General features: G+C 36.9%; 5 protein-coding genes, 1 non-coding gene and 1 pseudogene across 23 annotated transcripts; 2 read left to right on the top strand and 5 right to left on the bottom strand.

Annotated features, from left to right (window-relative positions):
- Positions 1–27,644: 27,644 nt before the first annotated feature.
- LOC107771117 (uncharacterized) lies at positions 27,645–35,018 on the bottom strand. Of its 17 annotated transcripts, XR_012693521.1 has the most exons (7): positions 34,696–35,016; positions 34,050–34,108; positions 31,580–31,658; positions 31,201–31,506; positions 28,505–29,798; positions 28,208–28,300; positions 27,646–28,135 (listed from the first exon to the last, which is right to left on the bottom strand). XR_012693521.1 is itself a non-coding variant. In XM_075217588.1 (6 exons), exons 4-6 carry the CDS (start codon positions 31,269–31,271, stop codon positions 30,450–30,452), a joined length of 636 nt encoding a protein of 211 aa, XP_075073689.1. In that variant the 5' UTR covers positions 31,272–31,506; positions 31,580–31,658; positions 34,050–34,108; positions 34,696–35,018; the 3' UTR covers positions 29,805–30,449. The 17 variants fall into 17 exon arrangements, 4 of the variants coding, with proteins under 4 accessions (XP_075073691.1, XP_075073689.1, XP_075073688.1 ...); XR_012693522.1 differs by lacking the exons at positions 31,201–31,506; positions 31,580–31,658 and having other exon boundaries at positions 27,645–28,135; positions 28,505–29,202; positions 29,726–29,798; positions 34,696–35,013; XM_075217588.1 differs by lacking the exons at positions 27,646–28,135; positions 28,208–28,300; positions 28,505–29,798 and adding exons at positions 29,805–30,926; positions 31,010–31,097 and having other exon boundaries at positions 34,696–35,018.
- Positions 35,019–35,803: 785 nt separating this feature from the next.
- On the top strand, positions 35,804–38,379 carry LOC107771092 (galactinol synthase 1-like). The gene is made up of 3 exons (XM_016590417.2): positions 35,804–36,300; positions 36,741–37,028; positions 37,742–38,379. Exons 1-3 carry the CDS (start codon positions 35,995–35,997, stop codon positions 38,108–38,110), a joined length of 963 nt encoding a protein of 320 aa, XP_016445903.1. The 5' UTR covers positions 35,804–35,994; the 3' UTR covers positions 38,111–38,379.
- A 953-nt stretch (positions 38,380–39,332) lies between these two features.
- LOC107771101 (uncharacterized) lies at positions 39,333–44,049 on the bottom strand. Its single transcript, XM_016590428.2, has 4 exons — positions 43,898–44,049; positions 43,367–43,471; positions 43,112–43,280; positions 39,333–39,693 (listed from the first exon to the last, which is right to left on the bottom strand). Exons 2-4 carry the CDS (start codon positions 43,424–43,426, stop codon positions 39,497–39,499), a joined length of 426 nt encoding a protein of 141 aa, XP_016445914.1. The 5' UTR covers positions 43,427–43,471; positions 43,898–44,049; the 3' UTR covers positions 39,333–39,496.
- Positions 44,050–44,054: 5 nt separating this feature from the next.
- TRNAF-GAA (transfer RNA phenylalanine (anticodon GAA)) lies at positions 44,055–44,127 on the bottom strand. Its single transcript has one exon. It is a non-coding gene; the product is annotated as a tRNA-Phe (tRNA).
- A 1,464-nt stretch (positions 44,128–45,591) lies between these two features.
- Positions 45,592–49,482, top strand: LOC107771077 (ABC transporter I family member 20). Of its 2 annotated transcripts, XM_016590409.2 has the most exons (8): positions 45,592–45,725; positions 45,832–46,002; positions 46,515–46,648; positions 47,106–47,225; positions 48,329–48,424; positions 48,522–48,674; positions 48,757–48,834; positions 49,098–49,482. In XM_016590409.2, the coding sequence occupies exons 2-8, from the start codon at positions 45,834–45,836 to the stop codon at positions 49,332–49,334; spliced, it is 987 nt and encodes a 328-aa protein (XP_016445895.1). In that variant the 5' UTR covers positions 45,592–45,725; positions 45,832–45,833; the 3' UTR covers positions 49,335–49,482. The 2 variants fall into 2 exon arrangements, with proteins under 2 accessions (XP_016445895.1, XP_016445891.1); XM_016590405.2 differs by having other exon boundaries at positions 45,665–46,002.
- Positions 49,483–62,516: 13,034 nt separating this feature from the next.
- Positions 62,517–63,106, bottom strand: LOC107806581 (aquaporin PIP1-1-like; annotated as a pseudogene).
- A 2,506-nt stretch (positions 63,107–65,612) lies between these two features.
- Positions 65,613–70,211, bottom strand: LOC107806582 (ADP-ribosylation factor 1). Its single transcript, XM_016630752.2, has 7 exons — positions 69,970–70,211; positions 69,180–69,340; positions 67,147–67,217; positions 66,520–66,639; positions 66,181–66,299; positions 65,971–66,052; positions 65,613–65,889 (listed from the first exon to the last, which is right to left on the bottom strand). The coding sequence occupies exons 2-7, from the start codon at positions 69,325–69,327 to the stop codon at positions 65,884–65,886; spliced, it is 546 nt and encodes a 181-aa protein (XP_016486238.1). The 5' UTR covers positions 69,328–69,340; positions 69,970–70,211; the 3' UTR covers positions 65,613–65,883.
- Positions 70,212–71,192: the final 981 nt, after the last annotated feature.

The raw sequence follows: 71,192 nt of genomic DNA, 5'->3' as shown, positions 1-71,192 counted from the left end.
TGGGTGATTTCGGTTTTAGGAACGTGTTCGGATTGTGTTTTGGAGGTCCGTAGCTAATTTAGGCTTGAAATGCCGAAAGTTGAATTTTTGAAGTTTTCAGTTCGATAGTAAGATTTTTATCCGAGGATCGGAATGGAATTCCGAAAGTTGGAGTAGCTCCGTAGTGTTGAATGTTACGTGTGTGCAAAATTTCAGGTCATTCAGACGAGGTTTGATAGAGTTTTTGATCGAAAGTATATTTTTAAAGTTTTTGGAATTCTTTGGCTTGAATCTGATGAAAAATAGGTGTTTTGATGTTGTTTTGAGTGTTTTGAAGGTTGGAACAAGTTTGAATGATGTTTTAGGATTGGTTGGCAGGGTTGGTTGAGGTCCCGAGGGCCTCGGGTGTATTTCGGATGCTCAACGGATCATTTTGGAACTTAAAGAAATTGGAGAAAATTGCAGCAGCCCAGTTCTGGTTTCCTTCTTTGCGTTTGCGAGTGGGGTCTCGTGTCCGCAAATTGGAGTTGGGGTTGGAAGAGGTTTAATGCTTCGTGTTCACGACGTTCCTCCCGCGTTCGAGAAGCTGAGAGGTCTTATACCTACGCGTTCGCGATGGTGCTCCCGCGTTCGCATAGAAGGAGGAGATTGTGCACCGCGTTCGCGACTAGTGCATCGTGTTCGCGATGAAGGAAAGCTGGAGCAAGCGAAGTTGTGCTTCGCGAACGCGAGGGTCCTTTGACATTCGCGAAGAAGGAAATACCTGGGCAGAATATGAAACTTCAAAATCGAGGGTTTACCCATTTTTATCAAAACTTAAGCTTGGGAGCTCGGATTTGAGCAAGATTTTGAGGGATCTTCAGAGATATCAATAGGGTAACAATTCTTAACTCATTTTTGTTTGTAACTCATTAATCCAAACATGAATTCATCATTCAATTTCGGATTGAAGATGAAAATTGGGAAAAAGTTGGAAGAGAGTTCTTAGACCTAGATATCGCCTTTTAATTGGTAATTTTACCTTAGATTTGGATAATTTTGGTATGCATGAACTCCGGAGAGTGTGAGGATTCTGAAAATATAAATTTTACCCGATTCCGAGACGTGGGCCCGAGGGGCGTTTTGGTTATTTTACCTAATTTCGCATATTAGCTTAGAATTTCTTTGTAGAATCAGTTACTTGAAGTGTTATTTACATTATGCAATTGAATTGAATAGATTTGGGCCATTTGGAGTCGAGTACTCATGGCAAGAGCGTGGTTTCGTGTTGATTTTGAGCCGGTCCGAGGTAAGTGGCTTGTCTAACCTTGTGTGGGGGACCTTCCCCTTAGGATTTGGTATATTTGGTAATTGAAATGCCTTGTACGTGAGGTGACGAGTGCGTACTTGTACTAATTATTGGAAATTCGGTTTTCTTTAAGTAATTACTAGTATGTTTCCTTTCCTGCTTTTATTACTTGCACTATTAATCCTGTTGTTAGCTTAGGAAAGCATGTCTAAATGACTTAATTGCTTTACTTGCTCAAACTGCCTTACCTGAATCCCGTGCAGCATGCTAGGCTAGGATCACTTGTTGCCTTAATATGAAATTTTGCCATTTCTGTATATTTTCTTGTTGCTACTGTGTATTTATTTTGGGACCACGGATGTGGGATTCCGGTAGCTCCCCCTTGTCTATTTATTTTGGGACAACGGATGTGGGATTCTGGTAGATTCCCCTGCACAGTTATATGGAACTATGGGAATGCACCCGGTAGATTCCCCTATACTGGGTATTTATATTTGGGACTACGGAACGGGATTCCGGTAGATCCTCACGCACTATGAGTTAGACTACGGGACGAGATCCATTGGATATATACATATGGGACTACAGGACGGTATCCTTGGAGATTCCCCGGTTGTTATTTTGGTGCTAAGTCGCATTTCTTTCCGTGTTTTGCCTTGTCTCTGTAATAGTTGTTGTTGCCCTTATTATACCCTGTGTTACTTTTACTGCTGTATTTATTTATATTGTTCTGTTCTACACTATCAAACTTTATACTTTATTTAACCTCAGTAGGGCCTTGACCTTCCTCGTCACTACCCGACCGAGGTTTGGCTTGGCACTTACTGAGTACTGATGTGGTGTACTCATGCCCCTTCCGTGCATGTTTTTCATGTGCAGATCCAGGTACTGCGACTCAATCTTATCACCTATGAGGCGAGGCGACTGCTCTAGCAACTTCAAGGTATATCTGCCGTGTCCGCAGACCGAGGAGTCCCTTTCTATTCTAGCTTCTAAACTTTTGCCCTTTTGTATTTCTTTCCTTGTTAGATATTCTGGAGTTAGAGTACTATGTAGTGATCCTTAGCTTGTGACTCATGGGTTTGCGGGTCTTGGAGATATATATTGGTTTCTGAGAGTTAAATGTTGTGTATGCCGAGTGACACTTTTAAACACTATTTTATTATTTTAATTTTGTTTTAAATTGTTTTACTTCTGCAACTTGGTTTAACTTCCGCAATTTAGGCATACCTAGTCGTAGGACTAGGTGCCGTCATGATGGTTCACGGAGGGCGAACCGGGGTCGTGACAACTCTCCCTTCTGGTAGTTGCGTTGGAGTCACGAACTTATTTCTTGAAATGAGGATATGACTTTATGGCCTATACTCCAACACCTATCACTTCTCATCTTTTCCTTCACTTGACTATAGGCTCTGTAATACTGTCATTTTTTATCTACCGTTGTCATCCATGTATCACATCTTACTCATAATGCTTCATTAACTCTCTTCTTATTTCCATGCTAACATTTCTGTCTATCACTTTATTCTGAAATTTCAACAAGGCATTCTTTTTCTTTTAGCTCCCCTTGTTCCATCCAGTGGCTCTTCGGGTTGCCTAACATTCCCTTTCTATTAGGGACATGAGCCATATTAAGGTAATATTTATCCCTTACTGGATTTTAGTGCGTATCTTTGTAGTACTCATATCCAGTTGTACTATTTTAGAGTGCACCATCTAGGTATCTCACTAGGAGATCTATTAGCACATTTGCAATATCTTTCGGAAATGTCAACTAATGCAAACAATCCATCCACCATTTTGGGTAGCTCTAACCCCAGTCGGATCCTGGTATCCGTCCTTCTCTTAAACTATATCTTGTTCGCTCATATCACACCTCCTTTTTACCTATATCCCGTAAAGGGCACGAATAAAAGAGAGTTTTTCCAATTAAAGGACAATCGAAACGAGATTTATTGTTTTTAAAAAATTTCAGAGTCGCCACTTGAGATAATTTTATGGTGTCCCAAGTCACCGGTTGAATCCCGAATCGAAGAAAAGCTTAACTCTGTTTAACAGTACGCGAACCAGAAATCCAAGTAAGAAATTCTGTTAACCCGGGAGAAGGCATTCCCGAGTTCCGTGGTTCTAGCACGGTCGCTTAACTGTTATATTCAGCTTAATTATCTGATTTTAAACAATTATGAACCTATGTGCAAATTTTAGCTGTTAATCGCTTTTATTTCATTTGAAGTAGAATGAACGTCGTTTAAAACATGTCTTTGGATCGCGCCATATGAAATGCACCCGCAATCCGGAACACATTTTATTCAACGTTTTGGGATTTGGATTTGGGTCACATGAAATGCACACCCGAGTTTTTTTTTTTAGAAATTAAACGTTCCATCAAACAAACACTCCAGCCGTTCAAAATATCTAAATAGACAAATAACCAAAACTACAAAAGCACTAAACAAAACATGACTCCTGATAACTAAATCTAGCTAATGTTAACAGATATCCCAGCCTACCCATTATTACTAGTTTCTTTATCATTTCATATTTTGACAAACATCAACTCTAGCTGAAAAAAAAAAAGTTACGTTCCCTTCTTAAATCAAATACATATTGTTACTTCCCATCAGAATCCCATTCACATGAGTACTACATTAGTTTGACCAAGATGAACTCAATGGTAACAAAATAATCTAGCAAACTGAATTAACAAAACGGAAAGTAAAAGAGCCACAAACAATTTACACCACTCATCAAGTAATATAATGAAATAGATATAAATAGGTATAAGAGATGGACCTTCAATAGTACTTGAAATTTAAAACTCGGTCTGCTTTGAAGCTTTCAAATAGTAAGACCACGACAGAACTTCGGCAAGCAACGGACTGACCGGACTTTGCCGGAGGAACTCAAATCTCGCCGACGAACTCGAACTCATCGTAATTTGAAACGGAAAAAAAACCCAGAATGACTCAAGAAAAACGAAGCAGTCGTAGCAGCAACAAAACTCGAACAAAACGGCAACTGGACGTCGAACATGAACCAGCCTGAATTTGCTCGGCACGAACGGAAAACGCTCTCTCCTCTCAGGTCTGCTAGTTTCGTTTTTTTGTCCAGATCCAGAAGAAGCTGAAGGGTCGTTGGTTATGTCTTAATGGAGAAGAAAGTTGCTCGGTTTCGTGTATTGAAGCAGACGAAGTTCCGTTAAGGTGCTGGTTGTCTTTTTTAGAGATTGTCGCCGGATTCTGGCGCGCTTGGTGGCGAAGGGACAAGGTTTAAAAGGGGTGGGGTCGTTTTTGTTCTGCAGCAGCTCTAAGCATGTGATTTTTGCCCTATATGAGAATTACTTCCAAAAAAATTCAAAAATAAAATAATTTTTCTTGGTGTGCAATTTTTGTGATATTTTGTGTAACTATTTGTATGTTTGTCTATGCATGTTTATTTGTTAAATTAATAAAAAATACAAAATATGTCGCATTTTGCATGTAGGATTTAATTCTACAATTATTAGTAATTAAATTTGTTTACAAAAATTAAAAATTACAAAAATAGGCATCTTTTGCATTTTAGCATTTAATGTCCAAATGAACAATTTTATGCTTAATTATTACTTAATTGTGCGTTAATTATTATTGGAAGTAAATTTGCGATTTTATAACTTAATTTAGTTCTTAATAATAATTTAAGTACTTTTATAATTTAGTTTTAGAAAAATAAAAGAAGAAAAAAGAGGAAAAACTAGATAGAGAGAAGAAGAAAAGAGGGGGCGGAGAGAGCAGTATACACTCGATATACACTCTGGATACATAGAATATACAAGGACAGAATTCATTTTGGAGAGAGTAAAAAAGATAGAAACAAATTTTCTGAAATATTGAGAGTGGAAGAACACCATAGAGAGTTCAAATCTAGAAAGAAAAAAATAAAGAGAGATTTCCGCACTATTTGTCTTCTCCATTTTTACTAGTTTTCTCCGTGTTGCTGGGATTTCTGGACTGAGGTGTTGAAGCTACTGTGTTGGGCTTTCTGCTGCTGTATGTTGCTGTGTTACATACTACTCTCCTACTTCTTTTCTTCTTGTACTGCCATTTCCAGGTACACATTTGTACACTCTTGGCTTGAAGCGAAAAAAATGAAATATTAATCAGGCTTTGTTTCTGTTGAATTCCTCCTGTTTAGATTTGTGTTTGAATATTAATTTTCCTCTCTTTGTATAAAAATGTAGTTGATTGATTAATGAGTAATAAAGTTACATATGTATAACTTCTTCATATAATAATGTTAGTTTAAATTAATCGAAAAATAGTTAATCTGTTTTGATATTATGGTGTGTCAATCTCATTTTCTAGTATTATTGAATAAAAGAATATAGAATGAAAGTAGTTTTTCTTTGAACAAACTCGATCGCAATTTTCCATTCGCATTAACCGTAAACTAATAACTAATAAGTTACATCTTTTCAGCATGTAATTAATTGAGGTATTTTCTTTTATTTTAGAGACAAACTTAATAGAAAAAATGTAGTCACTGTAGGTTTATCCTTAAAAATAAAAATGAGACGAGCCTCGCCGAAAAATACAAAAATCGCGGGGCCCTCAGTAAATATTTGCTTTAAAATTGCTTAGACTTCGGGATGGACCGTTTAGCAAAATTCCACGGCCTTCCTAAAATAATGATACGCTAGTCACTTTAGGCGCGTATTTAATAACGTTATCTCTTTAAACTCGGGTGCACATTTATATGACCCAAATCCAAATCTCAACGGAATCGAAATGTGTCTCTAATCACGGGTACATTGATTGTGACGTGGTCTGAGATGCACTTCCATGACGTTGCAATTTTTTTAAAAAAAATAATGGATGAGACGAGCCTCGACAAACAAAAAATGCACAAGCTGCAGGGCCCTCTAAATGTATATATTAAAATACTTAGAATTCGGGACAGGCCGTTTAGCAAATTTTACGTTCTTCCCAAAATGACTATACGCTAGTTGCTTTAGGCGCGCCTTTAATAATTTATTTTCCTTAACTCGGGTGCACATTTATGTGACCCAAATCCAAATCTCAATCGAGTCGAGATATGCCAATAACCACGGGTGCATTGATGTAACGTGGTTCGAGATATGTTTTCACGTCGTTGCAATTCTACCTTTTGCTAAAATAGCCAAAAATGAATAAATAAATATAAAAAAACATGTCAAAGTCGGGTGACGCTGTTTTGTCAAAACATAGCCGAATGTTCCCGAAAGGGACGCCGGAAGGCTGACTTTGCATAAACAGCCACCTGTGGGTCATTTTTTAAAGATTTGGTCCAGTTGACCCTCATAGCCTTAAAAAATCTTCGTCCTCGAGACATTGAAAGGCCGTGTTTTCAATATTGAGTTTTCTAATTTGAAAAATGATAAAAAGAGTCATAAAGAAGTCAGGTGACGCTGTTTTATCAAGACATATCCGAATGTTCCCGAAAGGGACGCCGGAAGGCTGATTTTGCATAAACAACCACCTTTTGGGTCATGTTTAGGATTTTTGGTCCAGTTGACCCACACAGCCTTAAAAAATCTTCGTCCCCGAGGCGCTGAAGGGCCGTGTTTGCAACACTAGGTTTTTATTGTAATTTGAAAGAAAAAAAAACAAAGAGTCAATGGTCAGGTGAATACCGTTTGGATTTTTGGTCAAAATAAGCCGAGCCAGCTCCGGTCGCGTCTTAAACCGTTCTTGCCGAAATAGCCTTAGAGTATCTTTTAGTTGTCGAAAGGTTATTTTCGTAAAAGAATGGACAAGTTTGTAAAGTGTCAAAATAATCCTCCCCGGCCTCAAAATTCATGTGAGATTTGGAAGGGGCCACATTTGCAAAATAGCCGTTTGGTTGCATTTGTCAAACGGGGAAAGAAACTGGTCGTTTCTAAATCTTTTGACTAGAATATGTGGGTTGTTTGATTTTTTGAGTGTTGGTCATCTTTCAAACCTTTGAAACCCAGTTTGTTTTATGAAAATTGAAAAAAAAATGTTTAGTATTGTTTATCTTCTATTGGTCCGAACTACGCAAGGTCTGATTCATGCAGGGTCATCTCCATAAGATTCGACCACAACGAAAAAAAAAATGAAAAAAAAATCGAAAAAGGAAAAATGAAAAAATCGAAAGGAAAAGAAAATACAAAATAGAATAAAATACAAGGGTTCCCAAAGTACTTCAAAGGGGCAAATAAGCAAGCCGGGATGACGCGTGTTGTTTGAAGCAAAGCATGTTAGAAACGGTTAACTGCCTAGGAGCATTGCATCCTCAATGTGTTGTTATCAAATCTGTTAAACTCTAAACGCTAACAAGTTTGTTGTTTTCCGAATCTCAAACAGTTAGTTGTTAAAGAATTCTAGCAACACACCCTTACCAAACTAGATCCAAAGGACCGATAACAACAAGCATGCTTACTTCAGAGAATAGTACCGAGGAAGAAAGGCCGATGAGCCAATTGTTAAAAGAAGCGATGGAAAAGATAGAAAGGATGAGACTAGAGATGAATGCAATGCAGTTAGCTCTAGCCAAAGCACAAAAGAGCCATTGTTTTCAGGAGAAAAGCCCCTATGATTCCCAAGCTCCACCATCCCATCAACCTCTCCCGACACCAAATGTTCCCACTTTTGTGGGACCCACATTAGCCACCCTGCAAAGATCAACCAGCGAGCCATTGTTTCAGGCTCATGATACGCAATACTATCCCCCTGAGCCCACATTCCATGCCCCCGAACCATATGCCTACAATCCGCACTTGGAGGTACCGACAGAGATTGAAAAGCCGGTTAAAGCCCCAGAACAAGATGAGGTATTGAGGAAGTTCAAAAGCCTGGATCAGTCTTTCAGGAACCTGCACGGATTGGGCAACCAGGTCAGCGTGGCCTACAAGGATCTATGCCCTTTCCCGGACGTCAAACTCCCGGCGGGGTTCAAGATGCCTAAGTTTGATTTATATGAAGGGCACGGTGACCCCATGGCACATTTTCGGGGTTTTTGTAGCAAAATAAGAGGGGCAGGTGGCAAAGATGAGCTGCTGATAGCTTATTTCGGCCAAAGTCTGAGTGGATCGGCACTAGAATGGTATACCAGGCAGGATTCCAGCAGATGGTACACTTGGGATGATCTGGCGCAGGCTTTCGCAGGTCATTTTCAATACAATCTCGAGATAGTCCCTGACCGTCTCACATTGCTGAGGACTGGAAAGAAGCCTGGGGAAAGTTTTCGTGAGTTTGGTTTCCGCTGGAGAGAACAAGCGGCCAGAGTTGATCCTCCCATGAAAGAGGGAGAAATGGTGGACTACTTCTTGCAAACACTGGATCCAACTTACTTTGGTCACTTGGTGACAACAGTTGGGAAATCCTTCAATGAAGTAAAGATAGGGGTCATGATAGAGGAGGGTCTAAGGTCTGACAAAATCCTAAATTACTCAACGCTCAAGGCAACGACCCAGGCTATTCAGAGCGGCGCGGGAGGTGCGCTCGAGGTCGCATCAGTCGAAGCAGGTACTGGGTCCAAATTCAGAGGTCCTTCCCCTCACTACCAGCCCAGGCCCAGTCATCCAAATTATCCACACACTCTATACAACCTTCCACAACCCTACTACCCACCATCAGATCCACTCTTTTCAGCCCATCATGCCCAAGCCTGCCCCCGAGCTCCATATAATCCGCCTCAGTATTATCCTCCGAACAAGGTCCGGTCGCAGGGTCAACCATCAGGTCACCCCCGCTGGCGAGAGCCAGCACCACGTAATGCATTCTTGCCTTCACAATGTTTTCAAGCACCCAACGACCCTAGAAAATAGGGGCATGGGGGAAAACAAAGGCAAGGAAACAATTTCACGCCAATTGGGGAGTCCTACGCAAGTTTGTTTGAAAAGCTAAAGCTTTCAGGACTGATTGAGCCGCTCCTTGGCTATACTCCAGACCCATATGCAAAAGGATTTGATCCTGCTGTACGATGCATGTATCACTCTAATGTCCAAGGACATAGCATTGAAGACTGTCGTTCTTTGAAAAAGGAAATAGAAAGAATGATTCAGGAAGGGGCAATTGTGATCGATGACAGTGACAGGGAGCACGCGAATCCTCTTGAGAACTTGTTGACCGATGTTGATGATATTAAAGCTGGTAATGGTCTTGGCAGTATCGATGCAAAGCTTAGTGGCTAAGATGCCAGTCTTGATAAAGTGGAAGGACGCTCTGTTCCTTGGTTAACAAGAAAGAAGCATTTGGTGGCTTATTTTGTTGTCATTTCTGTTGTCCGGATTATTAAGGTTGTAACTTGGATTTTGTCCTGTGTCAAACCTTCTTATCTTTCCATTTTGTCATAGCAGTTTGTTTTAAATTTTGTCCAGTTGGTGTTAGGATTTTATTCTGGTTGTTTTGTTTGTTTTATTATTAAAACTATTTCGCTGGTAGTCTAATACAAAGCTAGTACTTTGTTATTTCCAGTCGTCCTTTTTAGTCCTTTTATCATTTCGTTCAATGCCGATTCTAGGGACATGACATGCGCACCCAGTTTGGGCCTAATCTTAAAAGTTAATCATAAAACCCTGGGAAGGTGATCAAAGCATTTAAAGGAAATAAGAACGGTTTGAGATTATTTGGATCCCGAGTCATGTGGAACTAGGGCAAGGAAAACACAAATAAAACCGTTAAAAGCAATATTCGCCAAATTGGCATGAGGGTCATTCATGATAATGAGAGTGTCGCCCAACGGTGCTTTAGAAATGACAAAGGAAAAAGCAAATGTTTAACATAATTGTCAAGTCTAGCACCATCGGAAGAGACTATAAATCTATTGTTTGATTATGTTGTTTGCACTTGGCATGTCTTGAAGACTGGAATGACGAAGGCTTTTTGTTCTGCTACCTAAACACTTTATCCTTCGTTACCTCTTTTGAGCCTTATTTATTTTCTTTCATACCCCTCGTTCGGAATCAGTAGCAACGAAAAAAAAAGAGAAAGAAAGAAAACAACAAAATGAGAAAAGGCGAAAAAAAGAAAAGAAAAGAAAAGAGAAATGATAAAAAAAAAACAAAGGAAAGTCAAATGAAAACAGAGGAATTGGGAACTACGTTTGACCTGATTCCTCAAAGAGGATACGTAGGCGCTTCACGGCTCGGTCATAATTTTGAAAAATGAAAAAAAGATCAATCAATTAAAAAATCCCCAAGCAAGAAACTGGGGCAGATGTTGCGTTTGTTGTAAATAAATCTAGTTTCGAAGGTTGTAATTAATAACCCGAAATCGATGCATTTTTGAGCCTTCAATACCCTTTCTTTCTAACCCTATCCAAAACCCACATTACGGTCCCAAGAAAGACCTTCTGATCAGTCTTCAAAAGATGCCAAGTCAGACAAATGAAGAGTCTTACCAGCGAACATAACATTCTGTTCCACAGCAGAAAAGACTCTAATCTCCAGCAGAGAGAGTCATACCGGCAACACTCCAAATCCCCAGCTGGGAAGTGATACAAATGAGAGAGTCTTATCGGTGAAAACCTTCACAGGCACCATAAGGCGATGAAAGCTGAGAGAAAACCAAAATGAGAGAGGCTTGATAGTGAAAACCCTTCGGGCACTACAAGTCGAAAAAGATTGGGAATCAGATAGGGAATCGTCAAGGGAAGGTCTTGAAAGATGATTGACGGCAGAAGATAGGCCACATGTGCATGTCATGACCAATAGAGTCGGTATCTGCGTTTGATAGATTTTTATTTATAGTTTATTTTGTTAAAGAGTCATCATTTCCTTTGTCTTTTATTTTGTTTCTTTTATCTTTCTCCTTTCATAGAAAAATTCCCTAGTAGAGTCTGTTTGGTCAGAACAAGTGAGAATTGACTTCAAAATATGCCATCAGCTTTCCAATTATGCCAGATGAGATCTGACTAGTACATCCAAATGGTATAGTCAGCAAGGAACAAGTGCGAGGCCAATGTCAAGAAAGATATCCCCAGCAAAAGGGAATTGACAAAGGAGTGACGAGTGTCAAGAGGGATATCCTTGCCAAAACCAAGGTTATAAACCTCAAGGCCAAGGCCCATGAACAGAGCAAGGAGAGCAGTGAGCATGATTTGGCGAAATCCATACTAGACTAAAAGGTCGGGGAAATGCCAGTTTCCGAGCTATGCCACAAAAGAAGAGGGATATCCCCAGCAGAAAGGGATTATGCCCAGCAAATAATATCATCCCCAACAAGTTGTGCAACGCAGAGCAAGGAAGGAAAAAGGGAAAACCATCCCAGCAGGAGTATCACAACCAACCACCATGTTTTAAACTAACAAATTCTATTTGATTTGAAGCAGGTAAAGGAAATGGCATTGAGGCCAGAAATGCATGCCACAAGGGATATTATCAAACTGGGGCAGAAAATTTTCCTTCCATTTAGAAGATTTTCTGGAAGTCAGGTACCCATTCGGGGAAGAATAAAGATAACTCCAGTCTCAAGGGAAGTGGTCTTTAAACCAATGTTGCCCCCAACATAATAAGTTTCAATGGATGAAGTCGTTCCCCAGCAAATGGATGAAACTTGAGCTTAGAAAAAGCAAGAGGCCAGCATCATTCCCAACAGCCTTCCGAAGAGTGAAGCACTAGTTCTAAAGGAATCAGAATCCCCCAGCAGTGTTATCCTCAACAGCGCTATCCCCAGCTGATAACATTTTATCCCCCAACAGGTAAGTAAATAATTCCTCAGCAGTGTTATCCCCAACAAGTTTTCGAGGTAAGACATTTTTCAAGTTTTTTTCTTTGGGTTCATCCGCCCTCGAATAGGATATGTCGGGTTCATCCGCCCTCGAATAGGATATTTCGGGTTCATCCGCCCTCGAATAGGATATGTCGGGTTCATCCGCCCTCGAACAGGATATGTCGGGTTCATCCGCCCTCGAACAGGATATGTCGGGTTCATCCGCCCTCAAATAGGATAGTTTGGGTTCATCCACCCTCAAATAGGATAGTTTGGGTTCATCCGCCCTCAAATAGGATGTTATTTTCAAAGTTATTGATGAAGACAGGCGCCCACCTGAATAACGAGAGGAATACATTTCTGTCTTTTCATTTCTGTTCTAGGTCACCCACCAGTATAATGCGGGCATATCATTTTTCATGTCTTTACTATTAGGTGCCCACCTGCATAACAAGGGAATACATTTCATGTCATTACCAACAGGCGCCCACCTGAATAACGAGAGGAATACTTTTATGTCTTAGTTTAGATAGGCGCCCACATGAATAACGAGAGGAATACTTTTTGTCTGTGCATTTCATATTTTAGGCGCCCACCTGTATAACAAGGGAATACATTCCACGTCTTTACCCATAGGAGATGCATTTCCTCCTAAGTTTGTTTTAGTTTCACCCATAGGAGATGCATTTCCTCCTAAGTTTGTTTTAGTTTTACCCATAGGAGATGTATTTCCTCCTAAGTTATTTTTACCCATAGGAGAGACATTTCCTCCTAAGTTTAGTTTTACCCATAGGAGATACATTTCCTCCTAAGTTTATTTTTTACCCATAGGAGATGTATTTCCTCCTAAAGTTTATTTTTACCCATAGGAGATGCATTTCCTCCTAAGTTTGTTTAGTTTCACCCATAGGAGAGGCATTTCCTCCTAAGTTTGTCTTTACCCACAGGAGATGTATTTCCTCCTAAAGTTTATTTTTACCAATAGGAGACGCACTTCCTAAGTTTAGTTTCACCCATAGGAGAGGCATTTCCTCCTAAGTTTAGTTTCAACCAATAGGAGACGCACTTCCTAAGTTAAGTTTCACCAATAGGAGACGCACTTCCTAAGTTAAGTTTCACCAATAGGAGACGCACTTCCTAAGTTAAGTTTCACCAATAGGAGATGCACTTCCTAAGTTAAGTTTCACCAACAGGAGACGCACATCCTAAGTTAGTTTCACCAACAGGAGACGCACTTCCTAAGTTAGCTTCACCAACAGGAGACGCACATCCTAAGTAAGTTTCACCAAGAGGAGACGCACATCCGAAGTTAGTTTCACCAACAGGAGATGCACATCCTAAGTAAGTTTCAACCAATAGGAGATGCACTTCCTAAGTTAAGTTTCACCAATAGGAGACGCACTTCCTAAGTTAAGTTTCACCAATAGGAGACGCACATCCTAAGTTAAGTTTCACCAACAGGAGACGCACATCCTAAATTAGTTTCACCAACAGGAGACGCACTTCCTAAGTTAGCTTCACCAACAGAAGACGCACATCCTAAGTTAGTTTCACCAACAGGAGACGCACTTCCTAAGTAAGTTTCACCAAGAGGAGACGCACATCCTAAGTAAGTTTCACCAAGAGGAGACGCACATCCTAAGTTAGTTTCACCAACAGGAGACGCACATCCTAAGTTAGTTTCACCAACAGGAGACGCACATCCTAAGTTAGTTTCACCAACAGGAAACGCACATCCTAAGTAAGTTTCACCAACAGGAGACGCACATCCTAAGTTAAGTTTCACCAACAGGAGACGCACATCCTAAGTTAGTTTCACCAACAGGAGACGCACATCCTAAGTTAGTTTCACCAACAGGAGACGCACATCCTAAGTAAGTTTCACCAACAGGAGACGCACATCCTAAGTTAAGTTTCACCAAGAGGAGACGCACATCCTAAGTAAGTTTCACTAAGAGGAGACGCACTTCCTAAGTTAGTTTCACCAAGAGGAGACGCACGTCCTAAGTAAGTTTTACCAATAGGAGATGCACTTCCTAAGAATAGTTTTACCAATAGGAGACGCACTTCCTAAGTTTAGTTTTTCCCAATAGGAGACGCACTTCCTAAAGTTATTGTACCTAATAGGAGACGTACTTCCTTAAGTTTAGTTTTGGCCATAGGAGACGCACTTCCTAAGTTTACTTTTACCCCATAGGAGACGCACTTCCTAAGTTTACTTTTACCCCATAGGAAACGCACTTCCTAAATTAAGATTTCACACATAGGAGACGCACTTCCTAAATTATTTTCATTCATAGGAGACATACTTCCTAGTTCAAAATCATTAAGGTTTCACCCATAGGAGACGTACTTCCTAAGACTATTTTACCCCTAGGAGACGCACTTCCTAAGTTTAATTTCATGCACAGGAAACGCACTTCCTGAATTAACTTTTCATTATTAGGAGACGCACTTCCTAGTCTGGTTCGCTCAGGTTATACTTTTGCTTTAGGAGACATACTTCCTAGTCTGGTTCATTTAAGATTTCATTCGTAGGAGACGCATTTCCTAGTTTGAGTCATTGAGATTTTACCCATAAGAGGCACACTTCCTAATATTGATAGTCCATTTATAGGAGACGCACTTCCTAGTTTGGCCTTTTCAGATTATATTTTATTTCAGGAGACGCACTTCCGGAATTGAGATTTCACCCTTAGGAGATACACCTCCTAGTTTGATTCATTTTAAGTTCGACCATAGGAGACGCACTTCCTAGTCTAGTTTATTGAACTTTTACCTGTAGGAGACGCACTTCCTAATCAAGGTCTTTCAAGTTTTTTTAGGAGACGCGCTTCCTAAAATCGAGATTTTATTCATAGGAGACGCACTTCCTAGTTCTAGTCACTGAAGTTTTCACCCCAAGGAGACGCATTTCCTAGTTTAGTTCATTCCGATTCAACCATAGAAGAAGCACTTTCTAGTTTGAGTCATCGAGGTTTTTATTTTAGCAGACACATTTGCTAGCAAGAGTTTTTGGTTTTACTCGTAGGAGATGCACATCCTAGTCTAGTCTTTAGTTTACTCTCATCATTGCATCAGTAGTATAAATAGGTTACAATTTTGCTAACGACTCACAAATCTTCCCAGTGCAAACTGTGGTTAGGAAATTTTCGTTTGTTTTGTTTGTTTTGGTGGTAGGATCCCGCCTGGAAAATAGAGGTTGTTAAATTCAAGATGATGAAGCCAGGCGCCCACCTGTATAACGAGAGGAATACTTTTCAGTCTTCACATTTCATGCCAGGCGCCAACCTGTATAACGAGAGGAATACATTCAGTCTTTACATTTCAAGCGTTGAAGTTGGGAGCCCGCCCAGATAACAGAGGCATACATTTCAGCATTAATTTTCAAGTATTGAAGTTGGGAGCCCGCCCATACAACAGAGGAACACATTTCAAGATCAAGTCAGAGGACAATAAAATAGAGGGTTACAACAGGAATCCCCAGCAGGAAACAATAAAAATCCCCAGCACCGGGAAGCAAAAGGATGCAACAAGAGGTCCCAGCACAAACTCAAGTGCATGTGTCAAAAGGAAGAAAAACATATGAAGAAAAGCACCGGAGGAAACACAAGCCGACAAGAAAGCAAGGCAACAAGAACAAATTTTAGTCTAGCCTAGCTTCTTGTTTTCTTTTAAACACGGTGTAACAAGGAGATCGGTAAGCAGTGGTAATAACATGCAACAACAGTAACATTGCAGTCCCACGGTAGTCCCAGCTACCAAAACTTCCCGAACTACATTGACCTGATTCCTGTTTAGCCCAGGATATGTAGGAAACCTTTGAAGCAAAGGTTCGGTCAAATCTTTTTCAAAAAAAAAATGCTTCACACGGAGTACTCGGATGGGCAAAAATCGCTCGCTTTATCTTTGCACGAAAACCCTTCGTGTCTTCGGGCAAAGAGGGGCAGCTGTAAGCACGTGATTTTTGCCCTATATGAGAATTACTCCCAAAAAATTCAAAAATAAAATAATTTTTCTTGGTGTGCAATTTTTGTGATATTTTGTGTAACTATTTGTATGTTTGTCTATGCATGTTTATTTGTTAAATTAATAAAAAATACAAAATATGTCGCATTTTGCATGTAGGATTTAATTCTACAATTGTTAGTAATTAAATTTGTTTACAAAAATTTAAAATTACAAAAATAGGCATCTTTTGCATTTTTAGCATTTAATGTCCAAATGAACAATTTTATGCTTAATTATTACTTAATTGTGCGTTAATTGTTATTGGAAGTTAATTTGCGCTTTTATAACTTAATTTAGTTCTTAATAATAATTTAAGTACTTTTATAATTTAGTTTTAGAAAAATAAAAGAAGAAAAAAGAGGAAAAACTAGATAGAGAGAAGAAGAAAAGAGGGGGCGGAGAGAGTAGTATACACTCGATATACACTCTGGATACACAGAATATACAGGGACAGAATTCATTTTGGAGAGAGTAAAAACGATAGAAACAAATTTTCTGAAATATTGAGAGTGGAAGAACACCATAGAGAGTTCAAATCTAGAAAGAAAAAAATAAAGAGAGATTTCCGCACTATTTGTCTTCTCCATTTTTACTAGTTTTCTCCGTGTTGCTGGGATTTCTGGACTGAGGTGTTGAAGCTACTGTGTTGGGCTTTCTGCTGCTGTATGTTGCTGTGTTACATACTACTCTCCTACTTCTTTACTTCTTGTACTGCCATTTCCAGGTACACATTTGTACACTCTTGGCTTGAAGCGAAAAAAATGAAATATTAATCAGGCTTTGTTTCTGTTGAATTCCTCCTGTTTAGATTTGTGTTTGAATATTAATTTTCCTCTCTTTGTATAAAAATGTAGTTGATTGATTAATGAGTAATAAAGTTACATATGTATAACTTCTTCATATAATAATGTTAGTTTAAATTAATCGAAAAATAATTAATCTGTTTTGATATTATGGTGTGTCAATCTCATGTTCTAGTATTATTGAATAAAAGAATATAGAATGAAAGCAGTTTTTCTTTGAACAAACTCGATCGCAATTTTCCATTCGCATTAACCGTAAACTAATAACTAATAAGTTACATCTTTTCAGCATGTAATTAATTGAGGTATTTTCTTTTATTTTAGAGACAAACTTAATAGAAAAAATGTAGTCACTGTAGGTTTATCCTTAAAAATAAAAATGAGATGAGCCTCGCCGAAAAATACAAAAATCGCGGGGCCCACAGTAAATATTTGCTTTAAAATTGCTTAGACTTCGGGATGGACCGTTTAGCAAAATTCCACGGCCTTCCTAAAATAATGATACGCTAGTCACTTTAGGTGCGTATTTAATAACGTTATCTCTTTAAACTCGGGTGCACATTTATGTGACCCAAATCCAAATCTCAACGGAATCAAAATGTGTCTCTAATCACGGGTACATTGATTGTGACGTGGTCTGAGATGCACTTCCATGACGTTGCAATTTTTTTAAAAAAAATAATGGATGAGACGAGCCTCGACAAACAAAAAATGCACAAGCTGCAGGGCCCTCTAAATGTATATATTAAAATACTTAGAATTCAGGACAGACCGTTTAGCAAATTTTACGTTCTTCCCAAAATGACTATACGCTAGTTGCTTTAGGCGCGCCTTTAATAATTTATTTTCCTTAACTCGGGTGCACATTTATGTGACCCAAATCCAAATCTCAATCGAGTCGAGATATGTCAATAACCACGGGTGCATTGATGTAACGTGGTTCGAGATATGTTTTCACGACGTTGCAATTCTCGTAAAATAATAATTATGAAAGCGGTAAAAAGATAAAATTTGCACATAAGTTCACATTTGTATAAAATGAGATAATCAAGCCGAATATGACAGTTGAGCGACCGTGCTACAACCACGGAACTCGGGAATGCCTAACACCTTCTCCCGGGTTAACAGAATTCCTTATCCAGATTTCTGGTACGCAGACTGTAATATAGAGTCATTCTTTTCCTCGATTCGGGATTAAATTGGTGACTTGGGACACCCTAAATCTCCCAAGTGGAGACTCTGAAATAAATAAATAAATCCCATTTCGATTGTCCTTTAATTAGAAAAAACTCCCTTGTACCCACGCGGGTATGGAAAAGGAGGTGTGACAGCAGCTTTTCGTGTTTTTGTTCAGCGTTCTTCTTCACTGAGGAAAATTGAAATGAGGGATGGGTGACGCGGGGGGGGGGGGGGTCGTTCCTGTTCTGTTCAATGGCTGAAGCTTTTTTCTTAAAGGCTGCTGGTTCTCGTTCCTCATGAAGAAGAAGACCTCTAGGGTTCTTTTTGTTTTAGGGCTTTTGGTTCAATCTCCATGAAGAAGATGAAGGATATATGCTTGAGGGGGTCGTGTATGGTTGCTGCTGCGTACGTGAAGAAGAAGACCTTGGGGGTCTTTGTATCTTGCTGCGCAGCTTTTCTCTTTTGTTCCCAGCTCCCCCCTCGTTTTTTGCTTTTCTTTTATTTATATAGTCTAGGTTTTTGGTAGGGTTTTAGGTTAAAGGGTATGGGCCTAAGAATTATGGGCTTGGCAATTGTGGGCTAGGTCCAAAATTAGGCCTAAAGATGGGTTGCTCGAGCCCAAACTCTATTCTTTCGCTGCGAACGAGATTAAAAATACGGGCCCATTTGTTAATTATTCCTACTATTGAAATAATTATTAAAATAAAACTAACCATTAAAACAAATCTATTTTTGGTATTTTGAAATATCATATTAAAATAAAAATACGATACTATTATTGTATATATTTTTTAAGATATTTTTTTTAGCCTACAAAACATTAATGAACCTATTTTTTGTGATTTTTGTTTTTCTTGTAATAAATAAAGTAAAAAGAGCTAAAATTACTTAAAATATCTATATTATGCCTAAATTAAATATTTTACGCTAATATATAAAAAATCTTGGGGAGGGTCAAAAATCACATGTCTACAGCTCTCATAGGGGCATAACTGAAATGGGTGTGATCAATTGTACATACCTCTGTTATTGTAGAAGGTAACACACAATGGTTATATTTTTCTGCTTGAATTGTAAATACTGTTAATCTTCATTAACTAGGTACCTCGTACCCTTCTTCACCTTGCTTCTTTACTTGCTGAAACTTGTGTCTACCTTCTGAATCTCGCATTGCTTTTCACCATATGGGTGGATAGATATTCTTGCCTTAGAGATCCTTATCAAGAAGCTTGCACATTTTAGTGCATACATGATCTGCTGAATACCTCATATTTATCCATCATAAGCATGATGCAAAAATCGAGTTCCTCTGACTCAACTCTTCCACAACTATATCTCTTACCAACCGCCCTTCTGGATGTAGACATCGTCGTATTATGAACAAGATAGAGTTTAGGAAATTGAGTTCTTACAAATAAGCTCTACCACACGATCTAGAGTAAGAAAAAAGAGTGACAATCCTAAATGCCCTGTAGCCACCTGCTTATAAGTGTGGTGCACAACACACCTATAAACAAGACTCTACTAGACACGGCTTATAGACTCCCTAGTATAGAACTGCTCTTATATCACTTTTGTCACGACCCAAACCGATGAGCCGCGATGGGCACCCGGTGCCTTACTCAACCGAGTACCAACGTCACATATCTTTCTCATCTTACTATCATTGGCAAATGGTCCAAATAGGCTGTCATGGGCTAATTAGAATAAACATATGGGAATACTCAATATACAACGATCCAACCTAACATAAAAACTTATACATATGACATACGGGCCTATAAGGCCAAAATGATCACTCGTACACTGAACATAGGCTGACAAGGCTATACAATATTTCATATACATGATATATGTCTATAAGCCTCTAAGAGTACATAAATATCATAAAGGTCGGGACAGGGTCACTCTATACTAATCAATACATGTCTAATCATACTGACCACATAAGCAACTTCGGAGCAAATGGAGTGCACCAACATCTTCTGCTGAGCTGATAACCTAATTGGAGGAATCTCAACCTGTCTATCGGAACCTGCGGGCATGAAACATAACGTCCCCAGGCAAAAAGGGACAATAGTACAAAAATGTACCGAGTAGGTAAGGAATGAAAATCAGTAAACAATAGACATGAGAGAGACATTGAGTCAAAAGACTTAACATGTATATCTAAATAGCTCTGTGAATCATTTAATATTACAATGTCAAGCATATGCGTATAAATGTTATACCATGCATGAGTATATGCGTTCATAACATCATCAAGCCTCTGAGGGCATCCCATTATATCATCTCGGTCACTGTGGGCAAATCACACACACACACACACACACACACACACACACACACACACACACACACACACACACACACACACACACACACACACACACACACACACACACACACACACACATATATATATATATATATATATATATATATATATATATATATATATATATATATATATATATATACGTGTATATACCGCCATCGGGTCATGAGTCAATGTAAATGAATGCAATGCATGAGAAGTATGTCAATAAAATCTTTCGGAGTGTCATAAGACCATTATGCCTTTGATTAATATCATGAAATAAAATTTATCAACTTACATATTTTCTGAGACCCATGAACAAATGATAGAATAATATGACACATGGGGAATCAAGAACATAAGCATTCTAGTATTTCTATGAATATAGTTATTTATGAAAATTGTGCATTTGCTTGTTTCGTTTGTGTCGTATAAATCATGCCAAAAGAAAGAAGGGATAAATTTAACATACCTGAGCCGATTCTCTTGACAATCCCTTTAACATATGTCAATTGCGATAACACGTAATAGCGGATCGAAGTAGGAAAAATTCCGTATGATATTCTCGAGAAAGATTTCACCGTACTCCTTTATAATTACAAAATCTCACATTACTTTGAATTGTTGAATATCTTACGTGCTTATGTGATGTATGCAGATGCATATATGAATTACTCACGTTACCTACCATATTACTTACAGAATCTTACTTACCCATCTTACTTACAAAATCTTAATGTTTAAGATGTCTCTTATATATAGATGTAGATGACTTAGCCAACTATTATTCTAATTGTGCCACATAGTTTGCAAATCAAAGAGTCATTTATCTCCCAATTTGATTTGCTTCCATGTTGAGCCCTTTAGGCTTATCCAACAATTATCCACTTAATTCTTTAATTAATTTGTTAATCCCCCACTAACTAATAATTACTCAATTATCCAAATAATTAGGAACTATCTCAATTTAAAATACTACTTACTTTTAACACACTTTGTACACCTTATTATTATGGTCAAGTGGTACCTTATATGACACTAGTTCATAAATACCGGGTATTATAGCTCGGACCGTATTTTATCTCAAAATGTCGAACTTCGACGAAACTCATTTTCTTCGATTTGCTTACCCTCTCACCTTCAAGAATTCACTTATCACTTGTTTGAAATAGCATATTACTTATAGCCTCAAAATAATCTCATTCCCGAGCTTACGTCGATTAACTTACGGCGAAACTTTAACGTACGAAAAAACGGGATGTAACATCTCATATCCGAGCTTTCATCAATTTACTTATGGCATACTTTCATGTAAGAAAACATGAGGTGTAACAACAGGCACTGAACCGGGTAAGTTTCTCCTTCCTTGTGCCCTTCGTGCGTCTTATCTAACTAACTTCAGCATGTCCTCATGATCTTATCGTTTCATTTTTAGGCTTTGGTGCTCCACCATGAAAGCTTCCTTCAGTCTCGAATGAAAGTCATCCATCTTAACTTCGAGCTCAAAGAGCAAGTCTGGCAGAAGAACATGTATAGGGTTCTCAGTGAGCAAAAAGATGAGGCCCTCAAGGACCTCCCTATTATTCGAGCCGGCTAGAAAAAGCTCAAAATGAGGTTCTGTCCATGAAATGGGAACATGTCGACCTGGTCAAGAAGATAAGGATTTTTAGGTTATAAATGAGAGGTTACGCGTAGTGACTAACGACGCAACCTTGCAGGTACAAGAGAAGATAGACCTAATTGACCAGCTCCGGGCCGAGATGAATGAGCTCAACATTTCTGCCAAAAAGCTGAGGAGCGGGATGGACCTTCTAGCCTCAAAAAAAGAGGATACAAAAGAGGACTTGGTGTTGGTCAAGGACCAGCTCTGGGTGGAAATATAAGGCCAACAAGTGGTCTCAACTAAATGACGAACTTCGGGCACAACTAGATTCAGTTGTCTCGGAACGGGATGACCTTGACCGAGAATATACTGCATTGAAGTCCAAGTTAGAGGCAACCTCAATCAATTCCTCCAAGATCGAAGAAATACTGGCCCAGTATAAAACTGAGGTGGAGATAGCCGAGGTTCGTTTGATGACGAAGGCCGAGTATGTAAAGCGGTTGTCCCATAGGGAGACCCTCGATGAGATCCACGCCCGAGGATTTAATCTGTCGGCCGAGTTTGAAGAGTTCAAGAGGCTTGAGGCTGAGGCAAAAAAGTTTCATGAGCCCAAAGGCCTCGAAGGTTCCGGTGCCGAGTCGAGCTCCGGTGAAAATTATGCGGAGATGCCTTAGCTCTTTTTTTTTTGAATATTTTCTTTTTTATTTATTTTGAGACCGTTTTATCGTTCCTTTGTAAATACTTTTTGGAATATATGTATGTATATATATATATATATATATATATATATATATATATATATATATATATACACACACACACACACTCGCTCACTTAGAAATTCTCGGAGGTGCCCATTATTGAACAGTCAAGCAACTTCTTCTCATAGTTGTCGGCAATCTTTGGTCCTATGACCGTGAGTACCGTGGTACTTACACATCAAATTAGGATCTCTCTGGGTAGGGTCGGAGTTCAATGGTAGGGGCCACTTAGTCTCTTTGATACTCCATATGGCTGGCAATATTCTTGTAACGTCCACGTTGAAATTATACTCCGATAGTCTTAGTGCCTCCCTGCTCCCGTGCGGCCTGTCAAACCTACTCTTGCTCATCAGGCCCCAGCCGCTTGGTCCTCGATCATTTCTCTTCTCATTCTGTGTCGGGTGGTACCCATATCCGTTTTCCCCCGATCTGTGCTATATGGACGATATCAATCTCGGACCGACCCCGTCTATTGATTAATGGTTCTCTTAGACTTGTCATCGATTCTCATATGGTAAACAGATCCAGAAGGGGCCTCGAGTTGGTCGTCTTCGACTGTGATCTTCGATTGATATCTGTTGTGGACGTCGACTTAGGTGACCGCTGGGTACTCCACCAAGTTTTGTTTTAGCTATTGAGAGGCGACAGAACTTTGGGGTTTGAGCCCGTGAGTAAATTCCTGAACGGCCCAATCATTTGCAACCGGTGGCAGATCCATTTGTTCCATCTGGAACCTCGACACGAACTCCCTAAGTATCTCGTTATCCCTCTGCTTGACCTTGAATAGGTTTGATTTCCTGGCCTCGACCTTGATGGCACCAGCATAGCCCTTTACGAAAGTATCTTCAAGCATAACAAACAAGTCGATAGAATTCGGAGGTAAGTTGTGATACAATATCATCGCTCCCTTGGACAATGTTTCCCCATATTTTTCAGCAATATCAACTCGATTTCGCCATCTTCCAAATCATTCACTTTAATTGCACATATATAAGAGGTTACATGCTAATTTGGATCCATGGTCCCATTATACTTGGGGATGTCGGGCATTCGAAACCTTTTTGGGATTGACTTCGGTGCCGCACTCGAGGTGAAAGGCTTCTGAATAAACTTTTTGGAGTTCGGTCCCTTCAATATCGGAGGCGCTCCCGGAATCTGATCGTCCCTAGAGTTATACGTTTCCACCTTCTTGTCGTTGGCCTCAATCTTTTTCTCGCCAGGCTCCATCTGTTTTGTCAATGCTTCGAGCATCTTCATCATCTCGGAAGGTTCCTAGGGCCTGAATTTGCTCGGTTTCACGACAACTTGTTCATCCCTCCAAGTATTTTTCCGTGACTACTCGGACTCGCCCCTGTTAGGGGTATAGCTCTGGTTTTGTAACTATGCTATCACTGCTTGCTGAGCCTGCAATATTTCGAAAATCAACCGCAGGATTACTCCATCACATTCGCCTTTGGGCGCCTCCCAAGCCACTGGCCGAGGTCCCCTACAAATGCTGTTTTCGGGATCAGTCGGTAGATTGATGTTGATGGCCACCTGTGAGTTAGCATAGATCGGATCGGCGGTTGAGACACTATTGGGATCGACATGGGCACATCATTACTAGGCATCACGTTATTATTCTCACATGATGGCTTGACTCAGCGTCAACGTTCAAGTGAGCAGACTGAGAATTTGACATCCTTGGGCTAACCTGGAATCGAAACTTCAAAGAATAAGCATAAAATATGGTTCGTATCAACTCATCACTATTATCCTTAGCCCCCGGCCTAAGGAACCATATTCACCGCCCCTCCATGACCAAATTATGTATTTTGGCATTTTTACGGCCATAAAACTGGAAATCCGCGCGAGTCCCAAATTTTCGTGTGCTATAGCCCACGCCTTCCGCCGTGGACCCGGGACCCCGGACCCGGATCGCCTAAAATTTTTCTGGGACGTCGAATACGGCCTAAGGAACCATAATCACCGCTCCTCCATGACCAAATTATGTTTTTTGGCATTTTACGGCCATAAAACCGGAAATCCGCGCGAGTCCCAAATTTTCGTGTGCTATAGCCCGCGCCTTCCGCCGTGGGCCCGGGACATGGTGGCCAAACTGTTTACCCTAAAAAATGTGTAACAATTAAATTTGTACGCGGTTTAAAGAATATGTGATTTAATTCAATACGAATAGTTAAGAACAACATGTAATTAAGTTAAAAATAAAATAAATGATCAAACCAATCCCAATATGATGATCAAGCCTAATCTTAAGTTGAACAGTGGGATTCGTCCTCGATCGGACCCTCCATACAAGCTCCGTCGGAAATAAAGAAGATCAAGTGAAGAACACTTTCAACGGTAGCTAGTAGACAAAAACATACCTTTATTCCTTTGATTTGCGTGTCATAGTGTGTCAAAATAAAAGAAACTTCTCATTTAAGTAGTAGAGGAATTTCAGTCCTAGTACAAGTTTAAATAAGGTAAAAATCTCATTTTTCTGGTGAATTAATGTCAATCCGCAATTGATATTGGACAGGATTCGCGCCATAATATCCGACTGAGGGCAAATATTACGGCTCCCTACTCGTCATGCTAACCGTTCTCCTCATTTCTCGTGGTCCAGAAATCTTACTTAGCCTGGGTCTGTTATGTCACCGTGCTTGATCCCATATGCATTATTCACTTCTCTCGAGTTCCAATACGATGGGTCCTTCGGCCTCGCTTGTAGTCGTATCGAGCCGTGCTTTTCTTGTTTCCTTGTCGGTGAATTGTGAAAAACTTAGCCCCTGATTTTACCCGTAAACAATATCAAACATTAAGACTTACACACTACATGAAACTACGAAATTTGCAACAATATTTTTTGTTGTAATATGTTGGTTGTCGTTGCGAAAAAAACTTTTCGCAACAAAAAATAAGTTGTTGCACGTTGTTGCAGCAAACTCCGATGCGGAAAATCTACGCAACAAAAACCAATGTTGTTGCCAAAAAGCTAAATTATCGCAATAAATCTTGTTGTTGCAATAAATTTTATTTTGTTGTTATAAAGGCATATAATTGTGGTTTATAAAAATATTCAGCAGCAACAATAATTGTTGCGACAACTCAATCATTTTTCCAACAATATAAGTTGTTGCAAAAAAAGTAGCGGGAATTGCTAGTTAATTTATTATCAAGAATTTTAGCAACAAGCGTTATTGCGGCAATAAGTTACTTTGTGTCAACAACATTAATTGTTGCATATAAGTTTCGTGAAATGTTTTTAGCAACAACTTATGAATTGTTGCTATATATAATTCCTATATGCTTTTAGATTTTTAACAAATGTATATAAACTACTGAATATTATATATATGCAAAAGGTCAATATATAAAGTTGTTGTACTAGATATTTACACCCTTCTAAAATCTAAATACTTCTAAAAGTTTTTACTGAAAAGGATAAAAACATCATCTGTCCAAGGTCACTAAATTCTAATCTAATAGAACCCAAAAGACAAATCTTCCGACTTGTGCAGCACATGAACCAGATTGCAAGTAGTGTTGGTTTACGCATCATCATCCTACAAAAAAATAATAATAATTAGACTTTGATTTAAAATAGAGGGAACCATAGAGGCTTATTTACATTAGACAGTATGGTAGGGGTAGAAATATTCAGCTAAAAAAACATTATAACATAAACTCCAAGATATCATATCAAGTATCTACTCCAAAAAAAAACTAAATAAAAATAGATTAGAAACTACTTCAGAAACTCCTTAACCTCATTAAACTAATATGACTACAAGAACTGAGGTGCAACCAACTAAACATACAATACTATTTTATGTGGTTTAGTAAGAGTATCAACTGAACAAACAAAAAGATGTCAAGTATTATCAACTATCCAAATAATGTCTATCCAAACACAAAAATAATGTGCATTTTATTATCACAATGGAAGGAGTATTTGACACCTTATTCTAATGGGAATGGAGGGAGTATTGTGGATTCAGGCACAACTTTCACATACATGAATCATGGCGTTTTCGATGCTTAGTGCATTTTTGAACCAAGTTAAGGGTATTTCAAGAACTAAAAAATATTGAGAAATTAACAGCTTTAAGGCCATGTTTCAATATTTCCAGCCATAAAACAGTTTCTTTGCCATAGCTCAAGTTTCATTTCAAAGGTGGTTCAGAGATGGCATTGCCATTGGCAAATTACTTTTCCATTGCAGGAAAATGATGTGATTTATTTAACTATGATCACTGATAGTGGCTTTGGCCTGAAGTTGTCAACCGGACCATCGATAATTCTGGCAAATTTTCAGATGCAGAACTTCTTAGTGGAATTTGATCAGAAATGAAAAGTTTGAATTCAGGCATCAAGTGTGCAATTGAAAAGAACCCAAGGAGAATGCAAAAATGAAAGTGCACTATACGATATTGCTACACCTTAGCTAATAGTACTAAGTATCCTAATACATTACACAACTGCTCTACTTACCATGATGTCGAGTCTGTTAAACAGAGCACAAATAAAGATCTTAAACATGATAGTACCAAGGATGAAAATATTTTGTAATATCAAAAAGACTGACAAGTTTCATTTTCCAGAACAATAGCAAAGAATTATTGGAAAGCACTGAGTACTACAAGTGCAATTAATAGGTTAGTTAACAAACTTAAAGAATCTTTGCAGCTTAAGGGTACTAATATAACCAAACTCGGGTGGAATTCCACCTTCATAACTATTAAAATAATCTAACCTAAGTTCAAGATTTGGAAGCAAAGCCAAACTCTTTGGCATTTTTCCAGTAAGTGAGTTACCCTCTAAACCCAACCACAACGAACTTTCAATGTGAGATTAAAACTGTTATTCGAAAGATTAACGTATTTGATAGAAGAAAGCTTGGATATATCTAAAGGGTGTGTACCAATTAAGTTATCTCCAAACATAATAAAGTTTTCAAGTTTGTCTAAAAGACCAATTTTAGGTGGAATGATACCAAACAGAGGAACATTAGAAATGTTCAAAGATATAACACGTGAATCATTGTTACATGCTACAACTTCTGATTTAGCTCAAAAGATTTATAAAATAACTATTTGGTCTTCATAAGGAACCTACATAAACTTTAGTGCTTATACTAATACCTGAGAACTTTGTATAAGGGATGCAAGTCCCGCCATGCCCTCTTTTAACATTTTCTGCTCACGTCCTACACGGGCTTCCATGACTCCTACATGAGCTTTCATGACTTCTAGATTTTTCCGCTCCTCCTCAAGTTGCTCTTGCACTTCTTTAAGTTTAGATTCTACACTCTCTCGTTTATGATATTCTTCTTCCACCTCTTTTTTTTGTGCTTGCAGTTGCTCTTGAAACCCTTACATGGATCGCTTATTTGTTAGCTTAAGTCCCGATCCTTGCCCGTGATAATAGCTTGACTTTTCTCCAACAATTTTCATAACGGACGCATTAACAATAGGGTCTATATCATCAGTACCCTCTTCTGTTTCTTGAATTTGCTCTGCAACAAATTAAATCAAATTATGTTATTGAAGAAAGAATTACTAAATTTATTAAATAAGACACATCTCACCTCTTCAAAAGAGATTGCCCCAAAGGATTTTCTACCGCAAATATGATTGATTCCTTGTTTTGCTTTGTTTATTTTGTTTCTAGCACTCATTCTCTGCATTGAATATGAATTAATGATATATCCTATAATTCAAGTATAAAACGTAAAATAAAAAATAAACAAGACTTTGGATCTGGTCATGAGAATTTAAGTTCCATTGTGCTTTCTTAGTTTTATGTAACTTCTCTAGTTGACGTAGACATTTTTCAGAATTCTTTTAGCTAAATAATAGCTTTTGTGCATATTTCATTTAATTACCTTGAAGGGATCAGATTCGAAATAGTTCACCAAGAATTTCCATTCAACTTCAGTAACATCTTCTGGTATGTTCTGCAATTGTTCCTCCTTTGTAGCAAATTTCTTGAAATGATTATGGAGCCTACTATGACGATATCGATACAAATTATTAGCTGTATGAAGGATAGTATCCCTAGTGTGTTGCGTGTCTGGAATTTCAAAGGCGTCTTGCACTAAAATAAAAAAATTAGAAGTGATAGTTTTGTCACCTAAGACTCTACTAGCAACCAAATAGATTTGTTTGTGGAACCTATAATAAAGGATTTCAAAGCTGGAACCATTAGATTAAAATATGCCTACTGTTCTTTAGACATACTACTACTATAATGGGCAAATGTTACTAAATATGCCATTTGGTTGAATACTACTCATTCAAGAACAAAAAACTATGAACTTAAGATATACAAAGAGAATTACTAGCATATGAGCAACAATCCTTTCTTTTGCTAGATCAGAAACTTTCTTCCAAGTTTTGACATCATGCTTAGCATTCTGGTCAACTGTAACTAAAAGCTCGGTAACAAAATTATTAGCTCCAGGACCAACTGCTACTGTTCGATCGGGTGGGATAATCACCTCCAGTTTTCCATTGGGATTATTTTTGCGTTTCTTTTGGATTGAAAACCCTCTAGTCTTCCCCCTTCCTTTTCTCATTTGTCCTTCAACAATACATAAGAATATTAAAATAAAAGACTCCAGAAAATTTCAATATCAATTCATCACTGAGAAAAATACTCTACAGAAAGGAAATAAATGTATCGACCTTAGGCATAGTATTTTCATATGAAGTCCTTACAAACTTCAACTTCCAAAGTAATTAAAATTTACAAATAATATAAAGATGTGATCTCTAATCCACAAATAGATGGAGAACAATTTCTTTTCCTCTACAAAATAAATATTTATACAATAAATAGCAACTAACAACCTATTGTATCTTCTACTTGAAATGCATGAGAAAATTTAAAAGATTAGTAGTTCAAAAAAGCTTATGATTTAAAGTATATATTATTATCATACTTCACTCAAAGTGACTAAAAATAAATCAATTACTCAAATAATTAAATCTTACTCTTTATAAGAATTTATTACCAAATTTGAAGGCATAGAAAGTCGGTTTCTACTAAGTTATACAAGCATGATAGTTCTCAAAGCTACTTTTTACTAAATGAATCAACTCACGTGGCTGTGGGTTTGAAATTACTCCAGCAGATTCAACACTAGCAAAAACATGTGCATTTGTCATCATGATAGTCTGCAAGACATAATAAAAAGAATTATACTGGAACTAGTTGAAAGTAGAAGTGAAGGCAGAACATTGCACATATTGTCAATCAGAAAATAATTTATCCAAAAACATAACTATAGATTAAGGTGTATGCCCAAACAGACTATTTAAGTAAAAATAAAACAAATATAGTGACTAAACAACGATTGTTAGATATAAAATCATGTATTTAGATATGTTTTGACTCAGTATTTGACATGGGATGAAGCTAACCATTCTAAATATTAAATGAAGTTAAATAGTAACAAACATAATAAAAAAATAAAAAGAGAAGCGGAAAGGAAAAATTAACCATTTGGGCAAGGTGGTGAAAAATCACATTCATCCTCACAGCCAATCATCATCCTCATTTTCACCATGTTCATCCTCAGATAAATATTCTTCATCTGTTGAGTCATCACTATCTTCATTATCCGATTCAAATACAACTTCTAAGTCTATTTCTTCCTCATTATTGAGAGAAGGTGCTTCAATACTCAATCCATCAATATTTTCTCTTTGTATTCTAATCATATCAGTGTCTGATTCTACTTGAAGATTTTGCTCTTCCCTTTCAACCAGGTCAATTAATTGATAAGGTTCTGTTTCATCATCTTGCTCGGGTAGATCATACAAGTTTCATGGTCTTACCCTTACCACTGCATTCCAATTCTCATTTTGATCATGTTTAACATAATACACAGATTGAGCTTGTGATCCTAGAATAAATGGATCATTTGTATAATAAAGTCGTGTCACATCCACACATATGAATCCATATTCATCCCTTTGGTAACCTCTACTTTGACTTCGACCATGCGGCGGAACTTCAAACCAGTCACATTGGAATAATATCACTAAATTTTTGTCCAAATATTGGATTTCTAATATTCTTCTTACCTTTCCATAATAATCAGCATTTTCTGTATATTCATCACTCTTTGCAACTACACCACTATTTTGAGTTTTTAAAAATTTCTCAGATGCCATTGTTCGAAACCTAAAACCATTCAAAACATATCCATTATGGCATTCAACTCGTAAATCTGGACCTCTTGCCAAAGCTAGCAATTGATCAGTAATTCGATTGTCACCGTTATATTTTAATTGTAGCACCTATTAATTACAAACTCACAAATATTAGTACTACTTATATTGTCCTAAATAAATATCAACCAACATTGAATTATATAAGTTACCTTTTTCTGAAACCATAAAGGAAATTTCTCCTTGTGCCTCTTGGCAACATTTCTGTTATTCTCCTTTGTTAATATTTCTAAATGTTTCCTATAGATGGTGAAAATTAAAATAAAATGAAAATATTACAAGATAGTCATTGAAAGAATTCATAAGAAAGAAAAGAATGTAAACTAAGTGAAAAGTTTTTTACTCGATAAAAGAGCCACTTTCTGCACAATTTTGGAGGATGTAAAAATGCGCTTGCTTGATTTCAAGATACATTCAATTTTGTCCAATCACCCCCTCCAAATGGCTTACCACGACAGTTGAATACAGACAAGCCATTAGGATCCATGTTGGAATAATTAGAATTCCTATCTGGGCGATTTTTCTTTGTCTCCATATCAGTCAAATATTTGGAACAGAATGCCATGCATTCCTCTGCAAGATAGCCCCAGCAATTGACCCTTCTGGGCGAGCCATGTTGCGTACATAACCTTTTAATGTGCGCAACATTCTGTTAAGTAAAGTTATATTAGTTTCGAGCAAATTTCAACTAAAAGAAAAATTTAGAGTTGTAAAAATCTAACCTCTCGATGAAATACATCCATCGAAATTGAACAGGACTACCCTCCTTTGCCTCCTTTGCTAAATGGATTGCCAAATGAACTATAACATCAAAGAATGATGGTAGGAATATATGTTCTAGTTTGCATATTATCACCCGTATACTTTTATCTATTTTATCTAACTTATCCATATGCAACTCTTTAGCACACAAATTACCAAAGAATAATGACAATTCAATTAACGGATCATATGCATCCTTTGGCAAAATCCCTTTGATGATAAGTGGAAAGATACGTTGGAAAACAACATGGTGATCGTGACTTTTGAGTCCAAAATGTCTAGCTTCCTTAACATTGACACAACGACTAATGTTAGAAGCATAAGCATCAGGAAACTTGACATCTTTGATGAGTTGACAGAATTTAATCTTCTTAGTTTTGGACATTGCATAACTAACAGGAGGAAGTATGTACTTATCCCCACTTTTTATTGGATGAAGAGGCTTTTCGATTCTAATCTCTTGTATGTCCAATCGAGATTTCAATGTGTCCTTTGTTTTTCCGTCAATATCCAACAACATTCCTATCACGCTTTCACTAATATTTTTTTCTATATGCATTACATCCAAATTATGTCTCAACAATACAGTCCTCCAATATGGGAGTTCAAAGAATATACTTTTCTTCTTCCAGTTGTCAGGTCTTTCCGTATCTCGTTTTCTATTTCTTGTGTTGTCACCCATGGATCCTTGTAAGGATGTATTTAGTTGTGCAAGCACATCATATCCACTCAATGCTTGTGGTGCAGGTCTTTCTTCCCTTGTGTTATCAAAATAACTTTTGGTCCGACGATAAGGATGATTTATTTCCCATATAGCAATGCTTTCGACCATATTTCAAGTAAATGGAGCAAGTATTTACATGACAAACTGGACAAGCAAATTTACCTTTTGTGCTCCAACTGGACAACATGGCATATGCTGGAAAGTCATTAATTATCCACAACAAAGAAGCACGTAATTGAAAATTTTGTTGCTTAAAAGCATCATAAGTCTCAATTCCATCCTCCCATAATTTTTTCAAATCATCAACCAAAGGTTGGAGATACACATCTATATTCATACCAGGGCTTTTTGGGCCAGGAATAAGCAACGATAATAAAATATTAGACTGTTTCATGCATAGCCATGGGGGAAGATTATACGGAATCAAGAATACTGGCCACATACTATAGGCATTACTCATGGAACCAAAAGGATTAAAACCATCTGAAGCAAGTCCAAGTCTTACATTACGTGGATCTGATGCAAAATCCAAATGGTTCTCATCAAAAGTTTTCCATGTCAGTGAGTCAGCTGGATGCCTTATACTCCATCATCAACTCGCTTATCTTTATGCCACCTCATATCTTCTGCGGTTCGTTTAGTCATAAACAATCGTTGTAATCTTGGGATCAAAGGAAAGTATCTGAGAATTTTTCTAGGAATTCCTTTCTTTATCTTATTCAATTTACTTGAAGCAACCTCATTGCCATCTTCTCCTCCTTTCCGTACTATCCATCTTTTCTGACCACATTTAGGACATTGCTCAAGATCCGCATATTCCTTTCTATATAAGATGCAATTATTAACAAAAGCATCTATTTTCACATAATCCAGACCCAAATCTTTAATAATCTTTTGAACTTCATAAATAGAATTAGGGAGCACGTCTTTTAGGAAAGGCATCACTTAATAGTTTTAACAAAGAGTCTAATGAAGTATTACTCCAACCATGCAAACACTTCATTTGAAAAAGACGCATTACAAAAGAGAGCTTCGAGAACTTTTCACAATCTGGATATAACTTCTGCTCTGCATCCTTTAACAGCCGATAAAAACTCTTAGCTTCTGCATTAGGTTCTTTATATCTAGACTCAGCCGACTTATCAGACGGATCATGAATTATATTATCTATAGGAACACCGTGATACATGTCATGCAACATCTCGAAAGTGGCATCATCATCATTTCCTAAATCTGAATTTGCACTAGAATTTATTTCATCATCTGAAGATAAATCTGACTCACCATGATGAATCCACCTATTATATGTTGGATCTATACCCCACCTAAGTAAATCTATTTTCACTTCTTCTCGTATTTTCCTACGCACATGGTTACAGTTAGTGCACAGACATTGAATTCTTAAACTAATATTAGGATTCGAAAATGCAAAGTTTAAAAATTGTTCCACGCCATTCAAGTATTCTGGTAATGCCCTATTCCTAAGAAGTATCCAACTTTTATCCATCATATAATAACCTACAAAAATATAAAATATTAACTGTCCCTCAATTTTTTGTTGTCAATTTAGCAAAAAAATAAATAAGGAAAAGGTCAGAGAAAGACTCTATACTAAAATACAGTAAAAATAACAGCATATGAATTGAATGAACAGTGATACAAGCGAAGCAACACGCTATAGATAAATAGTAATCAGCAAGACTCACCAGACTTTGTAGACCAAAAATAACGAAGCAAAGAATAGACCAGAACCAATTGCTCAGAGCTGTAGAATAATAAAGGAGAAAACCTTGCTAGAATGGTAACTGAAATAGGCTAAGTATTAAGGAAAAGATAATTAAAAGGAAGAAACTGGTTTGCCGCTTTTCTTTGGGCGGAAAGTTGAAAAATACTAAGCTAAATCTTAGGCCACTAACCAAACCTGTTGAGAAAATTAAGGCGTGAACAGAACTTGTTGAGACAATTAGGGGTTCTACCAAATATAAATTATTGCTAATTTATTATATTTTAAAACAACTATGTTTTCAAATAAAATATGGCAGCAACAAAAAACTTACCCAAAGCAACTAAAATAGTGGGCTAAAAATCCGGAAAAAGTGATTAACAATACAAAATTTTGGCGCGTTTGATTTTGGCGGAAAACTGAAAAATAATTAGCTAAGTTGTAGACCACAACCCACCTATTTTGTAGGCAAAAATAAAGTGTATTGCCAACAATATAAATTTACTGTTGCCAATATCAAAGCAAAATATCATTAATTTATTTTAAGCCATATTTACATTTGCAACTAATGAGGAAATCAGAGAACTAAATTTCAGCTGCTATTCCAGAAAAATTGATGAAAAACGTACCTTTTTGCGGCGAGCGGGGTCAATGTTTATATCGAAGCTCCTTTTCTTTCAATTTTTGCCAAAATCTTCCCCTAGTTCTCTTCAAAAATTTCAAATTCATGGCTGATGGATTAGCTGGATTCGTCTTTAACAAAAAAGAATTTTGAAAGAGTAATGGTGTCATCGAATTGGAGAATGTTGGGGAGTAGTCTTTGAAGCAGAGAGCAATTGACATTACAATTACAAAAAGAAACAGAGAGCAATTTGAGAACGGTGTCAGAGATAAAATTCTTGGTAACTCCGTCAGTATAGATGGCCAAAATGAAAGGACAATGCTATTTATTACACGTAGCAAATTAAAATGTGAAGGAATTGGATAAAGCCAAGTGCGCAGTACAATTAGCATTGCTTTTGGTACAACTATTCAATGCAGTGGTTGGTAACAATGAATCAGACGTTGCTAAAAGTTCTATGATAATAGCAACAATTTTTTAAAGTTGTTGTCACTTATTACAATAAGCCAACCACACTGTGATGGTTGCAAAAAATTGTTGCCAATTTTTTTAATTTAAAATTAATTATCTAAATAATAGAATATAGCAACAATATCATAATATGCTAACAAGAAAAATTTTGTGGTTAAAAATTATACGATTTAGCAACAACTTTATGAGGTTGTTGCTATTTGTTCATTTTTGCCAACAATACTATAGTTATTGCTAAAAAATTGTTACAAATTCCATACTTTCTTGCAGTGACATCTGAAAAGCTTGGCTTTCTTGATTCAGTTTTGGCACAACGAAAATAGCGTGCTGAAATTAAATGAGCATTTGTGAGCAATATTTTAATTTTAATGTTCGTCCGGCTACATATACGAAAAATAGAAATAAGAGTAGTCTAAATTAACCACCAAGGACAAAGAACACACACTGGACTAAGTAGAACTGTATATACGTAACTGCAAAACCTTAGTTTTTTTTTTTATATATATGCAGTTTGAAAGCAATGGTACATTTCGGCCGCGTGTCGATGCATAGTACGAGAAATACACGTAGCGTAGTACGACACTAAAATGGCATTGCAGTCTGAGACGTGGCTGTCTACAATCCCCATTGCTAACTCTCAACGTTATCGGTTTCATGTCTTTTGGTCGGTGATACTATTTGCCGTATAACAGTAGCCCACTTTTCATGCAACAACAATAATATACATGCATGTATACATATATGTTGCTATAACTCAAGTAAAAATTCTCATAATCAAAATACTTCAACGGCTTCTTCTTGAATATTCTTCTGCTAATTAAAAATTTATAGAAAAATGGCTCCTGAACTTTTGACTGGTACAAAAAGAAGGAGCTTTGCTTATGTGACTTTCTTGGCTGGTAATGGTGACTATGTGAAAGGGGTGGTGGGTTTGGCAAAGGGGTTGATAAAAGCTAAATCTATGTATCCGTTGGTGGTGGCGATTTTGCCGGATGTGCCGGAGGAACACCGGCTGCTACTAAGGAGCCATGGTTGCATAGTGAGGGAGATTGAGCCACTTTCTCCTTCATTAAAATCATCGGATAATAAGTATGCTAGATCTTATTACGTTCTCAACTACTCCAAACTTTGTATTTGGCAGGTAAACTCTCTAAAACAACATGCAAGAGTTGATAATGTTCCTGCTACATTACGTTGTTGCTTTACTTTCCTTTTTCTTTCAAATGAAGATCTTTTAATTTAGAAGGTGTGGGGAGAACTGAAACTTTAGCCTTTTGCTATTTTTTATATATTTTTGTAAGTAGTAAAAAAGAATGTTTCTTTAACTGTTATGTAACACGTTTTGGATGTCCCAGAACTTGCTCAAGTTCAAGTTCATAAAATGCTTTCAGCAATGGTAAGTTAACTAAGAATATATTACTTATTCCTCTGCCTTAAATTAACTGTCCTAATATTATGTAGTACTACAATTTTATTTTATGTAATTAGTTAACTATAAAATAGAGTCATCTACATTTTAACGAACCTGACTATATATTAAAATTTCTTGTTTCATGAATTCTTGTTCCTTTGCTATTACAGTTTGTGGAGTTCAGTAAGATGGTATACTTGGACGGAGACATGCAAGTTTTTGAGAACGTAGACCATCTTTTCAACTTACCTGACAACCATTTCTATGCCGTGGCCGACTGCATATGTGAGATGTATGGGCAGTCATGCCCCGAGGTTCTACCTTGGCCTAAAGAGTTGGGGTCAAGGCCACCTATCTACTTCAACGCAGGCATGTTTGTCTTTCAGCCCAATCTCTCCATCTATGCTGATCTCTTGAACACTCTCAAACTTACCCCTCCCACCCAATTTGCCGAGCAGGTATTACATTTACATATATAAAATTAATTGAACCCCAAAATAATATATACCTGTATATATTATACTAGGTGGTGTATGCAGGCAGTTAGGTATATATATTTTTTGATTTTCCCCCGGTGTCAGGTATGCATTGGAGTCCGACTATATCCGGATTCGGGCCGCGTAGGGTCCCATTCGCGGGGAAGTGCTCCCTACCAAGAATTTTTCCATACCCAGGTCTCGAATCCGAGACCTCTGGTTAAGGAAGGAGCAGTCTCATATTTGGTGGGGGCAGTTAGGTATATATTACTATAATGTAACTCATACTGCTATCTATTTATTTTAACAAATTATAGCAGGTGCCTTAGCAAACTTGCTCATTTTACTATGGATGGCTAATGTCATCTTTAGATGAATTGACTTTTTTTCCCCCTGCTATATGACATAGACTCATCGATTTTTAAGATAATGTTTGAGATTTTTTCACTTTTAGCCCAGTCAGTAGCCAAAAAAGTGTAAAATTTGTATAATTTCTCTATATAACATACATAATGTATATATATATATAAATACATTTTTTGGCTATTATTTTGAGCGGCTATACCTTGTTATTTTCCCCATAATGTGTTTCTTCTTCTCAAACGTCTCATATTAATGTACTTCGGACCATTAATAGAATTGCTATGCTTTCTATGATGATTGGCTATTAATGTATCTTTATTACATTTTTGTAGGATTTTCTGAACATGTTCTTCAAAGACAAGTACAAGCCAATTTCTTATGTATACAATTTGTTGCTGGCAATGCTATGGCGCCATCCGGAGAAAATCGAGCTCAACAAAGCGAAAGCAGTTCATTACTGTTCTCCAGGGGCTAAGCCGTGGAAATACACTGGAAAGGAAGAAAATATGGATCGGGAAGATATCAAAATGCTAGTCAAGAAATGGTGGGATATTTATAATGACCAGACATTGGATCATAAGCAGGGTTGTATTCATATTGCTGGAGTTGAGGGTGAAGTTGAATCAAACAGATTAATGGCAGCTGCTTTTTCTGATGCAAACATCAGTACCTTATATGTAACTAGCCCATCTGCTGCTTAGTAATGGCAGTGCTCTGGAGAGTTTCTCGAGTGATCTATTAGATCTTTAATTATGTTACGTTGGATAGTCCACAGGAATACTGCCACTTGTTTATTTCTTGGCAGGTTTTGTTTTAGTGCCCAATAAACTTATAAGGTTTTTTGTACATTTGCAACTTATCTAAGTGTCCTTGAATGCTTGAGGTAACTACGAAGTCTATCGATAGAAAGTTAGAACAGCAAAAGGGGAAGCTGGACTGCTGGAGTATATATATAAAATGGCTTCAGCTACTACGTACAGTTGCTTTCGACCTGTGGGTGGCTAGCGCGTTTCTTCATTCCTTTTGAGTTTATCTTTTATGCAATAACAGCGTATAACCTGCAACAATAAAATAAATCTCTAGTAATTCAATTTAATAACCTAAAGGAGAATCAGAGATAATTTGGTATATGCCGTAAATAATCTTGAATCTTGATATAGCTGGTTGAAGATATAGTGACGGTAGATTGGTAACGCATCAATTCTTTCTTTCTCTGGTGTGGTAACATTAGTGACAAAAGGTTCACGGCTGCGTTAGGTTAGGAGAGTCCGTTGCAACTCCTCTTTCATGTCTGCCCCCGTCTGCAGTTTAGGGGCAAAAATATATCTTCCCCTCCCCTCTCTTAGTTCTTCTGCAAAATATTTGTAGACACAGTGAAATAGGTGAAAGACGAAACGCAAAAGAAGATGAACAGTTAGCTTATTATTTGAGTGAACGTATGCAACACCCAATAGCACTTGCCTCTGTCCCTTATACTGGAGGATTTTCTCCTCAAATTTCTCTGTAATGACACCCAAACCCAAACCCATTACATCTAAATGTTAGGAAGGCGCCACCATTTACTATGGAATTCTTCTAAGTTTCCAGTTTACCTGAGGTTCGGCCAGCACTAACATGAAGAAACAGATGGCTCAATTAGAACTATTAAGAAACAGAGAAGCTAACATCTTGAAAAGTTTTAATGAATTATTAGTTGATTTTTCCCCTTAAAAAAATGATTGGTGGTTCACAATGGAGATAGTCGTTTAATATTAATATGCTCAATGTTTTCTTGGTAGTCGTTTAATGTTAACATGTTCAATGTCTTCGTGCTTTTTAAGGCAACACCTGCTGCTTGCCATATCTGTCCAATTACCATTTCTATGAGAGATCAGGCAGAGCGTGTAAACGACACTAAAGAGCATCAACCATGACAACCTTGCATAACAAATCCTACTTGGGGTTGCTGCTTTCAAAATGTATCTTACAAGGCCATTATCCCAAAGCACAAAGAAACACACATTGCATATGTCCTAGTGCAACCTGTCCAGCAGAATTTACCAGATTATAGTCCAACCAACAATTTGCAGCATATGAGCTTGAGAAGCTCATCTCCCCAGTAAGGCAACACGATCTTTCTGAACTGCCTGTGACAAATTTATGTCGAAGAGCTCACACCGTATTGGCATTTCCATTTCATAGAAAGGATTCTTCAAGACGTAATCAGTGTATAATTCGTAGATATACTTCAACAGAGATTCCATATGCAGACTTCCAGGTTCGCAAACCACAAAAAATTTTGTTCCTGTAATTAAATCAGTCCAATTCTTTAATCGGTTGGAGTATCACATAAATTGACACAGTTATTTAAGGAAAAAAAAAAGATATAAGATTGAATATCATCAAGTTAAATGTTCCATGGAACTCTTAACTCAGGCACTAGTTTGGCTGAAGCACAAAAACGTCAAACTAGTCTGTTAAATATTTACTAAAGTGGCTTCCCAATCATTATTGATTAGTATTTCGCCAGTTCTGTTGCAGTATCACTCTCTTTCTAGGCCATTACCATTTCATGACTGAACTATACAAGCAAACATCTTCCATCTTTGTTCTTTTTGATACGTCCAAATAGCTTCCATCTTTCCCAAATATGTTTTCCTGTTTTCAAATATTTTCACTTCATTTCAACTTACTATTATCTAAAGGACAAACTTATTTCTGTGAAGTTAACAGATAAATCCAAGAAGAGAAAGTCATCTACCCAAGGTTAGACAGTAGATATCTTGAAGAACCACAAAATTTTCCAGTTCTTTTCTTTCTGAGTATAGTGCGCTTTTTGGGATATTTTCTTATGGTTCACGTTTTTGGTAGATTTAGAGCCTGTTTGGATTGGCTTTTTAGATGTTGGGAGTGTTTGGCAAAAAAGAAAACAGCTTAAAAAAAGTTAACACTGGCTTAAAAAAAGCCAAAAGCCACAAGTTGGCTGATCCCAACTTTTTTTTCCAGCTTAAAAGCCAACTATCTTTGACCAAATATTTTACCATATTGTCCCTAATAATATTTATTATTCCAAAAATGTCAAACTTTTGAAATAATTATAATATCCAACTCAAACTTTTAAAATTTGTCAAAACGTGAACTTACTTTGAAGTTTAGCTTTGCTTTGAAAGGTGAATACGACATTTACCTAATGAAGTTTTCTTACTAAATAATTAAAACATGAGATAGGAAATAGGACTCCTAAACCTAAAAGGAAGGAAAAATAGTCCTAAATATTAGTATAAAAATGATTAAACATTTATTTATATAATAATCATCTGTAAATCTTTATAAAAAATTTATAAATTAATAAAACAGATATACATGCGAAGTCATAACAGACGAAGCTTGCTAAGCATACTTAACTTTAATATCTCTTACATAGATTGTAGTATTGTACTTGAGTTAGATTTTTTTTTTCCTAAGAATTTAAACTCGTGTGCGACCAACAATTCTAGTTGCATTGTAATTTCTAATTAACTATACGTACAATTTTCAAATAATTTTAAAAAGTACAAGTTTATTTTATTTTGATTTCCTAAATATTAGGAATTTTTACATAGTTCAAATAAGGAATAGAATAATAAAATGTGATAGTCAATTCATATGTTTTCCCAGTAAGCTTGGAATTTCAGAAATAAATAAAAAATTTACATGGTTGAAAGAAGTGAAAAATAAGAGTTCAACAATTATATTTATAAAAATTATCTTAGGTGATCAGTTCAAATATTAATTATTTCGTATTTATATTAATAAGTTTGAAATAAAATATTATAGTAATAAGCTTCTTTATAGTGTTAACAGCTTTAAGGATATTTCAGTCATTTTAATAGAAAAAGTGCTTACTAGCACTTGTTTACCAAATATTTCAACAGCTTTTTTTCAGCTCCAGCACTTTTATCCAAACGCATAACTGCTTATTTATAAAATAAGCTCCAACACTTAAAAAGTGCTTTTAAGCACTTGTGCTTAAAAGCTACTTTTTTTAAGCCAAACTCATAGCCATCTAGACAACATAGAGAGGAGGAGTTCATGAATATATAAACTCATTCTTTTTCTTGATCTCTCCAAAAAGGGTGTAGGTATATTTATGCTGCAAAGATTGAAGAGTCTACTACAATGCACTTCGAATAAATCAACAACCAACCACCAGTAGAACGTTGTAGTTATGTTTCTAAGACTGACTATCAGTTCCTGGCCTTGAACTTATACGCCTCAAGCTATAAGAACAATAGACACCTATCTTTCAAAAATAACACTAAAGCATTCACCAAGTGTTAGGTAGACCAGGTAGTCATCTTTATTAGCCTGTTAGCTCTTATATGTAACGTTTTTTAGCCTGTTAGCCTTAAAGCAGACAACTTCAACAAAGATATGGAAAGTGAAACTACAACATGTGCAAGTCACAACATCATAAAATAGATCAAGCAGCTCGATCGAGCCTAATTAGTCAACACATTTTTTTTATAGAAAAGATACTGCTCCGTATTAGCCTATAACAAATCAAAAAAGAAGAATACTATTCGCCTATATTTGAACAGATTCAGCACATCTCTTGACAAGCAGTACCAAGATAGAAACAAGGAGTTACCGTTCTTTAACAAAGCCCCAAAGAGAATAGAAATGATTAGCCAAGTTAAATTCTTAAATATCCATAAGCATATATAGATTTCAAGAATAATACAGTGCAAATACTGGTATACATATGAATTGGCAATCATATTGATACAATTCAGTTCATCATAAACTCAAACTAGAATGCAAGTCCTTCTGACCAAGTTAACATGCTAAATATTAAGGGATCACCATATCAGTGGTCTTTTGAGTTTCTTTTGTCCAAAACAAACGAGAAAATCTGCAGGTCCAGCGACTTATATAATGTTTCCTGCAGACACCTGGGGTGCTTTTTTGTGCAGCAAGATCCTGCGCATGCGTATATGCTTCACTAAGTCCTTATGATGCTTTACCTAGTTTAGTTGTCTATCATTTAATCTTAAATGTATTGAGTTGCCATACCGGTGCATAAAATGTCAAGAAGCTGTTATGAGATGCTGATTGATTGCATTAGGACTGTTGGCGCACGTTTTTCTTGGCTTTAGAGGTGAACAACTAAGATTACACATCAGCGCCAAGACGATCTAAGCCCTCCATACCTTGTCTGACAGAGAGGTTTAGGTTCTAATTGCTTTTCATCCTCTAGTCTCTTAGACAATACTTTTAGCTTTTCTGAATTGTGAAGTTGGAAAATCTTTTGGTTCCATGAGTTAAGTTTTTTGATAAGGGAAATTAAAGGAATAAAACAAATGATATGGAGAAGAGATGCATGAGCCACTTAAAGATTCTGCACCATATTTACTGACATAGAAGTCAATATCAACACTCTAGCAGGAAATCGTTTTTCATTAACTTACCTCTACCAAAATTCATACAAAATCTGGGCCCACGATTATGTTTTCAGTCTGTTAACTTTGTTGCTCCTAAGTAAGCTTTACTTCCTTTCTAGCTTATAGCTGCACAATACAACTACACATTTGCTTCACAAAAAGGATAAATTGTACAACCTATAACCCAATATATGATGGAAAAGATCTCAAAAGCTAAAGCTGATAAAAATCACAAAAAGTAAAAAATGCTTCTGAAAATAAATCAAATAAAGCCAAAAATGGTGGAGATGTAAGAATTACCGGTAAGAGATTGGAAGCAATGGAGGTCAAAGTTATCAGCTTGAAGGAGTTCGATACCGGCGCAACCATTAACTGGGGACAACTGCTGAGAGATAGCGTGCATAGAATGCCAAAGACTAGCCAATCTCAAACTATCATTTGTGTCCATTCTGCCAGCAGAACCATAATCCTAACGTTTTTTGACACCCATTACAACTACAAATTAGGATAAACAAAAACAAGCTAAGTTGAAAAGTGCAAGAAATTGAATTTAACCTTGTAGAAAATAAGCCCTCCAGATTTATTGATGATGTAAAGGCTGTAAATAGCTGCCATTTAGATTAAACCCCTTTCTTTCTTGGCCTCTCGTGGCGAGTTGATCTGAATGGATTCAGTTAATAAGCTTAGCAAATTGAAGATTCGAGCTATTACTTCCAGAGAACAGTCGAGTTTGCAGTTGACACAAATTTTCCAAAAGAGCCAAAAAGAAAAAAAAATCTTGATCTTATTGGATTTAGTTTACAAATTTAGCTAGTGAAGATTTACAGGCAATTATTTCTGGAAACAACACTGCATTTGATTCAAATAGCACCCGAAAAAAAACCAACAATAACACACACGCACACACACAAAAAGAAAAAGGAATTGATCCTGATCTCTAATTATAAAGAGTTGACTAAGCGAGATTGAGTTCACTAGGAAGAACTGGGGTTTGAGTGATTGGGGAGGGGTAAAACAAAATGGTGGGATTGAGTTGAACCCTAGTTAGAAGGGGGGGGGGGGATGAGACGCATAAAAAGAGCGTACCTGAAAAGATGGCTTCGGTGATCGATGTGAGAGCTCCTCCTGATCAGCGATGAATCGGGTTGAAAAGGGAGAAGTCCCAAAAGAAGGAAGCAAAAATATTTTTGTACAGTTCAAAAATAGGATAAAGTAGGTATACTTAGAAGCAAAAATAAAAGAATGCGGTGAACGTGGATCGAACACGTGACCTTCAGATCTTCAGTCTGACGCTCTCCCAACTGAGCTATCCCCGCTTGTTGACAGGTACTCCATTTTTCAATTATAAATTAGTCAATACAAATGAGGCTTTCTCTTTATTCCCAATTTGACAGCATGTTGCCTTGAATGCGAGGTCCTAAAACGAGCTAAACGGAAAATGTTGGGGAAAAATGTTTATCTAGTGTATCTGCGAACTAGAGGATAGGGAGGAAAAAAAAAAAAAGGATCGTCTTTCAACTCGCGCTATTACTCGTTATATTTCAGTTATATACTTATTTTCTTTTTTATTTATTTCAAAAAAAAAGTGTTCTTTTCTAATTTTTAAAATAATTTAATTTAAAGTTCTTATAGTAACATATTTAATACTATAAGGTTATAAATTTTTTTGTAATCATTTAAATATTTTGTCATATAAAAAAAAAAAACTTCTCATTTAAATTATGCAACCAGTAAAACAAGTTCACACAAAACTAATATTTTGAAACAAGTATAAATACAGAGGTCAAAGTCTACTTTTGAAATAGTAGGAGGATCAAATCACTAGTATAATTCTTCTTTCGATTAATTTAAGAAAGAATTACAAAAAAATACACTTGACTTCACACCATAACAAAAAATGGCCCATATTTTTAAGTTTTACCTAACCTAGCCCATATTGTACATATTTTGAAAGCACTAGCAAATTCAAAATCTTGTTTTCTTACAACCATTGCTTCTAAAAGTTATGGAGTTAAATCTTTGTTCTCACAACCATTGATTTCACTCTCTTTTCTTCTCACATCTTCTATATATATATGCTTCAAGGAGCCGTCCGCCATTACTGCTTCTTCTCTGTGTCACCTGGTTGCAATGTAAGAAAATTGAAGATTCAACATTCCACAATTGAAGGTCATTCAAAGTTTTGCTTCAAAAATAAGATTTTTTAAGTTTGTTAGTTGTTTGGATTGGGTGTTGTTCCAATTGATTGAAAATATCAAAAGGAGTTCAAAATTTAAATTTGAAGTAAATTGGAATAGATTTGAGCAAGATTTGAGTTAAATTTCAGAAAAAACGCAAGGAAGAAGACGAAGTCAGTTTTTTGTATAATCTTGTATAATAGTGTATAAACACATCTTATACACTATTATATATTTTTATCCACCTTTATACAAGCGTCTGTAGACGAACTTCTTCCATGATTTTCAGTTGCAATTCTTGTTCAAAATCAGTCCAAATCTCCATTAAATGACTTCAAATTTTATATATAACCTCCTTATACTTATTCTAACAATTCTAGATAATACTCACTCCAAATTTCTCACAAAATCAAATTCGGAATCTAAACCCACATATTTAAGCTTGTTAAAAATCTAATTTTCGCCGTCCAAATGGATTAGTTGAACTAATATTTGAGTTACAGTTACTCATTCGAAAATTAACTTAATAGAAATTTTGAGAACCTATTGGAGTTAGATATTGAATGTTAGCGTATTATTTTTTGGTTAGTTGGTGGTAAATTAAAATATGAAAGTAGGGATCAATTGTTCTTATCTAAAATTTTCCCTTAATTTAACTTGACGGTCGGCGGTTGCAGGTAGTTGAAAAAGCAATCTATGGGAAGGAAGTGAAGAACGTGGCCATGGCTGAATCTTGAGTATCCTCACATACTCACATTCTTTTTCTTTCTCTTATATAACCAAACTCACAAAAGCTCAATTACTACTCTACTTCTCTATTGCTTTTCACCAAACACTTGATAGGCATGGCTGTAAAGGAAGACAGGAAGCCATCAGTTGAGATCAACAAGCTCAAATTCACCTACCCTGGTATCGATGGCCATCCGCCCCCTGGATCTACACCCTTAATCGAAGATTTCTCACTTACCCTCTATCCTGGTGACCGATGCCTTCTTGTTGGATCCAATGGCGCAGGTTCAATTCTATTGCTCTTCTTGACATTGAATTACAATTGTCCTCTTTAATATAATTAAGAAATCAAAAGGGTTGCTTTAGAATTTTTATTTTTTTGCTGCTTTAAATGTCCAATTTCGAAATATAGGGCGCATTTGGTATGGATGAAAATGTTCTGTTTTTTTGGTGGAGAATGTTTTAGTTGGAAATCATTTCTGGATCATGTTTCAGCCGATTGAGATATAAAATTTGGTGACACAACCCACAGGGTAATTGTACAATGTACAAGATAAGCTATGAGGATAGTGTTTTGACATATTTTTTTAAGTATTAAAGGTTTACAACAATTTTCAAATGTTTATTGAAGTAAGCATATGGAGTAAGATGTGTGATATTTGTAAAGGAAAATGACTTCCTCCTTTTGGTGGAAAATATAGAAACATAGCTAACCAAACACAGAATAGGCATTTTTTCACCCTACCAGTAGACCTGAGAGACATCTCATGTTTGGTAAATGGATGTACTTTTTGTAGGAAAGACTACAATTCTGAAGATATTGGGAGGAAAGCACATGGTAGAACCAGACATGGTCAGAGTGCTTGGAAGATCTGCATTTCATGACACTGCTTTAACTGCTTCTGGAGACCTCAGCTATCTTGGTGGAGAGGTATCTTTTCTCTCTCTGTTCATCTACCATCTTATTATGGTTTATTATGTTTTTAGGACTGTTTGCTTCTTTATTTTGTTAAATGCATGTATTTGATGGCAGTTCTCATCTTATGTCCAATTCATTAAATTCAAGCATAACCAAGTATTCTTCTGTTATGTTTACCAAGAGTGTGTCGTCAACTAAGTTGAACCTCTATCTGGAATCAGTTCTAAAATTCTCTTTAACATGGTTTATCTCATTTATTTGTTGGTGGTTTCAACATGTAATAATATGGTACATCACAAGAAGGCTTTTGTTTAAAGATGATATGTTATAACAATGTAAACATCTTGTTTAGGCTAGATACATCTGTCTCGTGAAAAAATAAATGTGCCACATCTTTTAATGAACTTGTGAATTCAGAAATTGATCATTAAAGTAGAAAATTAAGTTCTTTTGTGCTTTCTGTTTACAGTGGAGGAGAGAAGTTGCATTTGCTGGATTTGAGGTGCCTATTCAAATGGATATTTCTGCGGAGAAAATGATTTTTGGGGTTCCAGGAACTGACCCACAAAGACGAGATGAATTAATTAAGGTATGGATGGAAAATGAACGAACGTTCTCTGTGCGGAAATTTTTGAAAGTCCCATGTAGCTTTTGATCTGCTTGATTTTTGATTGTTATCACTACGCCCTATTACACAAATGCAAAGCAAAAGGAATTTATATTATCTATTACTTGCTCAGTTATTATATTAACAAAGGCAACTCATAAATATAACACGTTGACATGTCCTTGGAGATGATAAAAGCAATCCATGTCATTCTTTCTTTTCTCGGACATTTACATTTATTTCTATGAAATGCCACTAGTATTGTATCGGTAGACATACAACAGTTGAATGGAATGGAGGAGCTTTTGATGGCATAAGTAACTCTTATTTGGATCTCTGGAAGCAACTATTTCAAAGGCAGCTACAATTAGTTAAAATGAGCAATTTATCCATTATCCTTGAAACCGAGCAATTAAATAATGTAAGTTTCTGAAAACTGAACCAGAGCGACAAAGCCAATTTGACAGGTATCTATGGCAAAAAACGTTGATGTTGTTAGTGCCTCTACTTATAAAACAGATGTGCAATAATTATATTTTGCCAAACACAACCACCCTTCCCTTGAAATCACAATTTGTATTTCATTATTCTCTCTAGACTAGATGTTCTCATTTGAGCAGTATGGCAGGCTGAGAAATTTCTATTGGTGTATATAAAACTGTGCTTCTAATCCCTTTATGTGATTCTTCCCTGTATCTCAAAAGTATAACAACACTAGACCTATAAGATTTCTGTTAGTTCTTTGAGGGTAAAACCGGTAATGGTGGACCATATGTCGTAAACGCTCTCTTTTTATTGTTAACCTTTTTTCTCCTTTTACTAATTTTACAGGCTTAGTTAGAATATGTTTCTGCATGACATGTTGGACTGTTCTAACTCTCTACCATAATAAAAATTGCAAATGCCAAATAAGATACATCATACGAAAACACACATAGAAAACTAGGGGAAGAAACTTAGACCTTTTAACTTTTTCCGTGGATGTTAACCATACTTATCTTTTAATAACTCTGATTGTGTGAACATATCCAATGTGCAAACAACTAGATAGATATGCCAGTAATTTAAATATTATGTTGATGCAGGTTCTAGGTATTGATCTATCCTGGAGAATGCATAAAGCATCTGATGGGCAAAGAAGAAGAGTGCAGATCTGTATGGGTCTCCTGAAACCATTCAAGGTACACCTGCCTTTCATCCAGTAAAAGCAGTTCCCATTTAACTGTCACAAATTGCTTGAAGACAATGTTGACATAAGATATCCCCCTGCTTGTGTAGGTTCTTCTTCTTGATGAGATTACAGTTGACCTAGATGTTCTTGCGAGGGCTGATCTTTTGAAATTTCTGAGCAAAGAATGTGAAGAGCGAGGCGCTACAATAATTTATGCAACACACATTTTTGATGGTCTTGAGAATTGGCCTTCTCATATGGTAAGAGCTGAATCCTACAACTTGCTTTATTTGGATCTTTTGAAGAAAGTAGTGATAGTTAAAATAATTGTATTATTTGAAGCTATATGTGGCTCATGGGAAGTTGCAATTAGCAATGCCAATGGACAAGGTGAAGGAGATCAGCAATATGTCATTAATGGTAAGTTCTGATGTCATTAGAAAATATAAGATCCAAAGTAGAACCTCATTTAGTTTTTATTTGGAAAGTTTAAACATGCTCCCATCTTACTGCTTAGCTGGGAGGTTCGTTGATGAACTGTTTGATTTCATCAAGTTCCTGGGCATTTGGCTGAAAAATGACAAGTTGTTATCATATCTTTTTTCTAAAATGGATTTTACATGATATACTTCATATATTTTTCTCATATGGATTTTGCATTGTTGTTCTAACTGGACACGCAGAGGACAGTAGAGAGTTGGCTGAGGAAAGAAAGAGATGAGAAGAGGAAAAGAAGGAAAGAGAGAAAGGCGAAGGGCCTTCCAGAGTATGGAAAACAAGTTGAGGGCAGTCGAGTGGTTGGGGATCCAGCTCGTGCTGCTGCTCGTCCATTAAACAACGGTTGGGCTGGTGGAAGGCTAAATTCTACTATTGCTGGTGAAGAAAATTTTGTCTTAAGCTCGAACCGTGTTCTAAGATAAAAGCGAACTAACGAACACGTCTTCGAACTGGTGTCTCAACTTATTTTATCATTTCATTTTTACCGGTCAGATGATCATGAAACTAGTGCTATTAAAGTTTGTTAAATTGTAGAATAGAAATATCTATAATATTTGATCTGTGTACGTATCTCCTATTCTTTATGTATTCTTGTGGACAAGAAAAATAGTGCGGTTTTATAATTTGATTAAAACTAGAGCAATGTTTCCAGGTTGAGATTCGAGTCTCAAGCTTCTAAAGAAACACCATAGCATGTGCTATTTGCATACAATATTATGTTAATTATGAGGGTAATGAGAGTGGATTAAAAGTTTGAATTATGGAAAAGCATGGTAAGACCAAATATATGAAACAAACCAAATTCTCAACACAAACACAGACTTAAATATGATATAATCACTAAACTGAATTACACAAAATGGGAAGTCTTGACGGAAGGAAGAACAACAATCAGCATAAAAAAATACTCTACGTCCTTTGCTATATTTATAACTTTCTTTTTCTACATTGCCCTTTCACGAACTTAGCACTTGCCTGCACTCAACCTGGGTCCCACACATAATTATTCAAATTCCCAAATACGCTCTTCACCGAGTCACTCACAGAGTTCACAACAATACCTCCAGCTTCAAAAAGAACATTCTCCTCAAGGTTCGGGCGTAGCAGAAATTGTAGCAATATAGAGCAATATCTGCGCAACTATTTTGAGTGGTAAGAACATGGCGATGAGAATGACCAGCTGCCATCAATAAGAGCGATGTAAATATAGGTGAATCTGCACCAATGTTGGTGTCCTGAAATGAAATCAACTCCACCCAATCAAAGGGATCCTCAACCTTATACCTTATGCCATACCTTAGGGTAACCAAAAGAGCAACAACAACAAGCTTAAAGTATTGGCTCATTACTCCTGCATTAGTGCAACCACCACCAAACAGAAAATTGGCAACAACTCTCTTCCTACATATAGGATTGTAGGCATTAGGTCGCAGAACAAGGATTCCTGGATCATAGGGGCAAAGGTCGAAATGTTGGGTCACAACAACCTGCCCAAACATTCCTGCATCTTTACACATTGCAAGAATAAAGCCAACACATGATGCCGACTTCCCCTCATTATAAACCCAATCACCCCATAGTGTAGCTATTGGATCATAAGAAGAAAAAACACTACTATTGGTGTTGGTAAACATATTCAGGTTGATAACACAGGTTATCGGGATATCATGTATACCCAGATCAAAGAGAAGATTTGCAAACTTGAGATAAACAACTAAATCTGCTTCAAAAGAGGAATAACATTGCACAAAATTTATGACGATACGGATCCCCACCTTGGCAAGTCCTTTAAGTGGCTCCATGTTAAGCCCAACATCCAGTAAGTCCAAGTCCTTGAATTTTACAACTTCAGATATATACTTTCCAGCATGAACAAATTGGCTTGATCGACCAAGCATATTTACAATGATGACATATTGTGCATTGTTCTGTGCAAACTTAGACTCTTCCATTAAGTTGAGAAACTGCAGTCCTTTCTCAAGTTTTAAAAAATTTGCTTGAACTTTTCTCTTCCATCCTTCTTTATTAGTATATAAAGCCAAGACAATACTAGGTTTGTCACGACCCATTTTCTGAATAAGTCGTGGCCGGCACACGGTCGTTAAATTTGACCGAGCGAACTATCTGTACTTATCAAAACTATTATAACCTCAAATTTTATATGCAACAAAGGAAATACTTTAACCAGATACTTTTATTTAATTTGAATATCTAAAATAAACTAACTCCAAAACTTTATTCATAGTAACTACTAAAATACTACAAAGTTATTATCAAAAACACTTGAATCTTAACCCACCGACTGTGTCTATGAAGCCTCTACTGATAAACTGACGCACTGCTCAAGATATGAGATTTCCTGGCAAGTTCTCTAAGTAAACAAAGAAATAGCTAAATAACGACGACTCAAAGGAATACTCCACGAGCAAAGCAGAGCTCACCAATAACACTGGAAGTGAGGGAAGTCCTAACCTATAGCCGGCTCGCTTGCAAAACCGGTTCCTACATTGTACTGCAGACCAACGCAGGTTCCCAAAAGAGAACTTCAGTACCATCCATTGTACTCAGTGAGTCTCAACCACAGGGGACAGAACTTTTGTAAAATATACATTACAAGTAAAGATTCTAAATGCATGTAAAACATAAAGCTTCTAAGAACAAATCTAAAATAATTGCATAACAACAGTTTATGAGTATTCTAAAATAAATTCTTTTCTTTTTCTTTCTTATCAAAAAAAAACTTCACTTTATGCTTCGGAAGTTTCAACTATCCTGGCTTATTTCTGTCTTAGTCACTGTGTGATCGGCACGGGTTCGATCCCAACCTGATCGAATAGGCCCAATCCACGAGGTGTCACTCGCTTCATGGTTCTCAGCGCTCATATATCATACCTTAGTCTGGCTAAGTAAATTCTCAGCAACGAGACCCTCGGCTCGTGTGCTCCCTAATTTGGCACAAGTAGTTTCAGGAAGTCGACGTCTTGCTCAGGACCCTTGGCCTGGACGATGAACCCTTCTCAGAATAAAGGATACTCCCAAAAATCTTTTCTTTCTAAAACTTCTCTTGTGACTTTCAAGTCTAAATCTTGTTTGAAAAGTGATCTATCAATATTCTTGAGTGCATCCATAGCATAAGCATGAAATAAAATTACTCAAAGTATTTTTAAAAGTTCTTTCTAACTCTTGACACTTTAACATGTAAGATCGTGTAATAAAGCATAAAAATATGAAAATAGACGCTTATACTTCTCGAGTAAAATACATAAGCTTTAACTAGAATATACTTAGTCAACATATACTCACTCGTTCCAATTAAGCACATGTTGACTCTTTAAAGCATTTTATTAAACACTTTGTGTGCATGTTTTTGTGAGTAGAACTACTTTAGTAAAGGGTTATATCCACTCACCTCAAAACTTCTCGAGCCAATACGTAGGCTCCAGTCCAATTTATACTCGTCAAACAATCGATTATACATCAACCTCTACATCTCGAATCTGTCGTCTTTACTGGTAGGAAATGCGAGGACTTTATCAGTCGGTCTACAATAACCCAAATTGAATCATGCTTACGGTATGTGCGAGACAGACCTACTACGAAATTCATATTAATCATCTCCCATTTTCACTATGGTAACTCTATATCCTGAGCTAGGCTACCAGGCCTCTGATGCTCGGCTTTGACTTGCTGACAATTCAAACTTTTGGCCACATGATTTGCTACTTTCTTCTTCATGCCTTTCCACCAATACAACTCTTTCAAGTCCAGATTAATTTTGGTAGCACCTGGGTAGATAAAGTACCTCGAACTGTGAACTTCTTCTATTATGGCCTTCCTAAGCCCATCTACATCAGGCACACATAACCTATCATTCAACTTCAAAACTCCATCATTTCCTAGAGTGAAAGCAGTGATTCTTTATTTCTGACTCCTTGTTTTAACTTCACTAAGTATGGATCTTTGTCTTGCTTAGACTTAACATGCACAACAAGAGAGGATTGTGCTAAGGCATAAGCAGGTATACCTCCTTCTTCGGTCTCATCCAATCTAATTCCATCATTTGCAAGTTTTTGAATTTCTCGACCCAAAGTTCGCCTTTGTACTGCAAGATGGGTCAGGACACCCATTGACTTCCTACTAAGTGCATCTACTACCACATTAGCTTTGCCTCAGTGATAAAGGATATTGATGTCATAATTCGTCAATAGCTCAAGCCACCTTCTCTGTCTCAAATTTAATTCTTTCTGCTTGAAAATGTATTTGAGGCTTTTGTGATCTGTAAACACTTCAGAATGCTCTCCATAAAGGTAGTATTGCCATATATTTAATGCAAACACCACTGCTGCAAGCTCCAAGTCGTGTGTGGGGTAGTTCTTCTCATGATTCTTTAACTGCCTAGAAGCATAAGCAATAACTTTTCCATCTTGCATAAGAACACAACCGAGACCAACTCTGAAGGCATCAAAATACACTGTGAACCCACCCGAACCTGTCGGCAAGGTTAACACAGGTGCAATGGTCAACCTCTTCTTTAACTCTTGAATTCTCTACTCACAAACATTTGACCACCGGAACTTAACTGCTTTCTGAGTCAACTTAGTTAATGGAACTGCAAGTGAGGAAAACTCCTCTACAAACCTTCTATAGTAGCTAGCTAACCCCAAGAAACTCCTGATTTTGGTTGGCGTTATCGGCCTTGGCCAGTTCTTGACTGCTTCTTTCTTTTGAGGGTTTACTTTTATGCCTTCACTAGACACCAAGTGGCCTAAGAATGCCACTAACTGCAACCAGAACTCACATTTTGAAAACTTGGCATAAAGCTCATTCTCCTTCAAGGTCTGCAAGGCTATCTTGAGGTGTTCTGCATGCTCATCCTTGCTCTTAAAGTATACCAAAATATCATCTATAAACACGTTAATAAAAGTACCAAGGAATGGCTTGAAAACTCTGTTCATGAGGTCCATGAATGCGGCAGGAGCATTTGTCAACCCGAAGGACATTAATAGAAATTCATAGTGCCCATAGCGAGTTCTAAATGATGTTTTAGATATAGCCCCTTCTCTGATTCTCAACTGATGGTACCCCGACCTCAAGTCTATCTTTGAAAAGTACTTTGCACCATGAAGTTGATCAAATAAATCATCAATTCTTAGCAGTGGGTACTTGTTCTTAATGGTGACTTTATTCAACTGCAGATAGTCCACGTACATTCTAAGAGACCCATATTTCTTCTTGACAAATAGGACCGGGGCACCCTACGTCGAAACACTCGGCCTGATGAAGCCCTTGTCAAGGAGGTCTTTCAACTATTCTCTCAATTCATTAAGTTCTGCTGGAGCCATCCTATAAGGAGGTATAAATATGGGCTGAGTGCCGGCATGAGATCGATGCCAAAGTCTATGATTATTTCAGGAGGAAGTCCGGGAAGGTCATCTGGGAAAACTTCTAGAAATTCTGTAACAACTGGCACAGACTAAAGAGCTGGTGGTTCTGATTCTGGATTAATAATGTGAGCCAAATAGGCGAGACACCCCTTATTGATCATTCATTGTGCCTTAAGGTAAGAAATAAACTTACCTACAAGTGATGCTGAACTACACTTCCACTTTAAGGCTTATTCATTTGGAAATTGGAACCTAACTATCTTGGCACGACAATCTAACATGGCATAGCAGGAAGACAACCAATCCATACCTATGATCACATCGAAATCCACCATTTCTAACTCTATGAGATCGACCTTGGTGCTGCAACCTTGGACTGAAACTATACAAACACTATAGACTCTTGTTGTTTTCACTGACTCGCTAACTAGAGTAGCTACTAGGAATGGCTCACTAAGCTGTTCAGGTTCTAACCCGAGGTTGATTGCAAAGTATGGAGTCACGAATGAAAACGTTGAACCTGGATCAATTATGGCACAAAAATTATGTGAGATGACTAGAAGTATACCTGTAATAACTTCTGCAGATGCCTTTGCACTCTGATGATCAAGTGGAGCAAATAAACGGGGTTGTGCCCCTCCCTGAGTAACTCGATTTGCACCTCTGCCTGTCCTATGCCCGATCTGATTATGAGAACCACGAGCATGAGGTGGTGCAACTGTAGTAGCTGAGGAACTAGAAGGACGAGTTGATCTCCCACTGAAATTACATCGCAACTTTGGGCAGTTGGCTTTATATGACCAATGTCTCCGCAATGATAGCAACCGTTAAACCCGAGCTTGCACTGACCTAAATGTTGTCGCTTACATGTACCACAAAGACCTTGTTATTGTGAATGTTTCTCAACATGACTAGCTATATGAGGATGGTGTCCTAAAATTCTGATTCTGGCAAGATTGGTTTCCATTACTCTGAGTACATCTGAAGGAAAACCCATCACCTGGCTGATAACTTGACTCAGCTAGTGCTAAGGACCCCTTTATTGAAGGAACTCCTTCCTCCTCCATTGGACGTACCATTAAACCCGACCGATGTTCGGGCTTTCTTGTTATGCTCTTTTCTTCCCTCGTTTGATGTTTGTCTTTTTCTAAATGCTTGGTAAAACCCACAACATAGGAGAAAGCTGTCATTCCTACCATTGCAGTTGATCTCGTATCCTTAATGTGGTAAGCCAAACCACTTACAAACCTGCAGATCTTTGTTTTTTCTGTCTTAATCATATGAGGAGCATGCTTAGCCAAATTTATGAATTCCATGTAGTACTCTTGCACACTTTTATTCCCTTGCTTGAGCTGCTCGAACTCTGTAGCCTTAGCTTCCTTATCCTCTTCTGGTATAAAATTAGCCATGAAGGCCTCTTCAAATTCTTCCCAAGTAGGCGGACCATCATCTTCATCTCTTTCCTTTTCCCACATCTCAAACCAAGAGCCAGCCACATCTCTAAACTGGTAGGCAGCCAGCTCCACAACATCATCATCAAATACCTTCATCACTCAGAGGGGTTTCTTGACACCCTCCAGCCACAACATTGGATCTTCATCAACTATAGTACCATGGAACAATGGAGGACTCAGCTTTAAAAATTCATTCACTCTTGAGGACTCAAAATTATTTTGTCTATTTGATTGAGGTGGAATCTCATCTCTTCTCTCGTTCTGGTTGGCCATGAAGGCTTTAAACATCTTCATAGCACTGTTGACATCATTAAACATCTAATCCACCTCTGTAGATATAGTTGTCTGAGCCGGAACTGCTGTTGGGGATGGCACTGGATCATGAGGTACTTTCTCATCATGCTCCAACCCTTCTTCATGTTCAACCCGGGGTACTTGAACCCCCTTTGTGGATTTTCCCTTCCTTTTCTAAGTTGAAGCCTTCTTAGTTCTATCTTGAGCCACAATATTAGCAATAGTTTCTTGAGGAGCGTCCTGAGTGCCGGTGTCAGAGTTGTGAGTACGAGCCACTTCTGCGAGTTTTGGAGAAACGAATACATTAGATAATTTTTAAGAGGTAGACTCTACTGCACGATCTAAAGTATGAAAAAATGAGACTTTTCCTAAATGCTAGTAGCCTCCTATTTATAAGTATGGCGCGCTTCATACCAATAAATAAGAGTCTACTTACACGGCTTTATAGACCTCTAGGACTCTGTAAACCTGACTCTGATATCAAGTTTGTCACGACCCATTTTTTAAATAAGTCGTGACCGGTGCCCGGTTGCTAAATTTAACCGAGCGAACCATTTGTGCTTATCAAAACTATTATAATCTCAAACATTATACGCAACAAAGGAAATATTTTAACCAAATACTTTTAATTAATTTGAATATCTAAAATAAACCAACTCCAAAACTGTATTTGTAGTAACTATTGAAATATTACAATGTTATTATAAAAACACTTGAATCTTAACCCACCGACTGTGTCTCTGAAACATATACTAATAAACTAACGCACTGCTCAGGACATGAGATTTCCTGGCAAGTTCTCCAAGTAGACAAAGAAATAGCTAAATAATGACGACTCAAAGGAATACTCCACGAGCAAAGTGGAACTCACCAATAGCACTGGAAGTGAGGGAAGTCTTAACCTGTAGCCGGCTCGCTTGCAAAACTGGTTCCTACGTTGTACCAAAGACAAATACAGGTTCCCAAAAGAGAACGTCAGTACCATCCATTGTACTCAGTGAGTCTCAACGACAGGGGACGGAACTTTTGTAAAATATACATTACAAGCAAAAATTCTAAATGCATGTAAAATATAAAGCTTCTAAGAACAATTCTAAAATTATTGCATAACAACAGTTTATGAGTATTCTAAAAGAAATTCTTTTCTTTTTCTTTCTTATCAAAAAAATACTTCATTTTATGCTTCGAGAGTTCCAACTATCCTAACTTATTTCTGTCTTAGTCACCGTATGATCGACACGGGTTCGATCCCAATTTGATCGAATAGGCCCAATCCACGAGGTGTCACTCGTTTCATGGTTCTCTACGCTCATGTATCATACCTTAGCCTTGCTAAATAATTCTCAGCAACGAGACCCACGGCTCGTGTGCTCCCTACTTTGGTACAAGTAGTTTTAGAAAGTCAACGCCTTAGTTAGGACCCTCGGCCTAGACGATGACCCCTTTTCAGAATAGAGGATACTCCCAAAAAAATCTTTTCTTTCTAAAACTCCTATTGTGACTTTCAAGTCTAAATCTTGTTTGAAAAGTGATCTATCAATATTCTTGAGTGCATACATATCATAAGCATGAAATAAAATTTCTCAAAGTATTTTTAAAAGTTCTATCTAACTCTTGAAATTTTAACATGTAAGATCGTGTAATAAAGCATAAAAATATGAAAATAGACGCTTATACTTCTCGAGTAAAATACATAATCTTTAACTAGAATATACTTAGTCAACATATACTCACTCGTTCCAATTAAGCACATGTTGACTCTTTAAAACATTTTATCAAACACTTTGTGGGCATGTTTTTAAGAGTAGAACCACTTTAGTAAAAGGTTATATCTACTCACCTCAAAACTCCTTGAGCCAATACGTAGGCTCCAGTCCAATTTATATCCGTTAAATAATTGATTCTACAACAACCAGTGCATTTTAATTATTTTCAAAGTTTTACACCTAAACATGAAATTTACTGTTGATACAAAGAAGGAAGGGAATTAACTATTCAATTCTTATCTAGTACTACTGTAGGATAATTGACAATAGAAAACTTTACATACCTAAATTCAAGAATTAGTGACTTGTAAAGAACCCTGAAAATTTGGTTGTCTACATGCATAGTCGCTAGAACTTGTTGCCTCTGTTTATGTCCTTACAAGTCTAATTATTGAATTTGTTTTCTTTGTATTTCTTTGAAACCCAATCCCTTGTCCCCTTTTCGTGCCATGCTTTAAGCCTTTTTCCTTGTCCTTACATACATCCTATTCTATGGGCTTTAGGCCCAATTTTAAGTGTCTTACTTTTTTTTGATTTAACAAGCATTTAATGATACTTACTTTTAATAATTGACAATATTAAAATTATTAATATTCCCCTAATTGTATATTCAATTATTTAAGTATAATTTTTTTTTTTGCACTCTAGGCAAGATTAAAAAAAATTAATTCAATATTTAGCGTGTCTTGAAACTTTTATAGATTTGAGGAGTTTACAAGGTTGGTGCAACTTTAGTATTGAGGAAATAACAACACCGACACAACAGCGAATCCGAACTAAAATCTTATATACGAAGTCTATGCACCTGTAGAGAGTTGTGACTTCTTCATAACGAATGAGCTCCATTAGTAGCCAATGCATCACCACAATTAGATAAGCAATCTCATAGTGATACACATCCTTCCACTTCTAAATACCTCAACTGAGTAATCATGTTCTGCGCCTCAAGGTGAGTTCGAGCACTATTAAAAGAATACAGAAATGAATGTGCTATCGACTCACCCAGTAGCTTGTATGATGCACAAGAATTTCTAAAACTATAACTGCATTCAACACACATTTCAACTCTACCTACTTGCTCCCAATCATACAACTTTTCAAACAAACAACTCCCTTTTCGAACTTCTTCAAAAAGTGCATGTGTCTTCATGTTCTTTATAGAACCGGTTAGAGCCATGTACTCGGGACTAATTCCCGGATCCCATACGCAAAGATCCGTTGCAATTACGGGAATGGTGACATTAAGAAAATTAGCACCAAGATCAAATGGAAATCGACTCAGTTTATGGTGATCATTAAATTCCACGTTAGATTTCTCGTGCTCATCATTAGGCATTATTTCATCTGAATCCACATTCTCCATAAAATATTTATTAGGCATAGTTCCACAATAGTCTCGAGTTTCATGAAAATTTCAGCAAGATACGTGTGTTCAAATGCCTTAAATTCAATTTCTCGTGTACTAGCGCCACGATCAAGAGAAAATTTAGTGATGCACCTATCTGGCCTATCTTTTTGAGGACTTTCATCAAACAGTTGGACCTCGCTGCTTTCAGGGCCCATAGCTTCTTCATCGGACATGTTGATTGGAGAATATTATTGCACCTCAACGAATACTTTGGTGCAGACACTATGTAACATTTCGTCAAACACCTTAGGTGAGTGATTATCATCCAAATCAGCTGCAAAGTGAGAGACACCGATGGTTGCATATGTTCTTTGGATCACTGTTGTAATAGGAGAAATTTCCTCCACTATTTAGGAAAAGACTCTAGTAGACATTTTATCGAACATATGTTTGGCCTCTGAGTTTCCATGTTTAAATGTGGATTTAAACTCAAAGAAGCTGGAAACATGACTCATAGCAGTAAGAGGAATTCTCTGGGTCCTTGGTAGTTCTAATTCTTCATGATGGTTAGAATAAAATCGGGGATCAGTCGAACACCCTATCGAAGCAGGGGGGGGGGGGTCCATTTGTGATAATGCAGCTTCAATTTCTCCGTAAAATGCTTACGGATTGTTTGTTCCGAGAAAGCCACTGGGACCATTCTAAAGCTTCGCCATCCAAGTAAGATGATGCTAAAGAAAGCTTAAGGTCGTCAGTGATGGAGTAAAACTCAAAATACCTCTCTGCCTGTAAAATCCAAGACTCCGAATTTTCACAGCGGAATCTCCCTAATTCCACTGGATCTCGGGGTGAAATGGACGTCGTAGACTTTTTTCCCCACTAACTCCATTAACATCGAACGAATATCAGCGAAATCCTTAGAAAGCGAATCCTTCATTTCTTGTAGTGAATCACGAATTGAATCATCGACGAAAGCCTTGAGTAACTTTTGGTCTTTCATTAGAAACCTCTGGATGAAAGCACCAATGAAACAAACCAAATTCTCAATACAAACACAGGCCAATGTATTAGATAATCACTAAACTGAATTACACAAAATGGAAAGTATTGACGGAAAGAAGAACAACAATCAGCTGGAAATTAAAGGGATAAACGAGGGATAACCAGAACGGGATGAGAAGTATCAGAAGAAGAACATAGATGGGAAAATAGAGATAACACTTCACAATTTCAGCATAAAGAATACTCTACGCCCTTTGCTATATTTATAATTGTCTTTTTCTAAGCTGCCCTTTCACGGACTTAGCACTTGCCTGCACTCAACCTGGGTCCAACACATAATTATTCCAATTCCCAAATACGCCCTCCACCGAGTCACTCACAGAGTTCACAACATATATGTATTTGTACACTTGCTCAGCATAAGAAAAATGAAGTTAATGTGAGATTAGAGGGGATTCTTAGCTTTTCAAAGGAATACCATGATAGATGAAGATGAAAATAGAATGATTGGAATTGGAATATTGCAGGAGCGTAACATGGAAGATATCTGTCGAGGTAAATACAAAATTTTTAACATGGTTTTAAGAACATTAATGATATATGAGAGTAAAAAATGGGGCTTAGTGGTCCAACGTAGATACAAACAAGATGAGTGTGCAAGAATTTGAACACAGTATAACCCAGGACATTTGATAATAGAGCATAAAATAAGTATTTGAGTTAGCAAGGATAATTGCATTTATGGACTGTCATGAAATCCAAAATGTTTATATTTATAAGGGAATTTTTCATAAAGCACCATCCATTTGGTCTAATTAGTCATTTATAGATACCTTTTGATATATTACGTGTTATAGATACCTTTTATATTTTTAAACAATGTATTTCATGTATTTAAGCTGTTGTATTCATTAATATAACCAAAAATATAGGCGTAAAATCTGGAATTCCAGCTAAGTTTGACATGTATTTAACTGTATTCAAGCGACATTAACATTAAATACAGTAACGTATCTGCGCTAAAAACAGAAGGAAATAAAATCACATGATATTCTCCTAATTTAACTCAACGAACTAAAACGATCCCTCATTAATCTGTATTTGAAAGATACATAATAAAGATTATAGCTTAATAAAGAGAAATGCATATGAATAATACAATTGAATACAACAAAATACACCTTAATTCATCTGAATAAAATACTTGAATACAAAAAAAATACAACTGAATACAGCTGAATAAACTCTTGAATGCAACAAAATACAACTAACTTCTGCTGAATAAAATAATTGAATATATCTAACTACAACTGAATACAGTTGTATAAAACACTTGAATACAACTAACTACTGCTGAATAAAATAGTTAAATACAACTGATTAAACCTGAATACAAGTGAATACAGCTGAAGAATACATTCGAATACAACTGAATACAAATAGGCGATTTGGGCGATCTAGAGAGAGAAACAGGCCTATGGCTTCGCCGGCCGGCGGCCAGCCATTAATTCCGGCTGGTCAACCCTGTAACACATCTACAAAAACCCTTTGTTGGGTTTAGGTTTTCAAGGGATGCATAAAGCATTGGAAGGCTTTCTCAAAATGGAACCCGTCGGACAGTGGCCTATCCTCTTTTCCCTTTCTGCTTCTGCAGCTATGGCGTCTATAGTAAGTCGTAGATTTACAAACAAACTTCTTAAAAATCCTTCTTTTTTTTCTTCTCCACTTTCATTCCTCAGCCTTGTTATAACTTATTTAAGGTTTTCTGATGATAACGTTGGTGACACGGAGCAGAAAATTGAGAATTTGGGTGGGAGAAGAGTTAAGAAACTAGGGTTTGTGGGAGAAGAGAGTCTGGTTGTATGCAAACACAGAGAGATTGTATTGGGATTTGCAGTAGGGGTGGGCGTTCGGTATTTCGTTTCGGTATTTAAGAATTTCAGTTTGGTATTTCGGTATTCGGTTTATCAATTGTGTATACCAAATACCATACCAAAATATTTCAGTACGGTTCGGTATTTCTTATTTTGGTTCGGTACAGTTTCGGTTTAACAATCAATGAATAATCAATGAAATAATCAATATTTCGGTGCACTGTTTTCCGATATATAACAGTGCACAACTGCACATGGCTGATCTGAATCTGATGGCACATGCACAATTGAATAAGTGAAAAGCAAAAGCTGAACAAGACAACAACTTCTTTACAACCAAAAACTGCACATTACACAACTTAACACTTAACACAGTACACAATTGAATCTGTACACAACTACACAACACATTACACAACTTAACACTTAACACTTAACACAGTACACAACCAAACCATCTGAACAGCATCTGCAAGCATGAACTAAGATGCAGCAGCGGAGAAACCAGTGATTGGAATTGTGGCCAAGTATACCAGGAACACAGCAAATCCAATAGGCAATGGTGCCAAAAGAGGGACATGTGAATCCCTAGCACCAAGACACTGCATCACCATGTAGAACACTGCCCTTGTCAACGACAGTTTCCTTGCCAAGAACAACCCAAAGGTCACTGCTGGATTTATGTGTCCTCCAGAAATTCCAGCAGTACAGTAGACAAGGGCAAAGATCATGCCCCCAAAAGCCCAAGCAATGCCTTGAATACCAACAGTGGAGCATTTGGACTCAGACTTTGAAACACCCATCACTGTTAAGATAGTGATGTAAGGAAGAGGAAAGTGGCCATGAACTCAGCAATTCCAGCACGATAGAATGACCAAGACGTCAATTCTCCTGCCTCAAACAGTGGCGCTGGTGGTGGCTCCGTATAATTCTTGTCACTCTGCGCAGCCGTCCCAATCGCTTGCCTCTATGAATATTTGTTTGCTCCTAATCTTACATCTTCTTCTTTGTTCTCCATGTTTGTTTTCTCAATTCACAGGAAAATTTACTCAACTTGAGGAAGGATTTATGTTTACCCGTTGATGGGCAGTAACACAATATTGAGTCCATTAGCCCGCCGATTAACATATAGTCTTATATCAGTCTGAATAAAGTTGAAGATTCCACCAAGTCTAAAGAAGATTTTAACAAAATAGAAAGAGAAAACAAAATCTTTTTGTAATCATCTTAGTACAGTTTCTATCCAGTTAATATGATCTATCCATAATTAATTAGAGTACTATGTCCATTGCTAAAGAACAGAGAGCAGCAGCAGCAGAAATTAGTACAGTTTCTATCCAGTTAGCTCTAGTAAGATACAATTACTATAGTTTGTGCAACGGGCTACATAAATTAATCATTTTCCTGTATCAGTTACTTCAATCAATATCAATACACAACTGCCAACGCTTACTGCTAAAGAAATTTCACGAAACTACTATCTTCATTCCCTGTTCTACTGCTATACCTTATAGGATTCTCATATGTCAACCTACTTTATACCTAATCAAACACTTGATCCAAAAAAATGAGTTTCGAATATAAAATTAATCTTCGCTAAAGAACATCGTTAGAAATCTTCATCAAATTCATTTCCATCGGTAGAAAGTAGAAATCACTAGAAAGTAGAAACATACCTTTGAAAATTGAAACTATCGCAAGTTCGCAACAGCAGCATCTTCGTTTGCCCGGAATTTGTGAGGAGTGAGGACTGAGGAGTGAGGAGTCGGAGCTCGGAACCTTGGTAAATTCTTTACGATTAGCAACCTTGGTAAAAATCCAACAAATCCCATCACAACAAAACTGATCGCTGTACGAGTAGCAACCTTGGTAAATTCTTTACGATCAGGCTTGTGACATCTTTTGACGAGCCTAACGCTGTCTTTGGCGAAATCTCTAAGAGGATCGAACACAGAATCGAGAGCGTCCATTTGAATTAGATCTGATCTGAAAGAAGAAGCAGATCAGGGTTTCTCACTTTCTCTTTTGTATCTGAATTGGACAAATGACCTTTAGAGTTTAGGCTTGGGCTTGGGCGTTTGGGGCTGGGGCGGGCGATGGGCTGGGTGTTTGGGGATGGGGCGATGGGCTGGGCAGTAATAATTAAGGAAATGTCTTTTAAAAATCGGATTTTCGATATTTCGGTATACCGAAATTTCAGAATTTTAATACCGAAGACCGTACCGAAATACCGAATTGCAATACCGAATTGGACCGAAATACCGGAAAAAACCGAAACACCGAATTAATTCGGTCCGGTTCGGAATTCGGTTTTTCGGATTTTATGCCCACCCCTAGTTTGCAGATACGCGATAATTATGTGAGAGAAAATATAAAAAGGGAGAGAGAAAAATAATATTTAGCATATATGGTGCCTTAATTGTAGGATGTAACTCTATTTAGATTTTTTGCTATAAAGGATAAAAGGTATTTATAGGATGTAATATTTTAAAATGATATTTATTTAAAATAAATAGGGCACTAAGGTTTTCTATAGGGCGTAAAAATTCCGTTTTATAATCAACGCCCATATTTTTCTTACAGAGCATTATATGTTGGGAGTATACTCCTAGTTTTATTATAAACTTGTTGGTTTCTGATTCAGTCCAATAAAAGTTTTTGTTTGAGTTCCCAAAAAAAAAAAAAAAACATGTAGAGGAAAAACTGAGAGGTTGCATCATGGATGAGATGGTTTGATGTCTATTGCACCCCTTCAAATGCACAAGTATACTTAGCGAGGAACTGAACAGTGAACACGACGAAAACAAAATTTACGTTTAGAAAATACGAATCAATTCAGATTAACGGTAGAACAGAACACAAAGGAAATAAAGTATGGCATAGGCCACACTAGGGGTGACAAACAGGCGGGTCGGGTTGGAGGGCGGAGCGAAAATGCGTAGTATTAAAAACCGATAAATTATCCGACCCGATCCATATTTAATACGAATAAAAAATGGGTTAACCGGTGAATAATATAAATATCCATATTACCCATGGCTTCTTGAATATGATCATTTTTGGGAGAATTTCTAGTCTCCCGAACTTGAACAACCCCCAATTTAAGTCTTTGAAAATGTAAAAGTTAAACCCATTGATTATCCATTTTTCAAGCGGATAATATGGATCTTATCCTCATTTTTCAAGCGGGTAATGTAGATCTTGTCCCCATTTTTCAAGTGGATAATATAGATGGATCTGTTTTTTATTTTAATCCATTTTGCCACCACTATGCAGACACTAACTAATTCGGATATACAGGCTACTCGTTATGGCACACTTATATTAAATCTGATATTTTTGCTTGGCTAGAGATTGCGTGAAAATGTAGTCATAGGCGTGAGGGATTTGTTAATCTTGACCAATTCTGCAGATTGCTTTAAGATAATAAAGCCACCTCACAAAGACATTATACCCTCCTACTACTGACAATCAGAAAAGTTCAAATTCAATTTTATCTAGTAGACAAGTAGCACAAGCAATAGTAAAGACAAGCTCACCAGCAGTACAGAGAAACATCACCAACTTTAACCAAATCATTACGGGGAGAGAACCTTAATCTCAATTAAAATAAAATGTTGAAGCCAAAGTCGCTGAGCATATGTCAGCCAAAGTGCAAAATATTACATGAATTTAACCTAAAGTTACTGCAGAGTACCATTCTTTAAAAGAAAGGGCAAACGTACTGATAACAATAGGGATAAGCAGATCTATCCCGTGAAAGAAAGATCAGTAAGTACATAAGTGCTCTAGACATTGTTGAAGTCTATATTGACAAAAACATAGCTGCAAAAATCATGGATCTCGCATTCAACCCTGCAATAACAAGAATGTTAGAACTTTAGAGCTAATAAAAGTGACAAATAAAACCAAATGTGATAATGAGTGCGTCCACACCTTGTTTGCAATGTTGTTTGAGAGCCAGTCAAGCCCCTCATACAACCCTTCTCCAGAGGTAGCGCAAGTGCTCTGAATGTACCTGTGTCACGCAAGGTCATAGATTCAGTATTTGGTAGCACATGAGAACCGTGGTAATCTCCAGCCATGCTCATTATACACATAAATTTAAAACATCTCACAATTAAAGAAGCAACACATAGCACATACCAGTGACGTTGACGGAGAGAATGAAGACCAAGCTTGTCAGTAATCTCAGCAGCATTCATAGCATTTGGAAGATCTTGCTTGTTAGCAAATACAAGCAGCACAGCATCCCTCAGTTCATCCTATGCATACATTGGCAAAAGTCATTCAGAATAGGACACAAGTGAAAGGAGCCAACACCAAGAATGTTAACTAAAACGGGAAGTGGGTAATTACAGATCATTTCAGACTTTCAAGTGCTCTATAGACACATTTCTGGATATATCTTCTGTATACATCAAACATGGGCCCCAAGACTCGATATAGTCTTAACTGGAAAAAAGAGAAGCATGATTTTCATACCTCATTCAACATCCGGTGCAGCTCATCTCTAGCCTCAACAACACGATCGCGATCATTACTATCGACCACAAAGATAAGTCCTTGTGTGTTTTGGAAGTAATGCCTCCACAATGGTCGGATCTGGAAATACAAGAAATTTGAAAGGGAACAATAGGCAACACGAAGTATGTCAACTTCCGCAAAAAGTCATGTCACAGTATCAATAGATCTCCATCACATGTCTTAAGAGTAGATAAATAAAATAACCCTTGACCATACATCTAATAGAAGTCCTTGCAGCTGCAGATTCTAGGTAAGCCAGTACTTGATAGCAGCAGAAAAGGCAAGCATTTGATAATATAGAAAAAAGATGATTTCTAGGTTTTATGTTTCAATTTTTTGGTGAGTGGGAATATCGAGCAAGTATAGCAAAAAAAAACAAGCCTGGTGAACCTGAAACACTAGTACAAGAAAGGAAACATAATTCCAATACCAGAAATGCTCCTTTATCTTGCAACTTGAAATAAGGTCAGTATGAAAGTCAGCCAAAATCAAAGTAGAACTTGCAATGTATCTTCACTTGCTTAACAAACTAATGTTAAATACCGCAGATAGCATAGCACTTTGGTATCATATGTCATTAAGTACCTTGTCCTGACCACCAACATCCCAGACAGTGAAGCTTATGTTCTTGTATTCAACAGTCTCCACATTGAATCCTGATAACGAATGAGTAATTGCAGAAAGTGTTAAGAGCAATAGCTATAATCAATCAACTATGGCAAACATGTGCAAAACAATCATACTACTAGAAACAGAGGACATAATTGCAATGCTAGAAAGTTATTGACAATTATCTTTTCTTGATCAGGAGTTATTTACAAGATTTATTGGATTCAGAATATCAAGTATAGCTGAAAAAGAACATATGCCATTGTGAGAAATAAAAGAAAGCCAATCACTCAGGTAAGAGATTGAGGCTCTATCCCTCCCTCCCCCTCTGAGTGTGCGGGCATGTGTACACATGAACCACCGACCCGACCCTTCCTCAAAACATATAAAAGCAGATAGTTTTAAAGTTCTTCAACAAGTATAGAATCCCTTCAGAATGAATCACTTAGTCAAGTTATAGAGAGACTTTGGGTTACTGAATGGGAAGAGTTTTTGGCCAAAAATATTCTTGAACTATATCCACAACCTAACAACATCCTTAAACTATCCCTGTGAACAAAAGACATCATTAAAGTTTCTCAAAGTGAGCAGGTATCATGTCTCGTTACTGTTAAAAGACTAACAGAACCCGCTGTCACATGCACGTGACATCCCAACAATGCCATTCCCAATACATTCCTTGACTGATCCCTGCTGAAGCACTTTTCGTCCACTGATTCATCAAAATAAATATCAAGGGGTTGCTTAGCTCTAACTACTTGCTGAAGATGGAAGTTTGACATGATCTCAAATATCAGCAATCGACAAATGCTGCTGTAATTTCAGTTGGCATGTGCTATGTTGCTTGTGTGAAGCTATGTTCTTCTTCTGACTTGTTGTAAAGGGTTAGTCCCAAAAGTTTAACACAGCTGGTTTTTATTTACTTCTGGATTTTGATGAGTTATGTCAAGCTGCGGTCATAAAGAGTTTTTGCAAGTATTATGTGTTATCATTATTGCTTAAGTATTATCTATATATGTTTTTGGAGATACAGTTGCTAGTTTTTTCTTAAATTAACAAAATTTACTTCACAGATGATAGCTGTGATTATTGACTTGTCTAATTTGAAGTTGTCCTGTAGACAAAAGTGTGTCCAACAAGCTCTGCTACCATGTTGTATCCTATTACGTTTGGAAGCATTTACTCTTCAGTGAAGGTTATGTTGAAAGGTAAGTTGCGGGGACTCTTCGATTTTGGTGCCGTTCCCGTCCCGATACGAGACGGGGACGGGAGCAGGATACGTCCCCGATACGGTCAACTGACTTCGAACATTTTGACCGGAGTCCATTGATAAATTTGGGAGAAAAATTGAGATTGTGATTTCTCAAAATAAAACAGATTTAGGAGAATGAAAGAATAATGTCCATCTTGGAGAATGAAAGATTGAATTCTACAATATTAATGTAAGTTTTTCACATAACATCTCTCAAAATTTACAATATTTTTATAGCTCTATTTTTTATTAGCCGAATCCTCGTACCCGTATCCATATCCGGATCCGCACCCCCGAATCTTAAAATTTAGATTTTGCCGAATCCGTTACTCGGATCCGTCCCCGTATCGAATACCCGCACCCTAGTTCGACCAACTTAGGTTGCAAGGAAATTTTGTGGTAAGATGATTGGGCAATGAATGTTTTAGGGATGGTAGTTTCGGACTTGGGATGTCACACGTCAATTCCGCGATTATTCCACTAATTTTTTTACAGTATGTAATGGAAGGATGAAACCTACTCACTCTGGGAAATTTTAAGACTGCTTTTTTGATCACATGGATATTTTAAGGATATATATTAAAATTGTGGGTATAGTTTAGGAATGGTTTTTGGCAAAATCTTGAATAGCAGCAGCAATTACTCAAAACAAAAACAGAATGACAATGTTAATATAATAGATATCAAAGCACAAGATCAGTCCCACGAGCAATAAAACAATTATAGATCATTCATATAGTACACAAACATAGCTTACCAATGGTAGGAATAGTGGTAACAATCTCTCCCAACTTGAGCTTGTACAATATGGTGGTTTTACCAGCTGCATCAAGACCGACCATCAGAATACGCATCTCCTTCTTGGCAAACAGCCGACTGAAAAGCTTCCCGAATGATAAACCCATCTTTTCTCAATGCCTGTTGGACCAAAAATAAAAACTCAGATCACCACACAATTTACATTCACCATCAAGCTTATACAAATGAATTTTATTGTATCAACAGGTTTCATAAATGCACAAGCATAGGAAAATGAGAACCAGAGATGAGATTTCAAGCCAACAGAAATCCAAAATATAATATGGTGATAAAAAAGGCAACTTTTGGATCCTTTTTTCTAAAATCATCTTAAATTTCAATGTTCCTTTATTTATCTAGAGATCCATATCAATAAGTTTAATAATCAATTGAATCAAGGACCCTTGCATGTAAATCTGATCCTTGAACATGTCAATAACTAACCAAAATCCAGATCCATTTATAAAAAAGAACAAAAATCCAAATCCAAAAGATTGAGACCAATCCAGAAAGCATAACCAGATCAAATCAATAGAAATACGAAGAATACACATGAATATCAAATAAAGATGAAAACTTTATTAAAAAAACAGATCTAAAAGGCCTAAATCCAGATCTTAAATTCCATAAACTTCTCGATCAACAAAATAGATACACAAATAAACAAACTTTATCATATCAATTGTTAGCAACCGAACGATGTGTGTGTGTGTGATGAAAATCAATGAATTGGAGAAGAGAGATCTTACAGTGATGAACAACGAATCAGGAGAGAGCGAGAAAGGGGCAGATCTAGAAAAGACTCTGCCCTTTAGAAATGACAATAAAATGCGAAAGCAATGGATGTTCCTATTAAATTTAACAATTTGAATTTTCAAATTAATAAGTCTCGTCAGATGTGGAATTGGATTCTTTTAAACTTTTTGGGTGACAAATAGTAGAAAATTTCTACTAGATTCTTTACCACCACTCATTTGGAATTGTGCCGCATGGTAACTATATTTAAGGAGGGAGTGCTTAAATAACAAATTCTTTAATAGTTTCCTTTCTATAATAATTTCGTTTATTTCGATATTTTTAAGCTTTCATAGTAAATGGTTTTTATACCCCTATAATATCATTTGACGTTTAAATGTATTTTGGCTGTTATAGATAAAAATTATTCAAAAATTAATTATTTTTCATTGTTTAATGGTACATATAAAAGATAAAAAAAAATTATTTAAATTTAAAATCTCAAAAGAGATGCCTATTTCACTAGTTGAAGAAAGCTACTACATTATTAATAGATTCATAACTAAACATATAAAGATTTAAACTCTAAATCGGATATTTTTAAACTACCTAAAAAATAAATTCTTTCAAGATTGATGGGAAAACTTTGTAATTGTAGCTTGTTTTGTAGATTTATTCTCTTATTAGCAACATAACGCTTGAATTGGCTAAGATTTGTGTTGGTCTAAGTAAGTTTGTTTTGATGATTGACAAAGGAACTCATGCATGAACCATGTCCATACACGGTGTGCACAGGGCACGGGCAGATTCAAGCATAAGGCATGCACGCGAAGGAGATAAGCACAAGTGGTTATATATGATATCTCCTGAACGGAAAAGTTACATAATTGATAAGGAGTGAGACTTCCTACTTGAGGAGAACTCTATCCTAAATAAGGGAGGAGTTAGAAGTTGAAGATAACTAGAACTCTTCGACCATGAAAAAGTAAAGCATTAGAACTCTAGTTATTTCTTATTCTACTAACTATGTATATATGAGTTTGTTCTCTTTTGCAGGTGACACGCAAACGCTAGATTTAAGCAAGAGTTGAGAGCAAAATAGCAAGGCATTTTGCAAGCAATTCCTGTGTGTTTCAAGTGCGAACCTTAAGCTACATGAAGTAAATAGAAGAACTAGTTCTAAGTATCTGTCTTTTATTCTAGTTCAATTGTAGTAGGCTTTTGAGTTGTACCTTTC

This window comes from Nicotiana tabacum, chromosome 7, assembly GCF_000715075.1.
Source record: "Nicotiana tabacum cultivar K326 chromosome 7, ASM71507v2, whole genome shotgun sequence".
Taxonomy (NCBI): Eukaryota; Viridiplantae; Streptophyta; class Magnoliopsida; order Solanales; family Solanaceae; genus Nicotiana; species Nicotiana tabacum.
This window is presented reverse-complemented; position numbering and strand designations above follow the sequence as displayed.

Bases quoted from the DNA above. Each gene is read 5' to 3' on its own strand.
- LOC107771101 (XM_016590428.2), bottom strand. From the start codon at position 43,426: ATGGCAGCTATTTACAGCCTTTACATCATCAATAAATCTGGAGGGCTT. The intron at 43,281-43,366 runs GTTAAATTCAAT...AAAAAACGTTAG, and splicing joins GAGGGCTTATTTTCTACAAG to GATTATGGTTCTGCTGGCAG. The intron at 39,694-43,111 runs GTAATTCTTACA...ATTTAATTACAG, and splicing joins TTGCTTCCAATCTCTTACCG to GAACAAAATTTTTTGTGGTT.
- LOC107771117 (XM_075217587.1), bottom strand. From the start codon at position 31,271: ATGTATCTTGAAATCAAGCAAGCGCATTTTTACATCCTCCAAAATTGT. The intron at 31,098-31,200 runs GTAAAAAACTTT...CACCATCTATAG, and splicing joins GAAAGTGGCTCTTTTATCGA to GAAACATTTAGAAATATTAA. The intron at 30,927-31,009 runs GTAACTTATATA...TGTAATTAATAG, and splicing joins CTTTATGGTTTCAGAAAAAG to GTGCTACAATTAAAATATAA.
- LOC107771077 (XM_016590409.2), top strand. From the start codon at position 45,834: ATGGCTGTAAAGGAAGACAGGAAGCCATCAGTTGAGATCAACAAGCTC. The intron at 48,425-48,521 runs GTACACCTGCCT...CTGCTTGTGTAG, and splicing joins GTCTCCTGAAACCATTCAAG to GTTCTTCTTCTTGATGAGAT. The intron at 48,835-49,097 runs GTAAGTTCTGAT...CTGGACACGCAG, and splicing joins TCAGCAATATGTCATTAATG to AGGACAGTAGAGAGTTGGCT.
- LOC107806582 (XM_016630752.2), bottom strand. From the start codon at position 69,327: ATGGGTTTATCATTCGGGAAGCTTTTCAGTCGGCTGTTTGCCAAGAAG. The intron at 66,300-66,519 runs GTATGAAAATCA...ATGTATGCATAG, and splicing joins TGCACCGGATGTTGAATGAG to GATGAACTGAGGGATGCTGT. The intron at 66,053-66,180 runs GTATGTGCTATG...TGCGTGACACAG, and splicing joins TCTCTCCGTCAACGTCACTG to GTACATTCAGAGCACTTGCG.
- LOC107771092 (XM_016590417.2), top strand. From the start codon at position 35,995: ATGGCTCCTGAACTTTTGACTGGTACAAAAAGAAGGAGCTTTGCTTAT. The intron at 36,301-36,740 runs GTAAACTCTCTA...TTGCTATTACAG, and splicing joins CCAAACTTTGTATTTGGCAG to TTTGTGGAGTTCAGTAAGAT. The intron at 37,029-37,741 runs GTATTACATTTA...ACATTTTTGTAG, and splicing joins CCACCCAATTTGCCGAGCAG to GATTTTCTGAACATGTTCTT.